The sequence below is a fragment of the Camarhynchus parvulus genome, unplaced genomic scaffold, assembly GCF_901933205.1.
Source record: "Camarhynchus parvulus unplaced genomic scaffold, STF_HiC, whole genome shotgun sequence".
NCBI classification, from domain to species: Eukaryota; Metazoa; Chordata; class Aves; order Passeriformes; family Thraupidae; genus Camarhynchus; species Camarhynchus parvulus.
The window spans coordinates 1-71,100 of record NW_022147704.1 but is presented as its reverse complement, the minus strand read 5'-3'; the positions used below and the strand labels follow the sequence as shown (position 1 = coordinate 71,100).

Sequence of the window (71,100 nt, the reverse complement as noted above, 5' to 3'; positions counted from 1 at the left end):
AGGTCCTGGAAGGTCACAAAAAACCCAGAAAAACCCATTAAAAAATCACCCAAAAAAATCCCAAAAAATCCGAAAAAATTCCCAAAAATTCCCCAAAATTCCCAAATTTCCCCCAAGTCCCAAAAATTTTCCCCAAAAATTTTCCCCCCAGAAATCCCCCAAAAATTCCCTCAAATCTCTCCCCAAAACTGCCCCTAGAAAGGTCCTGGAAGGTCATAAAAAAATCTGAAAAAACCATTAAAAAATCACCAAAAAAAATCCGAAAAAATCCCAAAAAATTGCCCATAAAATCCCCCCAAAAATCCCCCCCAAAAATTTCCAAATTCCAAAAAAATTTTGCCAAAAAAATTCCCTCAAAACTGGCCCTAGAAAGGTCCTGGAAGGTCACAAAAACCCAGAAAAACCCATTAAAAATCACCAAAAAAAATCCCAAAAAATCTGAAAAAATTCTCAAAAATTCTCAAAAATTCCCAAATTTTCCCCCAAATTCCCAAAAATTTTCCCCAAAAATATCGCCCAAAAAATCCCTCAAATCTCTCCCCAAAACTGCCCCTAGAAAGGTCCTGGAAGGTCATAAAAAAATCTGAAAAACCCATTAAAAAATCACCAAAAAAAAATCCCAAAAAATCCGAAAAAAATTCCCAAAAATTCCCCAAAAAGTCCCACATTTTCACCCAAATTCCCAAAAATTTTCCCCAAAAATTTTCCCCCAAAAATCCCTCAAATCTCTCCCCAAAACAGGCCCTAGAAAGGTCCTGGAAGGTCACAAAAAACCAGAAAAACCCATTAAAAATCACCAAAAAAAATCCCAAAAAATCCGAAAAAATTCCCAAAAATTCCCCAAAAAATCCCCCCAAAAAATCCCCCCCAAAATTCCCAAAAATTTCCAAATTTCAAAAAAAATTTCCCAAAAATTTTCCCAAAAAATTCCCTCAAAACTGCCCCTAGAAAGGTCCTGGAAGGTCCCAAAAACCCAGAAAAACCCATTAAAAATCACCAAAAACAATCCCAAAAAATCCGAAAAAATTCCCAAAAATTCCCCAAAAATTCCCACATTTTGCCCCAAATTCCCAAAAATTTTCCCCAAAAATTTTCCCCCCAAAAATCCCTCAAATCTCTCCCCAAAACTGCCCCTAGAAAGGTCCTGGAAGGTCACAAAAACCCAGAAAAACCCATTAAAGAATCACCCAAAAAAATCCCAAAAAATCCCAAAAAAATTCCCCAAAAATTCCCCAAAAAATCCCCCCAAAAATCCCCCAAAATTCCCCCAAAAATTTCCAAATTTCAAAAAAAATTTCCCAAAAAAAAAAATTTTTCCCAAAAAATTCCCTCAAAACTGCCCCTAGAAAGGTCCTGGAAGGTCCCAAAAAAACCAGAAAAACCCATTAAAAAATCACCAAAAAAATCCCAAAAAATCCGAAAAAATTCCCAAAAATTCCCCAAAAAATTCCCAAATTTCCCCCAAATTCCCAAAAATTTTCCCCAAAAATTTTCCCCAAAAAATTTTCCCCAAAAATCCCTCAAATCTCTCCCCAAAACTGCCCCTAGAAAGGTCCTGGAAGGTCACAAAAAACCCAGAAAAACCCATTAAAAAATCACCCAAAAAAAATCCCAAAAAATCCGAAAAAATTCCCAAAAATTCCGCAAAAATTCCCACATTTTCCCCCAAATTCCCAAAAACTTTCCCCAAAAATTTTCCCAAAAAAATTTTCCCCAAAAATCCCTCAAATCTCTCCCCAAAACTGCCCCTAGAAAGGTCCTGGAAGGTCACAAAAAGCCAGAAAAACCCATTAAAAAATCACCAAAAAAAATCCCAAAAAATCCGAAAAAATTCCCAAAAATTCCCCAAAAATTCCCACATTTTCCCCCAAATTCCCAAAAATTTTCCCCAAAATTTTCCCCCAAAAATCCCTCAAATCTCTCCCCAAAACTGCCCCTAGAAAGGTCCTGGAAGGTCACAAAAAACCCAGAAAAACCCATTAAAAAATCACCGAAAAAAATCCCAAAAAATCCGAAAAAATTCCCAAAAATTCCCCAAACTTCCCAAATTTCCCCCAAGGCCCGAAATGCCGGCATTTGCCCCCAAAGGCGCACCTTGAAGACGAACATCTCGCCGCGCAGCATGGCCACCGTGTCGAAGGCGCCGTCGCAGATCCGGGGCCCGTAGGGGGGGCCCGGGGGGGGGAGGGGCGGGGCCCGCGGCGTGGGGGAGGGGCGGGGGGCGGGGCCGGAGGAGGAGCCTGGGGGGGGAGGGGGAAAATAAATTAAATTACAAATTAGAATGGAAAATAAAATAAAAAAAATAAAAAAAACAATTGGGGGAATTTGGGGGAAAATTTTGGGGAAATTTTGGGGGGAGTTTTGAGGAATTTTTGGGGGAAATTTGGGGGATTTTGGGGCAGTTTTAGGGAGAAATTTGGGGGAACTTTGGGGAAAAATTGGAATTTTGGAGGGAATTTTGAGGGAATTTGGGGGAAAATTTGGGGATTTTGGGGAAAACTTGGGGGAATTTTGGGAAAAAATTTGGAATTTTTGAGAGAATTTGAGGGAATTTTGAGGGGATTTGGGGGAAAATTTGGGGAAAATTTGGGGAAAATTTGGGGGAAATTTGGAAAAAAATTGGAATTTTGAGGGGAAATTAGGGGAAAATTTGGGGGATTTTGGGGGAAAATTTGGGGGTAATTTTGGGGGATTTTGGGGAAAATTTGGGGGAAAATTTGGGGGAATTTTGGAAAAAATTTGGAATTTTGAGGGAAATTTTGGGGGAAAATTTGGGGGAATTTTGGAAAAAAAATTTGGAATTTTTGAGAGAATTTGAGGGAAAATTTGGGGAAAATTTGGGGGAATTTTGGGGAAAATTTGGGGGAATTTTGGAAAAAATTTGGGGGAATTTGGAGGGAAATTTTGGGGGAAATTTGGGGGAATTTTGAAAAAAATTGGAATTTTTGAGGGAATTTTGAGGGAATTTGGGGGAAAATTTGGGGGAATTTTGGAAAAAATTTGGAATTTGGAGGGAAATTTTGGGGAAAATTTGGGGGAATTTGAGGGGAATTTTGGAAAAAATTTGGAATTTTGGGGGAAAATTTGGGGGAATTTTTGGGGGGAGTTTTGAGGAGTTTTAGGGGGAAATTTGGTGGGACTTTGGGAAAAAATTTGGAATTTTGAGGGGAAATTTGGAGGAATTTTGGGGGAATGTTGGAAAAAAAATTGGAATTTTCCGGGAATTTGGGGGAATTTGGGGGAAAATTTGGGGGATTTTAGGTGGAAATTTGGGGGAAATTTGGGGGATTTTAGGGGAGTTTTGAGGAATTTTGGGGAGAAATTTGGTGGAACTTTGGGGGAATTTTGGCAAAAATTGGAATTTTTGAGGGAATTTACGAAAATTTGGGGAAATTGGGAATTTTGAGGGTAAATTTGGGGGATTTTGGGGGATTTTAGGGGGAAATTTGGGGGGATTTCTGGGGGAATTTCAGGAGGAAATTTGGGGGGAATTTTAAGGGAATTTTGGGAAAAACTGGGGGGAAATTGTGGAATTTTTGGGGGATTTTGGGTCAATTTGGGGGCAAATTTTCGCTGCTATCAGAGCCAATTTTGGGCCAATTTTAGGCCAATTTTGGATCAATTTTGGATCAATTTTCAGGTGAAATTGGAGCCAATTTTGGGGCCATTTTGGGTCAATTTTTGGTCAATTTTTGTCCAATTTTCAGTGCAATTTTGAGCCAGTTTTGAGCCGATTTTGGCCAATTTTGGACCAATTTTGCTCCAATTTTCAGCCCAATTTTGCTCCAATTTCTGATGCGATTTTGCTTCAATTTTTTGGCCAATTTTGCTCCAATTTTCAGCGCAATTTTGCTCCAATTTTGAGCCAATTTTTGTCCAATTTTGCCTCAATATTGAGCCAATTTTTGGCCAATTTTAAGCCAAATTTTCACTGCAATTTCAGCCAATTTTAGGCCAATTTTACATCAATTTTGAGCCAAATTTTGACCATTTCAAGTCAAGTTTTTGCTACAATTTAAGCCAATTTTAGGCCAATTTTGGGTCAAGTTTTGGCCCATTTTGGTCTAATTTTTGGTGTTATTTTGAGCCAATTTGGAACCCCTTTTCGCCCATTTTTGGTGCAACTTTTGCTGCAACTTTTGCCGCAATTTGGAGCCAAATTTTGGCTGATTTGGTTCAATTTGGGCGCAAATTTTCACCGCAATCAGACCACATTTTTTGGCCGTTTTCACGTCGATTTTGCGCCAATTTTCGGCCGATTTCCGCCCGATTTTCGGCGCGATTTTGCCCGAATTTCACCGTTTCTCCCCAGATTCGCCGATTTCTCCCCGAATTTGCCCGGTTTGGCCCCGGAACTCGCCGTAGAGCTGCTGGATGCCGCGCCGGTCGTCGTCGGGCAGCTCGAAGGCCTCGGTGTCCATCCATTGGTAGAAGGGCGCCATGATGGCCGAGGGGTCGCTGGAATGTTCCAGGCCCAGGGCGTGGCCCAGCTCGTGCACGGCCACCAGGAACAGGTCGTTACCTGCCCGGGGGGGCATGGAAGGTCATGGAAGGCCATGGAAGGTCAAGGTTGGGTCATGGAAGGTCATGGAAGGCCATGGAAGGCCATGGAAATCAATGGAGACTCTTCATGGTCAACGGAAGGTGAAGGTTGGGTCAATGGAGACCCTTCATGGTCAATGTTGGGTCATGGAAGGTCATGGAAGGTCATGGAAGGCCATGGAAGGTCAAGGTTGGGTCAATGGTTGGGTCATGGTTGGGTCAATGGAGACCCTTCATGGTCATGGTTGGGTCATGGAAGGTCAAGGTTGGGTCATGGAAGGTCAGGGAAGGTCATGGAAGGTCAAGGTTGGGTCAATGGAGACGCTTCACAGTCAACATTGGGTCAATGGAAGGCCATGGAAGGTCAAGGTTGGGTCAATGGAGACCCCTCATGGTCATGGAAAGTCATGGAAGGTCATGGAAGGCCATGGAAATCAATGGAGACCTTTCATGGTCAATGGAAGGCCATGGAAGGTCATGGAAGGCCATGGAAGGTCATGGAAGGCCATGGAAGGTCAAGGTTGGGTCATGGAAGGTCATGGAAGGCCATGGAAGGCCATGGAGATCAATGGAGAGCCTTCATGGTCAATGGAAGGTCATGGAAGGTCATGGAAGGTCAAGGTTGGGTCATGGAAGGTCATGGAAGGTCAAGGTTGGGTCAATGGAGACCCCTCATGGTCAATGGTTGGGTCAATGGAAGATGTCCAAGGTTAACCCAAATTTCCTCGTTTTTTCCCCATTTTTTCTCATTTCTTCACCATTTCTTTTCCCAATCTTTCCCTCCCAGGTGTGTCCAAAATCCCCATTGTTAACCCAAATTCCCCCATTTTTTCACCGTTTTTTCTCATTGTTTCCCCGTTTTTCCTCGTTTTTCCACTGCTTTTCCCCATTTTTTCACCATTTTCCCCATTTTTTCTCATTTTTTCACCATTTTTCCCCATTTTTCCCCCGTTTTTTCCCCATTTTCCCCGTTTTTTCCCCGTTTTTTCACTGTCTTTTCCCCGTTTTTTTCCCCATTTTCCCCGTTTTTTCCCCGTTTTTTCACTGTCTTTTCCCCGTTTTTTTCCCCATTTTTTCCCCGTTTTTTTTCCCGTTTTTCCCCATTTTTTCCCCGTTTTTCCCCGTTTCTCCCCGTTTCTCCCCGTTTTTCACCGTTTTTTCTCATTTTTTCCCCATTTTTCCCCGTCCCTCACCGCTGAGGTCGTCCCCGCGGTGCGTCCAGGGCTTGGCGCCGTCGAAGTGCGTGTCCCCCCCGATGTGGGGCCCCAAAATCCCCATTTTTAACCCAAATTTCCCCCATTTTTTCACCGTTTTTTTCCCCGTTTCTCCCCATTTTCTCCCCATTTTTTCCCATTTTTTCACTGTTTTTCCCCCGTTTTTCCCCATTTTTTCCCCATTTTTCCCAATTTTTCACCATTTTTTCCCCGTTTCTCCCCATTTTCTCCCCATTTTTTCCCATTTTTTCACCGTTTTTCCCCCGTTTCTCCCCATTTTTTCCCCATTTTTTCCCATTTTTTCCCAGTTTTTCACCGTTTTTTCCCCGTTTTTTCACCGTTTTTTCCCCGTTTTTCCCCATTTTTCCCCGTCCCTCACCGCTGAGGTCGTCCCCGCGGTGCGTCCAGGGCTTCGGCGCTCCCGCATTCTCCTTTGGGGCCCCAAAATCCCCATTTTTAACCCAAATTTCCCCATTTTTTTCCCCATTTTTCCCCCGTTTCTCCCCATTTTTTCCCCATTTTTAACCCAAATTTCCCCCATTTTTTCCCCGTTTTTTCCCCGTTTCTCCCCATTTTTTCCCCATTTTTTCCGATTTTTTCCTCATTTTTTCCCCGTTTTTTCACCGTTTTTTCCCCATTTTTAACCCAAATTTCCCCCATTTTTTCACCGTTTTTTCCCCGTTTCTCCCCATTTTTTCCCCATTTTTCCCATTTTTTCACTGTTTTTTCCCCGTTTCTCCCCATTTTTTCCCATTTTTTCCCCGTTTCTCCCCGTTTCTCCCCATTTTTTCCCCATTTTTTCCCCATTTTTTCACCGTTTTTTCTCATTTTTTCCCCATTTCCCCGTCCCTCACCGCTGAGGTCGTCCCCGCGGTGCGTCCAGGGCTCGGCGCCGTCGAAGTGCGTGTCCCCCGATGTGGGGCCCCAAAATCCCCATTTTTAACCCAAATTTCCCCCATTTTTTCACCGTTTTTCCCCGTTTCTCCCCATTTTTTCCCCATTTTTTCCCATTTTTTCACCATTTTTTCCCCGTTTCTCCCCATTTTCTCCCCATTTTTTCCCCATTTTTTCACTGTTTTTCCCCGTTTCTCCCCATTTTTTCCCATTTTTTCACCGTTTTTCCCCCGTTTCTCCCCATTTTTTCCCCATTTTTCCCATTTTTTCCCAGTTTTTCACCGTTTTTTCCCCGTTTTTTCCCCGTTTTTCCCCCGTTTCTCCCCATTTTTCCCCGTCCCTCACCGCTGAGGTCGTCCCCCATTGCGCCCAGGGCTCGGTCGTCGAAGTCGCGTGTCCCCGATGTGGGGCCCCAAAATCCCCATTTTTAACCCAAATTTCCCCCATTTTTTCACCGTTTTTTTCCCCGTTTCTCCCCATTTTTTCCCCATTTTTTCCGATTTTTTCCTCATTTTTTCCCGTTTTTTCACCGTTTTTTCCCCATTTTTAACCCAAATTTCCCCATTTTTTCCCCGTTTTTTCCCCGTTTCTCCCCATTTTTTCCCCATTTTTAACCCAAATTTCCCCCATTTTTTCACCGTTTTTTCCCCGTTTCTCCCCATTTTTTCCCCATTTTTTCCCATTTTTTCACTGTTTTTCCCCCGTTTCTCCCCATTTTTTCCCCATTTTTTCACCATTTTTTCCCCGTTTCTCCCCATTTTTTCCCCGTTTTTTCACCGTTTTTCCCCATTTTTTCCCGTTTTTTCACCGTTTTTTCTCATTTTTCCCCGTTTCTCCCCGTCCCTCACCGCTGAGGTCGTCCCTTCGCGCTCGCCTCCGCCGGCGGCCCGACGCGAGGGCTTCCCCCGATGTGGGGCCCCAAAATCCCCATTTTAACCCAAATTTCCCCCATTTTTTCACCGTTTTTTTCCCCGTTTCTCCCCATTTTTTCCCCATTTTTTTCCGATTTTTTCCTCATTTTTTTCCCGTTTTTTCACCGTTTTTTCCCCATTTTAACCCAAATTTCCCCCATTTTTTCCTCCCGTTTCTCCCCATTTTTTCCCCATTTTTTCCCATTTTTCACTGTTTTTCCCGGTTTCTCCCCATTTTTCCCATTTTTCCCCGTTTCCCCGTTTCTCCCCATTTTTTCCCCATTTTTTCCCCATTTTTTCACCGTTTTTTCTCATTTTTTCCCCATTTCCCCGTCCCTCACCGCTGAGGTCGTCCCCGCGGTGCGTCCAGGGCTCGGCGCCGTCCGAAGTGCGTGTCCCCCCCGATGTGGGGCCCCAAAATCCCCATTTTTAACCCAAATTTCCCCCATTTTTTCACCGTTTTTCCCCCCCTCCCCCATTTTTTCCCCATTTTTTCCCATTTTTTCACCATTTTTCCCCGTTTCTCCCCATTTTCTCCCCATTTTTTCCCCATTTTTTCACTGTTTTTCCCCCGTTTCTCCCCATTTTTTCCCATTTTTCTCACTTTTTTCCCCGTTTCTCCCCATTTTTCCCCATTTTTCCCATTTTTCCCAGTTTTTCACCGTTTTTCCCGTTTTTCCCCGTTTTTCCCCGTTTCTCCCCATTTTTCCCCGTCCCTCACCGCTGAGGCCGTCCCCGAGGTGCGTCCAGGGCTCGGCGCCGCGTCGAAGTCCGTGTCCTCCCCGATGTGGGGCCCCAAAATCCCCATTTTTAACCCAAATTTCCCCCATTTTTTCCCCTTTTTCCCCGTTTCTCCCCATTTTCTCCCCATTTTTGACCCAAATTTCCCCCATTTTTTCACCGTTTTTTCCCCGTTTCTCCCCATTTTTTCCCATTTTTCCCCATTTTTTCCCATTTTTTCACCGTTTTTTCCCCGTTTCTCCCCATTTTTTCCCCATTTCTCCCCGTTTTTCCCCGTTTCTCCCCATTTTTCCCGTCCCCTCACCGCTGAGGTCGCCCCCTTGCCCCCCCGTGGCGCCCAGGGCTCGGTGCCGTCGAAGTGCGTGTCCCCCCCGATGTGGGGCCCCAAAATCCCCATTTTTAACCCAAATTTCCCCCATTTTTTCACCGTTTTTTTCCCCGTTTCTCCCCATTCCTTTTCCCCATTTTTCCGATTTTTCCTCATTTTTTCCCGTTTTTCACCGTTTTTCCCCATTTTAACCCAAATTTCCCCCATTTTTTCCCCGTTTTTCCCCGTTTCTCCCCATTTTTTCCCCATTTTAACCCAAATTTCCCCATTTTTCACCGTTTTTCCCGTTTTCTCCCCATTTTTTCCCCTTTCTCCCCTATTTTTCCCATTTTTCCCTTTTTCACCTCCCCATTTTTCCCTCACCCTGAGGCCGTCCCCGCACTCCCATTCCCCATTTTGACACCAAATTTCCCATTTTTCCCGTTTCTTTTTCCCCATTTTTTCCCCATTTTTTCCCCATTTTTCCGTTCGTTTCTCCCCTTTCTCCCTCATTTTCCCTTGTCCCCATTTTCCCCATGCGCCTCGGCCGTTGAGGTCAGATGCGGGCGGGAAGTGGCGTCCAGGAACCGCGGCCTCGAGGCGTGCGTGTGGAACCCCATCACAGAGCGCACTCGCCGGGGGGCACCCCGGAAGCTAGGGGGCGTGCCGCCACCTGGAAGGGCCGGGCCGGGGGCCCGCGTCGAACTTGGGCGTGGGATCTGCCGGAAACCTGGGGGAACATCACCATGATAGGTTGCCCAGGCGCCCTGTTGGCCACGTACCCACGCCCCAGTGTGCCCGCAGGGTGCCCCGTGCCCAGGTAGCGCCGCCAGCCCAGGCGGCCCAGACATAACCAGCCATGCGGAAGGGGCAGTGTGCCCCAGGTGTGCCAGTGCGCAGGTGTGCAGTCCCAGTGTGTCACAGGCGGCCCAGTGTGTCTGTGTGCCCAGTGGCCGGGGCCCACAGGTGGGCCCAGGACCCCATAACCCCAGGTGTGGCCCAGGTGCAGGGCCAGGTTCCCAGGTAACCCCCATGGCCAGTGTGTCATGGCCCAGGTGTGTACCCCAGGTGTGCCCAGGTGTGCCCAGGTGTGCCCAGGTGTGTCGCCGGTAACCCCAGGTGTCGCCCAGGTGTGCCAGGTGTGCCCAGGTGTGCCCCAGGTAACCCCCAGGTAACCCTCATGCCATTGCAGGTAACCCCAGGTGTGCCCAGGTGTGCCCAGGTGTGTCACAGGTAACCCCCAGGTGTGCCCCAGGTGTGGCCAGGTGTGTCCCAGGTAACCCCCAGGTAACGCCAGGTGTGCCCAGATGTGCCCCAGATGTGCCCCAGGTGTGTCCCTGGTAACCCCAGGTGTGCCCAGGTGTGCCCAGGTATGCCCAAGGTAACCCCAGGTGTGCCCAGCTGTGCCCAGGTGTGCCCAGGTGCGTCACCTGTCGGTGATGTCGGGCTGCTCCCAGTTCCCTCCCAGTACAAACCAGTAACCCCAATTCCCCATTTTCCCCATTTCACCCCATTTTTAACCCTTTTCCCCCGTTTTTTCCCCATTTTTCCCAATTTTTTTCCATTTTTCCCCCTCCCAGTCCCTCCCAGTCCCTCCCAGTCCCTCCCAGTACAAACCAGTACAAACCAGTACAAACCAGTAACCTAAATCACAATTCCCGCCCATTTTTAACCCTTTTTTCCCCATATTTCCCTCATTTTTAACCCTTTTCCCCCCGTGTTTTCCCATTTTATTCCCCATTTTTCCTGATTTTTCCCCATTTTCCCGCCTCCCAGTCGCTCCCAGTCCAAACCAGTACAACCCAGTTACCTGTAGGTGATCTCGGGCTGCTCCCAGCGCAGCCCCTGCAGGGCGAAGCGCCGGCGCCGCCGCACCTGGGCCTTCACCTGGGCGCCGAACTTATCGGGGACGCCGCACCTGGGCCGGAGCATGGCCCTGCGAACACCAGCACAGACCAGTATGGACCAGTACGGACCAGTACGGACCAGTATGGACCAGTATGGACCAGTACAAACCAGTATAAACCAGTACGGACCAGTACGGAGCAGGAAAAGCAGAAAAAAACCCCCCAAAAAATCGCATTTTTGGCGCATTTTAGAGCCGAAATTCCCCCAAAAACCTCCCAGTACATCCCAATTCCCAGTATAAACCAGTACAAACCAGTACGGACCAGTATGGACCAGTATGGACCAGTACAAACCAGTATAAACCAGTATGGACCAGTATGGACCAGTATGGACCAGTACGGACCAGTATGGACCAGTATGAACCAGTATGGACCAGTATGGACCAGTACGGACCAGTATAGACCAGTATGGACCAGTACGGACCAGTATGGACCAGTACGGACCAGTATAGACCAGTATGGACCAGTATGGACCAGTATGGACCAGTACGGACCAGTATAAACCAGTATGGACCAGTATGGACCATACGGACCAGTATAATACCAGTATGGACGTAAACCAGTATGGACCAGTATGGACCAGTACGGACCAGTATAGACCAGTATGGACCAGTATAAACCAGTATGGACCAGTAGGACCAGGACCAGTATAGACGGGACCAGTATGGACCAGTACGGACCAGTAGACAGACCAGTATGGACCAGTATGGACCAGTATGGACCAGTATGGACCAGTACGGACCAGTACGGACCAGTACGGACCAGTATGGACCAGTACGGACCAGTATAAACCAGTATAAACCAGTACGGACCAGTACGGACCAGTATGGACCAGTATGGACCAGTATAAACCAGTATAAACAAGTACGGACCAGTATGGACCAGTACAAACCAGTATAAACCAGTATGGACCAGTATAAACCAGTACGGACCAGTATGGACCAGTATAAACCAGTATGGACCAGTATGGACCAGTACGGACCAGTATGGACCAGTATAAACCAGTATGGACCAGTACGGACCAGTACAAAACCCAACAACGACCCGAAAACCCAACCCAGTAACCCAAAATCGCCGTTTTTCACCCCAAAACCCAAACAAAGACCCCAAAACTTGACATTTCTGGATCCCGCTGACCCAAAATTGCCGTTTTTTAACCCAAAATTTGAACATTGACCCCAAAACCCAACCATCACCCCAAAAATGGACATTTCTGGATCCCGTTGACCCAAAATCGCCGTTTTTGGACCCAAAAACCCAACGATGACCCCAAAACCCAACGATGCCCCCAAACCCCAACCCCATTGACCCGAAACTCAACATTTTTGGACCCAAAATCGCCATTTTTGAACCCAAAACCCAACAATGAACCCAAAAATGGACATTTCTGGATCCCAGTGACCCAAAATCGCTGGTTTCGCCCCAAAACTCAACGACCCCCAAAACCCAACCCAGTGACCCAAAATCGCGGCGTTTTGAACCCAAACATCAACCAACCCCGTTTTAGCCCAAACCAACCAGTGACCCAAAATCGCCGTTTTTGACCCCAAAACCCAACAATGACCCAAAACCCATCCCAGTGACCCAAAATCGCCGTTTTGAGCCCAAAAACGACAACAAAATGGACCATATTGCGATCCCAGCGACCCAAAATCGCCGTTTTTCACCCCAAATCACAACTTTGGCCCTAAAACCCAACCCAGTGACCCAAAATCGCCGTTTTTCACCCCAAAACCCAACAACGACCCCAAAACCCAACCCAGTGACCCAAAATCGCCGTTTTTGAGCCCAAACCCAACCAAGCGACCTAAACCCCAACCAATTGAACCCAAAATCGCAATTATGACCCCAAACTCAACGGAGGGTCTCAGGGTCGGGGTTCACCGCAAATCACCTGGGATGCCGTAAAACACGCTGACCCAAAACGGCCAACACTGACCCCAAACCCATCCCAGTGACCCGAAATCGCCGTTTTTGAGCACAAACCCAACCCAGTGACCCAAAATCGCCGTTTTTGAACCCAAAACCCAACAACGACCCTAAACCCCAACCAACTGACCCAAAATCGCCGTTTTTGAACCCAAAACCCAACAACGACCCTAAACCCCAACCAACTGACCCAAAATCGCCGTTTCTGAGCCCAAACTCACCGGATGGTGTCGGGGTCGGCGGTGCCGGTGCCGGGATGCCGTAGAAGCGCTGCACGGCCAACACTGACCCCAAACCCATCCCAGTGACCCAAAATCGCCGTTTTTCACCCCAAATCACTACTTTGGCCCTAAAACCCAACCCAGTGACCCAAAATCGCCGTTTCTGAGCCCAAACTCACCGGATGGTGTCGGGGTCGGCGGTGCCGGTGACGGGGATGCCGTAGAAGCGCTGCATGGCCGCCAGCGCCGCCGACAGCGAGGCCGGGGCGGCGCGGGGCCGGGCGCGCAGGTCGCCGGGCGGGAGGTACCCGTACTGCTGCAGCCAGGCCTGGGGCGAGAAACGGCGATTTCGGGACAATCCGGGCGTTTTGGGGATTTTTGGGGATTTTTTGGGGATTTTTTTTTCACTCTTTCTGGGATTTTTCCTGATTTTTTTGCGGATTTTTTTCCATTTTTTGGGGGGGATTTTTCCTGATTTTTTGCGGATTTTTTGGTGGGGTTTTTGGGGATTTTTCCTGATTTTTTGCAGATTTATTTCCATTTTTGGGGGGGATTTTTGCTGAATTTTTTGCGGATTTTTTCCCATTTTTGGGGGGATTTTTCCTGAATTTTTGCGGAATTTTTTTCCATTTTTGGGGGATTTTTCCGGATTTTTTTTTGATTTTTCTTCTGTTTGTTTAGGGTTTTTCCTGATTTCTTGCAGATTTTTTCCCATTTTTGGGGGGATTTTTCCAGATGTTTTGGGGATTTTTCCCCCCTTTTTTTGGAGACTTTTCCAGATTCTTTGCAGATTTTTTTCCAATTTTTGGGGGATTTTTCCTGGGTTTTTTTTGCTGATTTTATCTGGATTTTTGTGGATTTTTCCTGATTTTTTGCAGATTTTTTTCGGGGTTTTTTTGGGATTTTTCCTGATTTTTTGTGGATTTTTTTCCCGTTTCTTGCGGGGATTTTTTCTGATTTTTTTGGGGATTTGCTTTTCCATTTTATTTGGGATCTTCCCTGATTTTTTGCTGATTTTTTTCCCATTTTTGGGGGATTTTCCCACATTTCTTACAGATTTTTTGCAGATTTATTGGGATTTTTCCTGATTTTTTTGCAGATTATTTTTCCCTTTTTTTTGGATTTTTCCTGATTTTTTGTGGATTTTTTTCTGGTTTTTTTTGGGGGATTTTTCCTGATTTTTTGTGGATTTTTTTCCATTTATTTTTTTTTCTTTTTCCTGATTTTTTGCAGATTTTTTTCCATTTTTTGGGGGGATTTTTCCTGATTTTTTGCGGATTTTTTTTCTGGGTTTTTTGGGGATTTTTCCTGATTTTTTGCGGATTTTTTTTCTGGGTTTTTGGGGATTTTTGGGGGATTTTTTGGGGATTTTTTTCCGCGTTTTTTGGGGGATTTTCCCAGATTTTTTGGGGATTTTTTCCTGATTTTTGCAGATTTTTTTCCGTTTTTTTGGGGGGATTTTTCCTGATATTTTTCTGATTTTTTGCAAATTTTTTTCCTGTTTTGTGGGGGATTTTTCCTGAGTTTTTGAGGATTTTTTTTTTTTGCAGATTTTGGGGCATTTTTCCTGATTTTTTTTTTTTTTTGCGGATTTTTTCCGTTTTTGGGGGGATTTTTCCTGATTTTTTCCGGATTTTTCCTTTTTTTGGGGAGGATTTTTCCTGATTTTTTATGGACTTTTTTCCACTTTTTTGGGGGGCATTTTTTCTGATTTTTTGTGGATTTTTTCCCATTTTTGAGGGATTTTTCCTGATTTTTTGTGGACTTTTTTCCACTTTTTTCGGGATTTTCCCTGATTTTTTGCAGATTTTTTCCTGTTTTTTGGGGGATTTTTTCCTGAGTTTTTGAGGATTTTTTTCCTGGTCTTTTTGGGGATTTTCCCTGATTTTTTGCACATTTCTTTCCATTTTTGGGGGGGGATTTTTCCTGATTTTTCCCTGATTTTGTGCAAATTTTGGGGGGATTTTTCCGGATTTTTTCCTGATTTTTGTGCAGATTTTTTCCTTTTTTGGGGGAGGATTTTTCCTGATTTTTTGTAGACTTTTTTTCCACTTTTTTGGGGGATTTTTCCTGATTTTTTTGCAGATTTTTTTTCCATTTTTGGGGGACTTTTCCTGATTTTTTGTGGATTTTTCTCCTGTTTTTTTAGGGTTTTTCCTGATTTTTTGCAGATTATTTTTCCCCTTTTTTGGGGATTTTTCCTGATTTTTTGCAGATTTTTTTCTGTTTTTTTGGGGGGGATTTTTCATGATTTTTTCGGATTTTTTCCCCATTTTTTGGGGGATTTTTCCTGATTTTTGGGGGATTTTTTTTTCCCGATTTTTTTTGAGATTTTTCTTGACTTTTAGCAGATTTTTTCCCGTTTTGGGGGGGGATTTTTCCAGATTTTTTCCAGATTTTTCCCCCCTTTTTTTGAGGATTTTTCCTGATTTTTGTGGACTTTTTTTCCACTTTTTTGGGGGGATTTTCCCTGAATTTTGCAGATTTTTTTCCTGTTTCTTGGGGGATTTTTCCTGAGTTTTTGAGGATTTTTTTTTCTGGTCTTTTTGCGGATTTTTTCCCAGTTTCTTGGGGGGTTTTTTCTAACATTTTGGGGATTTTTCCCATTTTTTGGGGGATTTTTGCAGATTTTTTTCTGTTTTTTGGGGGATATTTCCTGATTGTTTGCAGATTTTTTTTCCATTTTTGGGGGATTTTTCCTGGGATTTTTGTTGATTTTTTTAAATTTATTTTTTGTGGATTTTTCCTGATTTTTTGTGGATTTTTTTCCTGAATTTTCGTGGATTTTTTCCATTTTTTGGGGGGATTTTTCCAGATTTTTTTTGGATTTTTCTTCTGTTTGTTTAGGGTTTTTCCTGATTCCTTGCAGATTTTTTCCCATTTTTGGGGGGATTTTTCCAGATGTTTTGGGGATTTTTCCCCCCTTTTTTTGGAGACTTTTCCAGATTCTTTGCAGATTTTTTTCCCATTTTTGGGGGATTTTTCCTGGGGTTTTTTGCTGATTTTTTCTGGATTTTTGTGGATTTTTCCTGATTTTTTGCAGATTTTTTTTGCCATTTTTGAAAAATTTTTCCTGGGGTTTTTTGTGGATTTTTTTCCATTTTTGGGGATTTTTCCTGATTTTTTTTGCAGATTTTTTTTCCATTTTTGGGGGACTTTTCCTGATTTTTTGTGGATTTTTCTCCTGTTTTTTTAGGGTTTTTCCTGATGTATTGCAGATTATTTTTCCCCTTTTTTTGGGGATTTTTCTTGATTTTTTGCACATTTCTTTCCATTTTTTTGGGGGGATTTTTCCTGATTCTTTCCTGATTTTGTGCAAATTTTGGGGGGGATTTTTTCTGATTTTTTTGGGATTTTTTTCCTGTTTTTTGGGGGATTTTTCCTGGGATTGTTTCGGATTTTTTGCCGTTTTTTTTTTTTTTTAATTTTTCCTGGGTTCTTTTTGAGGATTTTTTTCCCGTTTTTTGGGGATTTTTCCTGAGTTTTTTCAGATTTTTTTCCTGTTTTTTGGGGGTATTTTTCCTGATTTTTTTTGTGGATTTTCCCTGATTTTTTGCGGATTTTTTTCCGTTTTTTAAAAATTTTTCCTGATTTTTTTTTCCGAATTTTTTCCATTTTTTGGGGGATTTTCCCCGACTTTTTCCATGTTTTTTTCCCATTTTTCCTGCTTTATTTTTTGTTTCATTTCCAGATTTTTTGAGCCAATTTTGGTTTTTTTCCCACCTTTTTTGAGTATTTATTGCATTTTTTGTGAGGTTTTTTTTTTGCTTTTTTCTGCATTTTTTATCCATTTTTTCATCATTTTTCAGATGGCTTTTGGAGTTTTGGAAATTTTCCAGGATCGTTTTTTGGAATTTTGAACAATTTCGGTTTTTTCCACCTTTTCTTGGTGCTTTTCTTACATTTTTGGGGCTTTTTTTGCCATTTTGTCCCAATTTTGGAAGAATTCCATTTCCCATTTTTAACAAATTTTCCCAAATTTTCCCTGTTTTATTTTCTTCTCCCATTTCTTTGCTATTACTTTAATTTTTAAAGCATTTTTGGACAATTTTCTGAATTTTTCACGATTTTTTTGGGAGCAGTTTTGGTGTTTTTGGGCAATTTTTTTTTGACTTTAAAATAATTTGGGGTTTTTTTGCTTTATTTGATTTTTTTCCTATTTTTCCTTTTTTTCGTTTGTTTTAAATTTTTATTTTCCCCGATAATTTTGAGGCTGGATTTTTTTCAGTTTTATTTTTATTTGAATGAAATTTTTTTGGGCAATTTTAGGGCTCCCAAATCGAATTTTTGGGCTTTTTTGGGGCAATTTTTGGGGTTTTTTGCTCCAAATTTGGAGTTCTTGGGGGGAATTTTGGGCTCCTGGGTGAATTTTGGGGCAATTTTGTGGAATTTTGGGGCTTCTGGATCCAAATTTGGGGGGTTCTGGGTGAATTTGGGGCAATTTTGGGGCTCCCAAAATCCAATTTTGGGGTCCCAGGTGAATTTTGGGGTAAATTTTGGGGGAATTTTGGGGGTTCCGAGTGAATTTTGGGCTTTTTGGGGGCAATTTTTGGGGTTTTTTGGATCCAAATTTGGGGTTCCCAGGTGGAATTTTGGGGTCCTGAGGGGATTTTGGGGGAAATTTTGGGGTCCTGGATGAATTTTGGGTTCTTTTCGGGCAATTTTAGGAGAATTTTGGGGTTTTTTGGATCCAAATTTGGGGTCTCAGATGAAATTTTTGGGCTCCTGGATGAAATTTGGGCTTTTTTGGGGCAATTTTTGGGGTTTTTTGCTCCAAATTTGGAGTTCTTGGGGGGAATTTTGGGGTCCTGGATGGATTTTGGGGCAATTTTGGGGCAATTTTGTGGAATTTTGGGGTTTTTTGGATCCAAATTTGGGGTTCCCAGGTGAAATTTTGGGGGTTCCGGGTGAATTTTGGGGATTTTTTGGGGCAATTTTGGGTTCCCAAATCCACTTTGGGGTCCCCTCCCCCCCACCTCATTTTGGGCTTTTTTGGGGAATTTTCCGAATTTTCTTTTTTTGGTTTTTTTGGGAATTTTGGGCGTGGCCGCCCCTCCCCCCCCCCCTCCCCTCCCCCTCCCCGAAATATTTTTTATTTTTTGGGTCAATTTGGGTTAAAAAGGGGAAATTTTGGGGGGGAAATTTTGGGTGGGGGAGGGGAAGCGGCGGCCACGTCTCGCCCCTCCCCCACCCGGGCGGGATTTTGGGTTTTTTGGGACAAAAAAGCGGAAAAAAGGGAAAAAAACGGGAAAAACAAAAAAGCGGAAAAAAGCGGAAAAAAGCGGAAGTTTCGGCGCCATCCCAAAAAAACCCAAAGTCGGGAAAAAAAAAAACCAAAACCGGAAAAAAGGAAAAAAATAGGAAAAAAAAAAGGGTGGGGGAGGGGCGAGAGGGAGACGTGGCGGGGGGGGAAGGGAGGGGGCGGGAATTGGGGATTTGAACCCAAAATTCGGGGGTTTTGAGCCAAAATTGGGGGTTTTGACCCAAAATTCGGGGGTTTTGAGCCAAAATTCGGGGATTTGAGCCACGGGGATTTGAACCCAAAATTCGGGGGTTTTGACCCAAAATTTGGGGGTTTGACCGAAAATTCGGGGGTTTTGAACGGAAATTTGGGGATTTGAAACCAAAATTTGGGGTTCGGGTCAGGAATTTGGGGATTTTAACCCAAAATTTTGGGATCCCGAGCTGAAATTTGGGGGTTTTGAACGGAAATTCGGGGGTTTTGAACGGAAATTTGGGGATTTTCACCCAAAATTTGGGGTTGGGGTCAGGAATTTGGGGGTTTCAGCTCCAAATTTGGGGATTTCCAGCCAAAATTTGGGGGTTCCGAGCAGAAATTTGGGGTTTTTGAACGGAAATTTGGGGTTTTTAATCCGAATGTTGGGGTTTTAATCCGAATTTTGGGGGTTCCCAAGTGAAATTTGGGGGTTCTGCTCCAAAATTTGGGGATTTTAACCCAAAATTTGGGGATCCCAAGCTGAAATTTGAGGGTTTTGAACGGAAATTTGGGGATTTTGACCCAAAAATTGGGGGTTTTGACCCAAAATTTGGGGGTTTTGAGCGAAAATTCGGGGGTTCTGAGCAGAAATTTGGGGCTTTTAACACAAAATTTTGGGATCCCAAGGCGAAATTTGGGGTTCAGGTCACGAATTTGGGGATTTTAACCCAAAATTTTGGGGATCCCGAGCTGAAATTTGGGGGTTTTGAGCCAAAATTTGGGGTTTTGAGCGAAAATTCGGGGATTTTAACCCAAAATTTGAGGGTTTTAACCCAAAATTTGGGGGTTTTGAACGGAAATTTGGGGATTTGAACCCAAAATTTGGGGTTGGGGTCAGGAATTTGGGGATTTTAACCCAAAATTTGGGGGTCCCGAGGTGAAATTTGGGGATTTCAACCAAAATTCGGGGATTTCAACCCAAAAATTGAGAATCCGGAGCCAAAATTTGGGGTTTCTGCTCCGAAATTTGTGGATTTGACCCCAAAATTTGAGATTTTTGAACCAAAATTTGAGGATTTGACCCCGAATTTTGGGGATCCCGAGCTGAAATTTGGGGGTCCCGGGCAAATTTTTGGGATTTTTACCAAAATTTGGGGATTTCAGCTTCAAAATTTGGGGGTTTTGAACGGAAAGTTGGGGATTTTCACCCAAAATTTGGGGTTGGGGTCAGGAATTTGGGGGTTTTGCACCAAAATTTGGGGATTTTGACCCAAAGTTTTGGGGTCTCTCTCCAGAATTTGGGGCTCCGACCTGAAAATTGGAGATTTTCACCCAAAATTTGGGGATTTTGACCCAAAGTTTTGGGGTCTCTCTCCAGAATTTGGGGCTTCGACCTGAAAATTGGGGATTTTCACCCAAAATTTGGGGATTTTGACCCAAAATTTGGGGATTTTTACCCAAAATTTTGGGGCTCCCGAGCCGAATTTTGGAGTGGAAAAGCCCCAAATTTGGGCAAAAGCGTCGGGTTTTGGGGTTTTTGGGGTAAAAAATCGGGATTTTGGGTTTTTGGGTTAAAACCTCCAGATTTTGGGTTTTTTTGGGGGTAAAATTAACGATTTTTGGGGGTTTTTTGGATTAAAACCGCCGGATTTTGGTTTTTTTGGGTTAAAATTGTCAAATTTGGGGTTTTTTGGGTTAAAACCGCCAAATTTTGGGGTTTTTTGGGTTAAAACCGCTGGGTTTTGGGTTTTTTTGGGTTAAAACCGCCGAATTTGGGGTTTTTTTGAGTTAAAACCTCCGGATTTTGGGTTTTTTTGGGGGGTAAAATTGATGATTTTTGGGGTTTTTTTTGGGTTAAAACCTCCGGATTTTTTGGGTTAAAAGCGCCGGGTTTGGGTTTTTTTTTAGGGGTAAAATTGACGAATTTGGGTTTTTTTGGGTAAAACCTCCGGATTTTGGGTTTGTTTGGGGGGGAAAATTGACGATTTTGGGGTTTTTTTTTGTTAGACCGCCGAATTTGGGTTTTTTTGGGTTAAAACCTCCGGATTTTGGGATTTTTGGGTTAAAACTGCCAAATTTTGGCTTTTTTGGGGTTAAAACCTCCGGATTTTGGGTTTTTTTGGGGTAAAATTGACGAATTTTGGGGTTTTTTTGGATTAAAACCGCCAGATTTGGGGGTTTTTTGGGTTAAAACCGCCGGATTTTGGCTTTTTTTGGGGGTACAATTGACGATTTTGGGGTATTTTTTGGGTTCAAATTGCCAAATTTTGGGGTTTTTTGGGTTAAAACCTCCGGATTTTGGCTTTTTTTGGGTTAAAATCGACGGATTTTGGGTTTTTTTGGGGGTAAAATTGACGATTTTTTGGGGTTTTTCTGGGTTAAACCCGCTGGATTTTGGGGTTTTTGGGGTTAAAACTTCCAGATTTTGGCTTTTTTTGGGTTAAAATCGACGGATTTTGGGTTTTTTTGGGTTAAAACCACTGGATTTGGGGTTTTTGGGGGGTAAAATTGACGATTTTTCGGGTTTTTTGGGTTAAAACTTTGGGATTTTGGGGTTTTTTGGGTTAAAGCCGCCGGGTTTGGTTTTTTTTTTAGGGGTAAAATTGACGAATTTGGGTTTTTTTGGGTTAAAACTTCGGGATTTTGGGATTTTTTGGGTTAAAACTGCCGGATTTGAGGTTTTTTTTGGGTTAAAACCGCCGAATTTTTGAAGTTTTTAGGTAAAAGTTCCGGATTTTGGGGTTTTTTGGGTTAAAATCGCCAGATTTGGGGTTTTTTTAGGGGTAAAATTGACAAATTTTGGGTTTTTTGGGTTAAAACCGCCGGATTTTTGAAGTTTTTTTGGTAAAAATTCCGGATTTTGGGGCAAACTCGCAGAATCAGGAAGTTTGGGGATAAACCCGCCGGATTTTAGGGGAAAACCGCCGGATTTGGGGTTTTTTTGGGGGAAACCGCCGGATTTTCGGGCTTTCTTAGGGTTAAAATTCCGGATTTTGGGGTAAAACCGCCGGATTTTGGGGTTTTTTGGGTAAAAGTCTCAATTTTTGGGGTTTTTGTTTATTTCTTTTCGCTAAAAATTCCGGATTTTGGCGCAAACCCACCGGATTTGGGACTTTTGGGATAAAACCACCAGATTTGGGGTTTTTCGGGTTCAAATCACCCAATTTCAGCGTCTTTTGGGGTAGAACCACCGATTTTTGGGGTTTTTTGGGCTAAAACCGCCGAATTTTCAGGGTTTTTCTCGGTAAAAGATCCGGATTTGGGAGTTTTGGGGTAAAACCGCGGGATTTTGGGATAAACAAACAGATTTTGGGGGGTTTTTTTTGGGGTAAAACCGCCGGATTTTGGGGTTTTTGGGCTAAACCCGCCGGGTTTTCGCCGTTCTTTGGGCTAAAACCGCCGGATTTGGGGTTTTTCTGGGGGTAAAACCGCCGGATTTGGTTGGGCAAAAAGTCGAATTTTGGGTTTTGGGGAAAACCGAATTTTTTTGGGCTCAAACCTCCGGATTTTGGGGTTTTTTGGGGGTTTTTTGGGGTTTTTTAAGGGGGGGGGTCCCGGGGGTCTCACCTCGGGCGAGAAGCGGGGCTGGGGGGCGGCGGGGGGGGCAGGACCCCCCAAAGCATCAGGAGCCCCAGGAGCATCTCCGGGAGCGGCCGCTGCTCTTTGGGGAGGGGGGGGGGGGGGGAAATCCCAAAAAAAAAACCGGGACGGGGGGGAGGGGCTTGAGGGGGCGGGGGGAGGGGTTTGGGGGGGGGGGGGGGGCCCGGAGGGAAAAAAACCCGAAATTTTTGGGTTTTTTTGGGGGTTTTTAGGGTTTTTTGGGTTTTTTTGGGAGCAGGTGGGGTCCGCAGCGAGCGCCCCCTGGCGGGTGGGAGGAGCAAAGCGGGCGCCCCCAAAAAATTTGGGGTTTTTTTTAAAAGGGGGGGGGGAGGGGTTTGGGGGGGTGGGGGAGGGGCAGGATGTGGTCAGCCCCTCCCCACACCCCCGGTCAGGTGACTCGGTGGGCGGTGACGTCATCACGGGGGGGGTCCCTGGAGGAGTTTGGGGGAAGTTTGGGGGGGTCCCGAGTGGAATTTTGGGGGTCTCGAGTGGAGTTTTGGGGAATTTTGGGGGTCCCCAGCAGATTTTAGGAGGTCCCGGCAGAATTTTGGGAATTTTTTTGGGGGGGGTGGGAAACTTTTGGGATCCCCCCAGGAAGGAATTTTGAGGCCCCTCCCGGATTTTTTTTTGTGCCGCTAATTACGGGCGGGGGGCGTGGCCGCGCTAATTAATCCCAGAAGTGGGCGGGGGCTTCGTTGCCCTTTTAAGCGGCGTTGCCCTTTTAAGAAGCCGTTGCCGCTTTAAGAAACCGTTGCCCCTTTAAGAGGGCTTTGCCCCTTTAAGAGGGCGTTGCCGCTTTAAGGCCGTTCCCGATGGGCCCCACTCCGCCCCTCCCAGTTCAGCCCAGTTCATCCCAGTAACCCCAAATCCCATCCTGGTCCATCCCAGTCCCCTCCCAGTAACTCCCAGTCCTCCCTTCTCTGTACTTGTTTGTACTGGGAGCGTTTGGGGCGCAGGGTAGGGGGTCAGGACGCGGCACTGGGCCATACTGGGATGAACTGGGACACGCTGGGCCGGCTTTTCCCCGCCCCCTGCGTCCTATTGGTCGCTTTCTCGCATTTTCGCCCTTCTATTGGTCTATTGGACTGTCAATCATCTATTTTCCCCCGCCCTTTCTATTTCCGCCCCCCTCTTCTATTGGCCGGAGATTTTCCCGCCCCACGCTCTCATTGGCTCGCTGTTTTCCCGCCTCGCACTCCCATTGGCCGGCGCTGTGGGGGGGCGTGTCCAGCCGAGGAGCGGCGGGAATCCCGTGAGGGGAAGCGGCGGCCGGGGCGGAATTTTGGGGCAAAATTTGCGAAAAACGGGGCCGGGAACGCTGGAAAGGAGCCGGGAAAGGCTCCCGAGGGCTCCCGGAGGATTCTGGGGCGGTTTCGGGGCAAACTCAGCGATTTCGGGGCGGTTCTGAGGGAGAGCCGGTGGGTGGGGGGGGCTCCGCGGTCCCTGAGGGGATTCGGGCTCCTGAGGGGGATTTTGGGGTCCCTGAGGGGATTTGGGGATCGCTGAGGGGATTTGGGGTCCCTGAGGGGATTTGGGGATTGCGCGGGGGTCCCTGAAGGGATTTAGGGGTCCTTGAGGGGGATTTAGTGGTCCCTGAGGGGGATTTTGGGGGTCCCCGATTTAATTTTGGGGGTGTTCCCGAGAAGGTTTTGAGCGTCCCTCATTAAATTTTGGGGGCCCTGATTGAATTTAAAGGGGTCCCTAATTAAATTCAAGGGATCCCTAATTAAACTTTCGCTGCCCCTACTTAAATTTTAAGACCCTTAATTAAACTTTGTACTTCCTGATTAAATTTTTAGGCTTTTTTTTGGGGGTTTCCTCCCCCCCTCACAAAAAAAAACCCGACCATGGCTCAGGGGGGGCTCCCGGACCTGCTGCTGCCTCCAGGTGAGAAACACCCCCACAAAAAAAAAACCCCAAAAAATCCCCAAAAAAACCCTAAAAAAAATTTAATTTTTTTGTTTTTTTTTCTCCCCAAAACAGGCGAGGACCCCCCTGGACCCCCAAATTCGGGGACCCCCCAGGAGCTGGGGGCCCACCCGGGGCTGGCCCAGCTGCTCCAGAGTCTGGGGGGGCTCCTGGGGGGGGATGGGCTCAGCCCCCCCCTGCAGCTGCAGCTGCGCCAGGTGAGGGCCAAACCCCCAAATTCGGCACAAATTCTCTTCATTTTCCCTTTTTGCCCCCCCAAATTTCCTCTTTTTTCCACCCAAAAACCGCCCCTAAAGTCAAAATTGCGAGTTGAAAATTGAAAACAAAAAAAACCGGCCTCAAATTGTCAATTTTCAGGAATTTTAGCCCCAAATTGTGCCAAAATCGGCCTAAATTTTCCACTTTTCCTGAATTTTAGCCCTAAATTTGCCTGAATGTTCTCGTTTTCCTGAACTTTAGCCCTAATTTCTTCAAAAATTCCCCTAAATATTCCAATTGCACTGAATTTTAGCCCCAAATTCCCATAAATATTCCAATTTCCTGGAATTTTGGCCCCAAATTTTCCCCTAAATATTCCAATTTTCTGGAATTTTAGCCCCAAATCCTCCTAAATATTCCAATTTTCTGGAATTTTAGCCCCAATTTTTCCCCAAATTCCCCAATTTTCCTGAGTTTTAACCCCAAATTTCTTTTTTTTCCCAAAATTCCCCCAAATATTCCCGTTTTTCCCCCCCAAATTCCAGCCCAAAATTGCCCTGAATTTCCTGATTTGGGGTTTTTTTGGGGAGATCCTGGGTGGGATTTGGGGTCCCTGGGTTAAAATTGGGGTTCCTGAGTAATTTTTGGGGAGTTTTCTCAGGATTTTGGGGTCCCTGATGTGATTTTGGGGCGTTTTTTAGGGATTTTAGGGTTCCTGAGTAATATTTGGGTCCCTGGGTTGTTTTGGGGGCGTTTTTTGGAGATTTTGGGGTCCCTGATGTGTTTTTGGGGGTGTTTGGTGTGGTTTTTGGGGTCCCTGAGTTGCTTTTGGGGTGTTTTTTGGGTTTTTAGGGTCCCTGAGTAATTTTTGGGGTGTTTTGGGGTCCCTGATATGGTTTGGGGTGTTTTTTGTGGTTTTTGGGGTATTTTTTGTGGTTTTTGGGGTCCCTGACGTGTTTTTGGGCTCCCTGAGTTGTTTTTGGGGTCCCTGATGTGTTTTTGGGGTCCCTGACGTGTTTTTGGGCTCCCTGAGTTGTTTTTGGGGTCCCTGATGTGTTTTTGTGGTCCCCGATGTGTTTTTGGGGTGTTTTTTGTGGTTTTTGGCGTCCCTGATGTGGTTTTTGGGGTCCCTGATGTGGTTTTTGGGCTCCCTGAGTTGTTTTTGGGGTCTCTGATGTGTTTTTGGGGTGTTTTTTGTGGTTTTTGGGCTCCCTGATGTGTTTTTGGGATGTTTTTTAGGGTTTTTGGGGTCCCTGATGTGGTTTTTGGGGTCCCTGATGTGTTTTTGGGATGTTTTTTAGGGTTTTTGGGGTCCCTGATGTGGTTTTTGGGGTCCCTGATGTGTTTTTGGGGTGTTTTTTGTGGTTTTTGGGGTCCCTGATGTGATTTTTGGGGTCCCTGATGTGGTTTTTGGGGTCCCTGATGTGTTTTTGGGGTGTTTTGTGTGGTTTTTGGGCTCCCTGATGTGGTTTTTGGGGTCCCTGATGTGTTTTTGGGGTGTTTTGTGTGGTTTTTGGGGTCCCTGATGTGATTTTTGGGATGTTTTTTAGGGTTTTTGGGGTCCCTAATGTGTTTTTGTGGTCCCTGATGTGGTTTTGGGGTGTTTCGTGTGGTTTTTGGGGTCCCTGATGTGTTTCTGGGGTCCCTGATGTGGTTTTTGGGGTCCCTGATGTGGTTTTTGGGGTCCCTGATGTGGTTTTTCGGATCCCTGATGGGTTTTTGGGGTGTTTTTTGTTGTTTTTGGGCTCCCTGATGTGATTTTTGGGCTCCCTGATGTGATTTTTGGGCTCCCTGATGTGATTTTTGGGGTCCCTGATGTGGTTTTTGGGGTGTTTTTTGGGGTTTCTGGGGTCTCTGATGGGTTGTTGGGGTGTTTTTTTGGGGTTTTTGGGGTCCCTGATGTGGTTTTTGGGGTCCCTGATGTGGTTTTGGGGTGCTTTGTGTGGTTTTTGGGCTCCCCAGGCCGAGGTGTCCCTGGGCCGGGCCCGGGCGCTGTGGCTGCACCTGGAGCTGCTCTGGCGCCTCCTGGGGGAGCTGATCCGGGAGCCCCGAGAGCTGGAGCCCGATGTGAGTCACAGACACCCCAAAAATACCCCAAAGCACCCTGAAACCCCACCCTAAATATCCCCAAATATTCCTGAAATCCCATCCTAAATAACCCCAAATATTCCTGAAATCCCACCCTAAATATCCCCAAAATATTCCTGAAATCCCACCCTAAATAACCCCAAAACACCCTGAAATCCCATCCTAAATAACCCCAAAATATTCCTGAAATCCCACCCTAAATATCCCCAAATATTCCTGAAATCCCACCCTAAATATCCCCAAAATATTCCTGAAATCCCACCCTAAATAACCCCAAAATATTCCTGAAATCCCACCCTAAATAACCCCAAATATTTCTGAAATCCCACCCTAAATATCCCCTAAATATTCCTGAAATCCCATCCTAAATAACCCCAAAATATTCCTGAAATCCCACCCTAAATATCCCCAAAATATTCCTGAAATCCCACCCTAAATATCCCCAAATATTCCTGAAATCCCACCCTAAATAACCCCAAAATATTCCTGAAATCCCACCCTAAATATCCCCAAAATATTCCTGAAATCCCACCCTAAATATCCCCAAAATATTCCTGAAATCCCACCCTAAATATCCCCAAAATATTCCTGAAATCCCACCCTAAATATCCCCAAATATTCCTGAAATCCCACCCTAAATATCCCCAAAATATTCCTGAAATCCCACCCTAAATAACCCCAAAATATGCCTGAAATCACACCCTAAATATCCCCAAAATATTCCAGAAATCCCACCCTAAATAACCCCAAAATATTCCTGAAATCACACCCTAAATAACCCCAAATATTCCTGAAATCCCACCCTAAATATCCCCAAAATATTCCTGAAATCCCACCCTAAATAACCCCAAATATTCCTGAAATCCCACCCTAAATATCCCCAAAATATTCCTGAAATCCCACCCTAAATATCCCCAAAATATTCCTGAAATCACACCCTAAATATCCCCAAAATATTCCTGAAATCCCACCCTAAATAACCCCAAAATATTCCTGAAATCCCACCTTAAATAACCCCAAAATATTCCTGAAATCCCACCCTAAGTAACCCCAAAATATTCCTGAAATCCCATCCTAAATAACCCCAAAATATTCCTGAAATCCCACCCTAAATAACCCCAAAATATTCCTGAAATCCCACCCTAAATAACCCCAAAATATTCCTGAAATCCCACCCTAAATAACCCCAAATATTCCTGAAATCCCACCCTAAATAACCCCAAAATATTCCTGAAATCCCACCCTAAATATCCCCAAAATATTCCTGAAATCCCACCCTAAATATCCCCAAATATTCCTGAAATCCCACCCTAAATAACCCCAAATATGCCTGAAATCCCACCCTAAATAACCCCAAAATATTCCTGAAATCCCATCCTAAATAACCCCAAAATATTCCTGAAATCCCACCCTAAATAACCCCAAAATATTCCTGAAATCCCACCCTAAATAACCCCAAAATATTCCTGAAATCCCACCCTAAATATCCCCAAAATATTCCAGAAATCCCACCCTAAATATCCCCAAATATTCCTGAAATCCCACCCTAAATAACCCCAAAATATTCCTGAAATCCCATCCTAAATATCCCCAAATATTCCTGAAATCCCATCCTAAATAACCCCAAAATATTCCTGAAATCCCACCCTAAATAGCCCCAAAATATTCCTGAAATCCCACCCTAAATATCCCCAAATATTCCTGAAATCCCACCCTAAATAACCCCAAATATGCCTGAAATCCCACCCTAAATAACCCCAAAATATTCCTGAAATCCCATCCTAAATAACCCCAAAATATTCCTGAAATCCCACCCTAAATAACCCCAAAATATTCCTGAAATCCCACCCTAAATAACCCCAAAATTTCGTATTCCGAATCCCGCCTAAATAACCCCCAAATATTCCTGAAATCCCACCCTAAATAACCCCAAATATTCCTGAAATCCCACCCTAAATAACCCCAAAATATTCCTGAAATCCCACCCTAAATAACCCCAAAATATTCCTGAAATCCCACCCTAAATAACCCCAAATATTCCTGAAATCCCATCCTAAATAACCCCAAAATATTCCTGAAATCCCACCCTAAATATCCCCAAAATATTCCTGAAATCCCACCCTAAATATCCCCAAAATATTCCTGAAATCCCACCCTAAATATCCCCAAAATATTCCTGAAATCCCACCCTAAATAACCCCAAAATATTCCTGAAATCCCACCCTAAATAACCCCAAAATATTCCTGATATCCCACCCTAAATATCCCCAAAATATTCCAGAAATCCCACCCTAAATATCCCCAAATATTCCTGAAATCCCATCCTAAATAACCCCAAAATATTCCTGAAATCCCACCCTAAATAGCCCCAAAATATTCCTGAAATCCCACCCTAAATATCCCCAAATATTCCTGAAATCCCACCCTAAATAACCCCAAATATGCCTGAAATCCCACCCTAAATAACCCCAAAATATTCCTGAAATCCCATCCTAAATAACCCCAAAATATTCCTGAAATCCCACCCTAAATAACTCCAAAATATTCCTGAAATCCCACCCTAAATAACCCCAAATATTCCTGAAATCCCACCCTAAATAACCCCAAATATTCCTGAAATCCCACCCTAAATAACCCCAAATATTCCTGAAATCCCACCCTAAATATCCCCAAAATATTCCTGAAATCCCACCCTAAATATCCCCAAAATATTCCTGAAATCCCACCCTAAATATCCCCCAAATATTCCTGAAATCCCACCCTAAATATCCCCAAATATTCCTGAAATCCCACCCTAAATATCCCCAAAATATTCCTGAAATCCCACCCTAAATAACCCCAAAATATTCCTGAAATCCCACCTTAAATATCCCCAAAATATTCCTGAAATCCCACCCTAAATAACCCCAAAATATTCCTGAAATCCCACCCTAAATAACCCCAAAATATTCCTGAAATCCCACCCTAAATAACCCCAAATATTCCAGAAATCCCACCCTAAATATCCCCAAAATATTCCTGAAATCCCACCCTAAATAACCCCAAAATATTCCTGAAATCCCACCCTAAATAACCCCAAAATATTCCTGAAATCCCACCCTAAATATCCCCAAATATTCCTGAAATCCCACCCTAAATAACCCTAAAATATTCCTGAAATCCCACCCTAAATATCCCCAAAATATTCCTGAAATCCCACCCTAAATAACCCCAAAATATTCCTGAAATCCCACCCTAAATAACCCCAAAGCACCCTGAAATCCCACCCTGAATATCCCCAAATATTCCTGAAATCCCACCCTAAATATCCCCAAATATTCCTGAAATCCCACCCTAAATAACCCCAAAATATTCCTGAAATCCCACCCTAAATAACCCCCAAAATATTCCTGAAATCCCACCCTAAATATCCCCAAATATTCCTGAAATCCCACCCTAAATAACCCCAAATATTCCTGAAATCCCACCCTAAATAACCCCAAATATTCCTGAAATCCCACCCTAAATAACCCCAAATATTCCTGAAATCCCACCCTAAATAACCCCAAATATTCCTGAAATCCCACCCTAAACAACCCCAAAATATTCCTGAAATCCCACCCTAAATAACCCCAAAATATTCCTGAAATCCCACCCTAAATAACCCCAAAATATTCCTGAAATCCCACCCTAAATATCCCCAAATATTCCTGAAATCCCACCCTAAATATCCCCAAAATATTCCTGAAATCCCACCCTAAATATCCCCAAATATTCCTGAAATCCCATCCTAAATATCCCCAAAATATTCCTGAAATCCCACCCTAAATAGCCCCAAAATATGCCTGAAATCCCACCCTAAATATCCCCAAAATATTCCTGAAATCCCACCCTAAATAACCCCAAAATATTCCTGAAATCCCACCCTAAATAACGCCAAAATATTCCTGAAATCCCACCCTAAATATCCCCAAAATATTCCTGAAATCCCACCCTAAATAACCCCAAAATATTCCTGAAATCCCACCCTAAATAACCCCAAAATATTCCTGAAATCCCACCCTAAATAACCCCAAAATATGCCTGAAATCCCATCCTAAATAACCCCAAAATATTCCTGAAATCCCACCCTAAATATCCCCAAAATATTCCTGAAATCCCACCCTAAATAGCCCCAAAATATGCCTGAAATCCCACCCTAAATATCCCCAAAATATTCCTGAAATCCCACCCTAAATAACCCCAAAATATTCCTGAAATCCCACCCTAAATAACGCCAAAATATTCCTGAAATCCCACCCTAAATATCCCCAAAATATTCCTGAAATCCCACCCTAAATATCCCCAAAATATTCCTGAAATCCCACCCTAAAATAACCCCAAAATATTCCTGAAATCCCACCCTAAATAACCCCAAAATATTCCTGAAATCCCACCCTAAATAGCCCCCAAGTATTCCTGAAATCCCACCCTAAATAACCCCAAAATATTCCTGAAATCCCACCCTAAATAACCCCAAATATTCCTGAAATCCCATCCTAAATAACCCCAAAATATTCCTGATATCCCACCCTAAATAACCCCAAATATTCCTGAAATCCCACCCTAAATATCCCCAAATATTCCTGAAATCCCACCCTAAATAGCCCCAAAACACCCTGAAATCCCACCCTAAATATCCCCAAAATATTCCTGAAATCCCACCCTTAAATAACCCAAAATATTCCTGAAATCCCATCCTAAATATCCCCAAAATATTCCTGAAATCCCACCCTAAATAACCCCAAAATATTCCTGAAATCCCACCTAAATAACCCCAAAGCACCCTGAAATCCCACCCTGAATATCCCCAAATATTCCTGAAATCCCACCCTAAATATCCCCAAATATTCCTGAAATCCCACCCTAAATAACCCCAAAATATTCCTGAAATCCCACCCTAAATATCCCCAAATATTCCTGAAATCCCACCCTAAATAACCCCAAATATGCCTGAAATCCCACCCTAAATAACCCCAAAATATTCCTGAAATCCCACCCTAAATCGCCTCCAAATATTCCTGAAATCCCACCTAAATAACCCCCAAAATGTTCCTGAAATCCCACCCTAAATATCCCCAAAATATTCCTGAAATCCCACCCTAAATAACCCCAAATATTCCTGAAATCCCACCCTAAATAACCCCAAAATATTCCTGAAATCCCACCCTAAATATCCCCAAAATATTCCTGAAATCCCACCCTAAATATCCCCAAATATTCTTGAAATCCCACCCTAAATAACCCCAAAATATTCCTGAAATCCCATCCTAAATAACCCCAAAATATTCCTGAAATCCCACCCTAAATAACCCCAAATATTTCTGAAATCCCACCCTAAATATCCCCTAAATATTCCTGAAATCCCATCCTAAATAACCCCAAATATTCCTGAAATCCCACCCTAAATATCCCCAAAATATTCCTGAAATCCCACCCTAAATATCCCCAAAATATTCCTGAAATCCCACCCTAAATAACCCCAAATATTCCTGAAATCCCACCCTAAATAACCCCAAAATATTCCTGAAATCCCATCCTAAATATCCCCAAAATATTCCTGAAATCCCACCCTAAATAACCCCAAAATATTCCTGAAATCACACCCTAAATATCCCCAAATATTCCTGAAATCCCACCCTAAATATCCCCAAAATATTCCTGAAATCCCACCCTAAATAACCCCCAAAATATGCCTGAAATCACACCCTAAATATCCCCAAAATATTCAGAAATCCACCCTAAATAACCCCAAAATATTCCTGAAATCACACCCTAAATAACCCCAAATATTCCTGAAATCCCACCCTAAATATCCCCAAAATATTCCTGAAATCACACCCTAAATATCCCCAAAATATTCCTGAAATCCCACCCTAAATATCCCCAAATATTCCTGAAATCCCACCCTAAATATCCCCAAATATTCCTGAAATCCCACCCTAAATATCCCCAAATATTCCTGAAATCCCACCCTAAATATCCCCAAATATTCCTGAAATCCCACCCTGAATATCCCCAAATATTCCTGAAATCCCACCCTAAATATCCCCAAATATTCCTGAAATCCCACCCTGAATATCCCCAAATATTCCTGAAATCCCACCCTAAATAACCCCAAAATATTCCTGAAATCCCACCCTAAATATCCCCAAAATATTCCTGAAATCCCACCCTAAATATCCCCAAAATATTCCTCAAATCCCACCCTAAATATCCCCAAAATATTCCTGAAATCCCACCCTAAATAACCCCAAAATATTCCTGAAATCCCACCCTAAATATCCCCAAAATATTCCTGAAATCACACCCTAAATAACCCCAAAATATTCCAGAAATCCCACCCTAAATAACCCCAAAATATTCCTGAAATCCCGCCCTAAATATCCCCAAAATATTCCTGAAATCCCACCCTAAATAACCCCAAAATATTCCTGAAATCCCACCCTAAATAACCCCAAAATATTCTGAAATCCCACCCTAAATATCCCCAAATATTCCTGAAATCCCACCTAAGTAACCCCCAAAATATTCCTGAAATCCCACCCTAAATAACCCCAAAATATTCCTGAAATCCCACCCTAAATAACCCCAAAATATTCCTGAAATCCCACCCTAAATATCCCCAAATATTCCTGAAATCCCACCCTAAATAACCCCAAAATATTCCAAAATCCCACCCTAAATAACCCCAAAATATTCCTGAAATCCCACCCTAAATATCCCCCAAAATATTCCAGAAATCCCACCTAAATAACCCCAAAACACCCTGAAATCCCACCCTAAATAACCCCCAAAATATTCCTGAAATCCCACCTAAATATCCCCAAAATATTCCTGAAATCCCATCCTAAATAACCCCAAATATTCCTGAAATCCCACCCTAAATAACGCCAAAATATTCCTGAAATCCCACCCTAAATAACCCCAAAATATTCCTGAAATCCCACCCTAAATATCCCCAAATATTCCTGAAATCCCACCCTAAATAACCCCAAATATTCCAGAAATCCCACCCTAAATATCCCCAAAATATTCCTGAAATCCCACCCTAAATAACCCCAAAATATTCCTGAAATCCCCACCCTAAATAACCCCAAAATATTCCTGAAATCCCACCCTAAATAACCCCCAAATATTCCTGAAATCCCACCCTAAATAACCCCAAATATTCCTGAAATCCCACCCTAAATATCCCCAAATATTCCTGAAATCACACCCTAAATAACCCCAAAATATTCCTGAAATCCCACCCTAAATAACCCCAAATATGCCTGAAATCCCACCTTAAATATCCCCAAAATATTCCTGAAATCCCACCCTAAATAACCCCAAAATATTCCTGAAATCCCACCCTAAATATCCCCAAAATATTCCTGAAATCCCACCCTAAATAACCCCCAAAATATTCCTGAAATCCCACCCTAAATAACCCCAAATATTCCTGAAATCCCACCCTAAATATCCCCAAAATATTCCTGAAATCCCACCCTAAATAACCCCAAAACACCCTGAAATCCCATCCTAAATAACCCCAAAATATTCCTGAAATCCCACCCTAAATATCCCCAAAATATTCCTGAAATCCCACCCTAAATAACCCCAAAATATTCCTGAAATCCCACCCTAAATAACCCCAAATATTTCTGAAATCCCACCCTAAATATCCCCTAAATATTCCTGAAATCCCATCCTAAATAACCCCAAAATATTCCTGAAATCCCACCCTAAATATCCCCAAAATATTCCTGAAATCCCACCCTAAATATCCCCAAATATTCCTGAAATCCCACCCTAAATATCCCCAAATATTCCTGAAATCCCACCCTAAATATCCCCAAATATTCCTGAAATCCCACCCTAAATAACCCCCAAAATATGCCTGAAATCACACCCTAAATATCCCCAAAATATTCCAGAAATCCCACCCTAAATAACCCCAAAATATTCCTGAAATCCCACCCTAAATAACCCCAAAATATTCCTGAAATCCCACCCTAAATAACCCCAAATATTCCTGAAATCCCACCCTAAATAACCCCCAAAATATTCCTGAAATCCCACCCTAAATATCCCCAAAATATTCCTGAAATCCCACCCTAAATATCCCCAAAATGTTCCTGAAATCCCACCCTAAATATCCCCCAAAATATTCTGAAATCCCACACCTAAATAACCCCAAAATATTCCTGAAATCCCACCCTAAATAACCCCAAAATATTCCTGAAATCCCACCCTAAATATCCCCAAAATATTCCAGAAATCCCACCCTAAATATCCCCAAATATTCCTGAAATCCCATCCTAAATAACCCCAAAATATTCCTGAAATCCCACCCTAAATAGCCCCAAAATATTCCTGAAATCCCACCCTAAATATCCCCAAATATTCCTGAAATCCCACCCTAAATAACCCCAAATATGCCTGAAATCCCACCCTAAATAACCCCAAAATATTCCTGAAATCCCATCCTAAATAACCCCAAAATATTCCTGAAATCCCACCCTAAATAACCCCAAAATATTCCTGAAATCCCACCCTAAATAACCCCCAAATATTCCTGAAATCCCACCCTAAATAACCCCAAATATTCCTGAAATCCCACCCTGAATATCCCCAAAATATTCCTGAAATCCCACCCTAAATAACCCCAAAATATTCCTGAAATCCCGCCCTAAATAACCCCAAATATTCCTGAAATCCCACCCTAAATATCCCCAAAATATTCCTGAAATCCCACCCTAAATAACCCCAAAATATTCCTGAAATCCCACCCTAAATATCCCCAAAATATTCCAGAAATCCCACCCTTAATATCCCCAAATATTCCTGAAATCCCATCCTAAATAACCCCAAAATATTCCTGAAATCCCACCCTAAATAGCCCCAAAATATTCCTGAAATCCCACCCTAAATATCCCCCAAATATTCCTGAAATCCCACCCTAAATAACCCCAAATATGCCTGAAATCCCACCTAAATAACCCAAAATATTCCTGAAATCCCACCCTGAATAACCCCAAAATATTCCTGAAATCCCACCCTAAATAACCCCAAATATGCCTGAAATCCCACCCTAAATAGCCCCAAAATATTCCTGAAATCCCACCCTAAATATCCCCAAATATTCCTGAAATCCCACCCTAAATAACCCCAAAATATTCCTGAAATCCCACCCTAAATAACCCCAAAATATTCCTGAAATCCCACCCTAAATAACCCCAAATATTCCTGAAATCCCACCCTAAATAACCCCAAATATGCCTGAAATCCCACCCTAAATAACCCCAAAATATTCCTGAAATCCCATCCTAAATAACCCCAAAATATTCCTGAAATCCCACCCTAAATAACCCCAAATATTCCTGAAATCCCACCCTAAATATCCCCAAATATTCCTGAAATCCCACCCTAAATATCCCAAAATATTCCTGAAATCCCACCCTAAATATCCCCAAAATATTCCTGAAATCCCACCCTAAATAACCCCCAAAATATTCCTGAAATCCCACCCTAAATATCCCCAAAATATTCCTGAAATCCCACCCTAAATAACCCCAAAATATTCCTGAAATCCCACCCTAAATAACCCCAAAATATTCCAGAAATCCCATCCTAAATATCCCCAAAATATTCCTGAAATCCCACCCTAAATAACCCCCAAATATTCCTGAAATCCCACCCTAAATATCCCCAAATATTCCTGAAATCCCACCCTAAATAACCCCAAAATATTCCTGAAATCCCATCCTAAATAACCCCAAAATATTCCTGAAATCCCACCCTAAATAACCCCAAAATATTCCTGAAATCCCACCCTAAATAACCCCAAAATATTCCTGAAATCCCACCTAAATAACCCCAAATATTCCTGAAATCCCACCTAAATAACCCCAAAATATTCTGAAATCCCACCCTAAATATCCCCAAAATATTCCTGAAATCCCACCCTAAATATCCCCAAAATATTCCTGAAATCCCACCCTAAATATCCCCAAAATATTCCTGAAATCCCACCCTAAATAACCCCAAAATATTCCTGAAATCCCACCCTAAATAACCCCAAAATATTCCTGAAATCCCACCCTAAATATCCCCAAAATATTCCAGAAATCCCACCCTAAATATCCCCAAATATTCCTGAAATCCCATCCTAAATAACCCCAAAATATTCCTGAAATCCCACCCTAAATAGCCCCAAAATATTCCTGAAATCCCACCCTAAATAACCCCAAAATATTCCTGAAATCCCACCCTAAATAACCCCAAAATATTCCTGAAATCCCACCCTAAATATCCCCAAATATTCCTGAAATCCCACCCTAAATAACCCCAAATATGCCTGAAATCCCACCCTAAATAACCCCAAAATATTCCTGAAATCCCATCCTAAATAACCCCAAAATATTCCTGAAATCCCACCCTAAATAACCCCAAAATATTCCTGAAATCCCACCCTAAATAACCCCAAATATTCCTGAAATCCCACCCTAAATAACCCCAAATATTCCTGAAATCCCACCCTGAATATCCCCAAAATATTCCTGAAATCCCACCCTAAATAACCCCAAAATATTCCTGAAATCCCGCCTAAATAACCCCAAATATTCCTGAAATCCCACCCTAAATATCCCCAAAATATTCCTGGAAATCCCACCCTAAATAACCCCAAAATATTCCTGAAATCCCACCCTAAATATCCCCAAAATATTCCAGAAATCCCACCCTAAATATCCCCAAATATTCCTGAAATCCCATCCTAAATAACCCCAAAATATTCCTGAAATCCCACCCTAAATAGCCCCAAAATATTCCTGAAATCCCACCCTAAATATCCCCAAATATTCCTGAAATCCCACCCTAAATAACCCCAAATATGCCTGAAATCCCACCCTAAATAACCCCAAAATATTCCTGAAATCCCATCCTAAATAACCCCAAAATATTCCTGAAATCCCACCCTAAATAACCCCAAAATATTCCTGAAATCCCACCCTAAATAACCCCAAATATTCCTGAAATCCCACCCTAAATATCCCCAAATATGCCTGAAATCCCACCCTAAATATCCCAAAATATTCCTGAAATCCCACCCTAAATATCCCCAAAATATTCCTGAAATCCCACCCTAAATAACCCCAAAATATTCCTGAAATCCCACCCTAAATATCCCCAAAATATTCCTGAAATCCCACCCTAAATAACCCCAAAATATTCCTGAAATCCCACCCTAAATAACCCCAAAATATTCCAGAAATCCCATCCTAAATATCCCCAAAATATTCCTGAAATCCCACCCTAAATAACCCCCAAATATTCCTGAAATCCCACCCTAAATATCCCCAAATATTCCTGAAATCCCACCCTAAATAACCCCAAAATATTCCTGAAATCCCACCCTAAATAACCCCAAAATATTCCAGAAATCCCACCCTAAATATCCCCAAAATATTCCTGAAATCCCACCCTAAATAACCCCAAAATATTCCTGAAATCCCACCCTAAATAACCCCAAATATTCCTGAAATCCCACCCTGAATATCCCCAAAATATTCCTGAAATCCCACCCTAAATAACCCCAAAATATTCCTGAAATCCCGCCCTAAATAACCCCAAATATTCCTGAAATCACACCCTAAATATCCCCAAAATATTCCAGAAATCCCACCTTAAATATCCACAAATATTCCTGAAATCCCACCCTAAATAACCCCAAAATATTCCTGAAATCCCACCCTAAATATCCCCAAATATTCCTGAAATCCCACCCTAAATAACCCCAAAATATTCCTGAAATCCCACCCTAAATAACCCCAAAATATTCCTGAAATCCCACCCTAAATAACCCCAAATATTCCAGAAATCCCACCCTAAATATCCCCAAAATATTCCTGAAATCCCACCCTAAATAACCCCAAAATATTCCTGAAATCCCACCCTAAATAACCCCAAAATATTCCTGAAATCACACCCTAAATAACCCCAAATATTCCTGAAATCCCACCCTAAATATCCCCAAAATATTCCTGAAATCCCACCCTAAATAACCCCAAAATATTCCTGAAATCCCACCCTAAATATCCCCAAAATATTCCTGAAATCCCACCCTTAATATCCCCAAAATATTCCTGAAATCACACCCTAAATAACCCCAAAATATTCCTGAAATCACACCCTAAATAACCCCAAAATATTCCTGAAATCCCACCCTAAATAACCCCAAAATATTCCAGAAATCCCACCCTAAATAACCCCAAAATATTCCTGAAATCCCACCCTAAATAACCCCAAAATATTCCTGAAATCCCACCCTAAATAATCCCAAATATTCCTGAAATCCCACCCTAAATAACCCCAAAATATTCCTGAAATCCCACCCTAAATAATCCCCAAAATATTCCTGAAATCCCACCCTAAATAACCCCTGAATATCCCCTAAATAGCTCCAAAATCCCCCTGAAATCCCACCCTAAATATCCCCTAAATATCCCCAAAATATCCCCAAATATTCCCTGAATATCCCCAAAATCCCACTTTAAATATCCCCCAAATATCCCCAAAACACCCCAAAATTCCACCCAAAACATCCCCAAATTTCCCACAAAAATCACCTCAGGATTCCCCCAAATTCTCTCAGAATTGCCCCAAAAATTCCTTCCAAATTCCCCCAAAATCCCCCTGAAATCCCACCCTAAATATCCCCAAAACACCCCCAAATTCCACCCAAAATTCCACCCAAATTTCCCACAAAAATCACCTCAGGATTCCTCTGAAATCCCACCCTAAATATCCCCTAAATATGCCCAAAATATCCCCCTAAATATCCCCAAAATATTCCCTTAAATATCCCCAAAATATCTCCAAAATCCCCCTGAAATCCCACCCTAAATATCCCCTAAATATTCCCTGAATATCCCCAAAATATCCCCAAATATCCCCAAAATATCTCCAAAATCCCACCTTAAGTATCCCCAAAACACCCCAAAATTCCCCCCTAAATACCCCCAAATTTCCCACAAAAATCACCTCAGAATTCCCCAAATTCTCTCAGAATTGCCCCAAAAATTCCTTCCAAATTCCCCCAAAATCCCCCTCCCAAAATCCCCCAAATCCCCCCTAAAATCCCCCAATTTTTTCCATAATCTCCCCTAAAATCCCCCAAATTCCTCCCAAAATCCCCCAAATCTCCCCAAATTTCCCTCAAAAGTTCTCCCAAAATTCCATCAAACTCCTCCCAAAATCCCCTTAAAAATCCCCCCCAAAATCCCCCCAAAATTCCCAAAAAATTCCCAAAATTCCCCAGATTCCCCCCCAAATCCCCAATTTTCCCCAAGATTCCCCAAATTTTCCCAAATTTCCCCAAATTTCCCCAAATTTCCCCGATTTCCAGGTGCTGCAGTTGCTGGAGCAGGCGCTGACCCAGGCCCAGCTGCGCCGGGGACCCCCCGAGATCGCCGGGCTGCTGCCGCCCCGGAAGGTGAGAGCCCAAAAACCCCAAATTCACCCCAAAATCCACCCCAAAAACCCCCAAATTCACCCCAAAAATCCACCCAAAATTCACCCCAAAATTCACCCCAAAATTCACTCCAAAATATCCACAAATTCACCCCAAAACAGCCCCAAATTCACCCCAAAATTCAACCCAAAATATCCACAAATTCACCCCAAAACAGCCCCAAATTCACCCCAAAATTCACCCCAAAATAGCCCCAAATTCACCCCAAAATTCACCCCAAAATATCCACAAATTCACCCCAAAACAGCCCCAAATTCACCCCAAAACAGCCCCAAATTCACCCCAAAATTCACCCCAAAAATAGCCCAAAATTCACCCAAAATTCACCCCAAAATTCACTCCAAAATATCCACAAATTCACCCCAAAATTCACCCCAAAACAGCCCCAAATTCACCCCAAAATAGCCCCAAATTCACCCCAAAATGGACCCAAATTCACCCCAAAATTCACCCCAAAATACCCACAAATTCACCCCAAAATCCACCCCAAAAACCCCCAAATTCACCCCAAAATAGCCCTAAAATTCACCCCAAAATAGCCCCAAATTCACCCCAAAATACCCACAAATGTACCCCACAATCCAACCCAAAATAACCCAAAAGTAGCCCCAAATTCACCCCAAAACACCCCCAAATTCACCTCCAAATAGCCCAAAATAGCCCCAAATTCACCCCCAAAACCCCCAAATTCACCCCAAAAATCCACCCCAAATTCACCCTAAAATAGCCCCAAATTCACCCCAAAATAGCCCAAATACCCCAAAGTCCCCCCCAAAATCCCCCAAAATTCATCCCAAAAAACCCTAAAATAGCCCCAAATTCACCCTAAAAATCAATCCCAGAAACTCCCAAACTCACCCCAAAATATCCTCAAATTCACCCCAAAAATCCACCCTAAAAACCCTTAAATTCACCCCAAAATATCCCCAGATTCACCCCAAAATTCACCCAAAAAAATCCACAAATTCACCCCAAAATAGCCCAAAAATAGCCACAAAAATCCACCCCAAAATAGCCACAAAAATCCACCCCAAAATAGCCCCAAATTCACTCCAAAATCCCCACAAAAATCCCCCCAAAATTCATCCCAAAAATCCCTAAAATAGCCCCAAATCCACCCCAAAGTAGCCCCAAAATTCCCCCCAAAAACCCCCAAATCCATCCCAAAATATCCCAGAATAGCCCAAAATAACCACAAAAATCCACCCCAAAATAGCCCCGAATTCACCCTGAAATTCACCCCAAAAATCCCCAAATTCACCCCAAAAATCCACCCCAAAACCCCCAAATCCACCCCAAAATGCCCCAAAATTCACCCCAAAATTCACCCCAAAATAGCCCGAAAAATCCACCCCAAAATATCCACAAATTCACCCCAAAATAGCCCCAGATTCACCCCAAAATATCCACAAAAATACAGCCCAAAAACCCCCAAAGTCATCCCAAAAATCCACCCCAAAAACCCCCAAATTCACCCCAAAATACCCACAAATGTACCCCAAAATTCACCCCAAAAATCCACCCCAAAAACCCCAAAATCCAGCCCAGAAAAGCACGAAAAATCCCTAAAATAGACCCAAATTCACCCCAAAATAGCCCAGAAATAGCCCCAAAAATCCACCCCCAAATCCCCAAAACCCACCCCAAAACCCCCAAATTCACCCCAAAATAGCTCAAAATTCACTCCAAAATCCCCACAAAAATCCCCCCAAAATTCATCCCAAAAATCCCTAAAATAGCCCCAAATTCACCCCAAAGTAGCCCCAAAAATCCACCCCAAAACCCCCAAATCCATCCCAAAATAGCCCCAAAAATCCACCCCAAAAACCCCCAAAATTCACCCCAAAATAGCCCCAAATTCACCCCAAAATCCACCCCAAAAACCCCCAAATCCACCCCAAAATTCACCCCAAAAATAGCCCCAAATTCACCCCAAAATTCACCCCAAAACAGCCCCAAATTCACCCCAAAATTCACTCCAAAATATCCACAAATTCACCCAAAAATAGCCCCAAAATCCACCCCAAAATTGACCCCAAAATATCCACAAAAATCCACCCCAAAAACCCCCAAATTCACCCCAAAACAGCCCCAAAAATCCAGCCCAAAATAGCCCCAGATTCACCCCAAAAGTCACCCCAAAATAGCCCCAAATTCATCGCAAAATAGCCCCAAAAATCCACCTGAAAATATCCACAAATTCACCCCAAAATAGCCCCAAATTCACCCCAAAATTCACCCCAAAATATCCACAAATTCACCCCAAAATAGCCCAAAAATCCACTCCAAAACCCCCCAAATTCACCCCAAAATAGCCCCAAAATTCACCCCAAAATAGCCCCAAATTCACCCCAAAATCCACCCCAAAAACCCCCAAACTCACCCCAAAATACCCACAAATGTACCGCAAAATCGACCCCAAACTACCCCAAAAATAGCCCCAAATTCACCACAAAATAGCCCCAAAATTCACCCCAAAATTCACCCCAAAAATCCACCCCAAAAACCCCCCAAATTCACCCCAAAATACCAACAAATGTACCGCAAAATCGACCCCAAAATACCCCAAAAATAGCCCCAAATTCACCCCAAAATAGCCCCAAATTCACCCCAAAATTCACCCCAAAAATTCACCCCAAAATTCACCCTACAATATCCAGAAATTCACCCCAAAATAGCCCCAAAAATTCACCCCAAAATAGCCCCAAATTCAGCGCAAAAATCCCCAAATTCACCACAAAATAGCCCCAAAATCCACCCTAAAATTCACCCCAAAATAACCCCAAAAATCCACCCCAAAATAGCCCCAAATTCACCCCAAAATAGCCCAAAAATCCACCCCAAAATATTCACAAATGTACCCCAAAATTCACCCCAAAACCCCAAATTTCACCCCCAAAACCCCCAAATTTCACCCCAAATTCCCCCGATTTCCCCCAAACTCCCCAAATTTCCCCTTTTCCTTCCCCAAATTTCCCCAAAATTCCCCCAAATTCGCCAAAATTCCCCCAAATTTCCCTTCCCCCCCAAATTTCCCCAAATTTCCCCTAAAATCCCCCAAATTTCTCCTAAACTTCCTCAAAATTCCCCAAAATTCCCCCCAAATCCCCTTAATTTTGCCCCAAAATCCCCATAAATCCCCCAGATTCTCCCAAATTTTAAAATTTCCCCGTTTTTTCCCCAAATCCCCGTTTTTTGCCCCATTTCCAGCCCCCCCAGCTCCTGCCCCGGCTCCTCCCGGAGCTCCAGCGGCGCCTGAAGGAAAAACGGGAACAGCTCCAGGAATTCCTGCTGGGAAGCCCCAAAATCCCCCAAATTCACCCCAAAAACCCCCCAAATCCCGAAATGCACCAAAATCACCCCAAAAGCACCGAAAACGTCCCAAAAAACCCCGAAAATCCGCCCAAAATGCCCCAAAACCCATCCAAAATCGTTGAAAATCCGCCCCAAATTTCCCCGATTCCGCCCAAAATTTCTGAAATTCCTCCAAAAATACCCCAAAATCCTCCCACAATCCCCCCCAAAAACCCCGAAAATCTCCCTGAAATGCCCCAAATGCCCCAAAATCCACCCAAAATCATTGCAAATCCACCCAAAATTGCCCAAATTCCACCCAAAATCCCTCAAATTCCGCCCAAAATTGCCCAAAATCCTCCCGAACCCCCCCCTGAAAATCCACCCCAAACCCCCCAAAATTTCACCGAAATGCCCCAAATCCCGCCCCGAAACCCCCGAAATTTCCCGGAATTCCCCCCAAATTTCCCGGAACTGCCCGGAAACGCGGGAATTCCGCCCAAAATGGCCCAAAGCGGGCGGGATTTGGGGGCGTGGCTGGGGGCGGAGCGGGAGCGGCTGCGGCGGGAGCGGCTGCGGCAGCGGCGGCTGCGCGAGGAGGCGGAGAAACTGCGCTGGAAATACCCCCAGGTGCGCACTGGTTCGGACTGGTTTATACTGGTTTGGACTGGGAGGGGATTTTGGGTCATTTTGGGGCAATTTGGGGCGATTTTGGGGCAATTTGGGGCGATTTTGGGGCATTAAAAGGGTCAAAAATGGGGGGAAAATGGCTTTAAAGCTTGGTTTTGATACTGGTTTGGTACTGGTTTGGTACTGGTTTGGACTGGTTTGTACTGGTTTGGACTGGTTTATACTGGGAGGGACTGGGAGGGGATTTTGGGGGGAGTTTGGGGCATTTTGGGGCAATTTGGGCATTTTGGGGCATTGGCTTTTTGGGCAGGGCGATTTTGGGGCATTAGTAAAAAAAATGGGGAAAAGTGGCTTTAAAGCTTGGTTTTGATACTGGTTTGGTACTGGTTTGGACTGGGAGGGACTGGGAGGGACTGGGAGGGGATTTTGGGTCATTTTGGGGCAATTTGGGGCGATTTTGGGGCAATTTGGGGCGATTTTGGGGCATTAAAAGGGTCAAAAATGGGGGGAAAATGGCTTTAAAGCTTGGTTTTGATACTGGTTTGGTACCGGTTTGGACTGGTTTGTACTGGTTTGGACTGGTTTATACTGGGAGGGACTGGGAGGGATTTTGGGGGGAGTTTGGGGCATTTTGGGGCAATTTTGGGGCAATTTTGGGGCAATTTGGGGCGATTTTGGGGCATTAAAGGGTCAAAAATGGGGGGAAAATGGCTTTAAAGCTTGGTTTTGATACTGGTTTGGTACTGGTTTGGTACTGGTTTGGTACTGGTTTGTACTGGTTTGTACTGGTTTATACTGGGAGGGACTGGGAGGGGATTTTGGGGGGAGTTTGGGGCATTTTGGGGCAATTTGGGGCGATTTTGGGGCATTAAAAGGGTCAAAAGTGGTGCAAATGAGGGGTGAAATTGGCTCTAAAGTCACCTTTTGATACTGGTGTGGTACTGGTTTGGACTGGTTTGGACTGGTTTGGACTGGGAGGGACTGGGAGAGGATTTTGGGGCAATTTTGGGGGATTTTGGGGCATTTTGGGGCTCTAAAAGGGTCAAAAATGGGGAAAAATGGGGGAAAATCAGCGTTTTGGTACTGGTTTGTACTGGTCCATACCAGTCCATACCAGTCCATACCGGTTTATACTGGTTTATACTGGGAATTGGGACGAACTGGGAGTGGATTTGGGGCTCTAAAACGGGCCAAAAATGGGATTTTTTGGGATTTTTTCTGCTTTTCCTGGTCCGTACCGTTCCATACCGGTCCATACCGGTCCATACTGGTCCATACTGGTCCGTGCTGGTCCATACTGGTCCGTACTGGTTTATACTGGTCCGTACCGGTCCATACTGGTCCATACTGGTCCATACTGGTCCGTACTGGTCCGTACTGGTCCGTACTGGTCCGTACCGGTCCATACTGGTCCGTACTGGTTTATACTGGTCCGTACTGGTCCATACCGGTCCATACCGGTCCATACTGGTCCATACTGGTCCATACTGGTCCGTACTGGTCCATACCGGTCCATACTGGTCCATACTGGTCCGTACTGGTCCATACTGGTCCATACTGGTTTATACTGGTCCGTACTGGTCCATACTGGTCCGTACTGGTTTATACTGGTCCGTACTGGTCCATACTGGTTTATACTGGTCCATACTGGTCCATACTGGTCCATACCGGTCCATACTGGTCCATACTGGTCCATACCGGTCCATACTGGTCCATACTGGTCCATACTGGTCCATACTGGTCCGTACTGGTTTATACTGGTCCGTACTGGTCCGTACTGGTTTATACTGGTCCGTACTGGTCCATACTGGTCCATACCGGTCCATACCGGTCCGTACTGGTCCATACTGGTCCGTACCGGTCCATACTGGTCCATACTGGTCCATACTGGTCCATACTGGTCCATACTGGTTTATACTGGTCCGTACTGGTCCATACCGGTCCATACCGGTCCATACTGGTCCATACTGGTCCATACTGGTCCATACTGGTCCATACTGGTCCGTACTGGTCCATACTGGTCCGTACTGGTCCATACTGGTCCGTACCGGTCCATACTGGTCCGCCGTACTGGTCCGCACTGGTCCGCGCTGGCTGTCGCAGGTGCTGCAGCGCTGCGTGTCCCTGCTGTCCCAGCTGCGCCTGCAGGGGGCGCTCCAGGCCGGCCTGGACGGGGGGCGGGGCCGGTACCTGCTGGCCAAGGGCGGGGCCGTGCTGCTCAAGAGCAGGTAGGGGGCGGGCCCTCATTTGCATCTCATTTGCATGGGGCGTGGCAATGAGGGAGGCGCCAAACTTCATCCCATTTTGATCCCAGTTCATCCCAGTGACCCCAAATGCAATCCCAGTTCATCCCAGTTTGATCCCAGTTCATCCCAGTAACCCAAATCCCCTCCCAGTTCATCCCAGTTTGATCCCAGTTCATCCCAGTGACCCCAAACCCCCTCCCAGTCCATCCCAGTACAAACCAGTGACCCCCAAATCCCCATCCCAGTTTGTCCCAGTCCATCCCAGTCCATCCCAGTGACCCCCAAATCCCCATCCCAGTTTGATCCCAGTCCATCCCAGTGACCCCAAATCCCCTCCCAGTTCATCCCAGTCCATCCCAGTCCATCCCAGTGACCCCCAAATCCCCATCCCAGTTTGATCCCAGTTCATCCCAGTGACCCCAAACCCCCTCCCAGTCCCTCCCAGTTCATCCCAGTTCATCCCAGTGACCCCAAACCCCCTCCCAGTCCCTCCCAGTCCCTCCCAGTCCCTCCCAGTCCATCCCATTTTGCCCCAGTTCATCCCAGTGACCACTAAACCTCTCCCAGTTCATCCCAGTAACTCCAAAGCCCCTCCCAGTCCCCTCCCAGTTCATCCCAGTGACCCCTGAATCCTCTCCCAGTCCATCCCAGTCCATCCCAGTCCATCCCAGTCCATCCCAGTGACCCCAAATCCCCTCCCAGTCCATCCCAGTACAAACCAGTGACCCCAAATCCTCTCCCAGTCCATCCCAGTCCCTCCCAGTGACCCCAAATCCCCTCCCAGTCCCTCCCAGTACAAACCAGTGACCCCCAAACCCCATCCCAGTCCCTCCCAGTCCATCCCATTTTGCCCCAGTTCATCCCAGTGACCACTAAACCTCTCCCAGTTCATCCCAGTGACCCCCAAATCCTCTCCCAGTCCGTCCCAGTACAAACCAGTGACCCCCAAATCCAATCCCAGTCCGTCCCAGTTCATCCCAGTGACCCCCAAATCCAATCCCAGTCCATCCCAGTCCATCCCAGTTCATCCCAGTTCACCACGGTGATCCCAGCCTCGGCCCCGCCCCCTCATTAACCTCATGAATATTCATCAGGCTGGAGGAGCTGCAGATCCTGTTGGACACTTACCCCGCCCCCACCATCGAGGCCCACCGGCGAATCAGGTGCGAGACCACGCCCCCCCTCATTAGCATGGTGCAATCACCACCCCCTCATTAGCATAAAACAATCGCCACCTCCTCATTAGCATAATGCAAGCTCCACCCGCATTGCCATGGCCACACCCTTAATTAGCATAACATAGACACTGTCCCCTCATTACCATAACTCCACCCCTCATTAAAATAACTCTTGTCCCTCATTAGCATAATTCCACCTTATCATAAGCAGCACTCCCTCATTAGCATAGCACCAATTAGCTCTGCTGCTCATTAGAATAAAACAACCCGAGCCCCGCCCCATTCCCAAAATTGTACCTCATTACCATACCTGGCCCCTAATTATAATAATCAGATTCTCATTACCATAAGCCCATACCTCATCACCATATCGTTGCCCCACATTAGCATACTCCCACCCTCATTAGCATACAACCCCTATTATCCTAACACAACTCATTAACATGGTTCCGCCCCTCATTACCATAACCCCACCCCTCATTACCCTGACACCCCTCATTACCGTTATCCTTGCCTCATTAGCATAATTCCCTTTCCATTAATTAACCCAAACCTCATCAGCATAACCCCACCCCTCATTACCATAATCCGTTCCTCATTAGCATAACCCCACCTCAATTACTACAACCCCACCCCTCATTACCATAACATTACCCTTATTAGACACCCTCATTACCATAACCCCACCCTCGTTACAGACATCCTCATTAGCATAGCCACAACTTTATTACAGACAGGCTCATTAGCATAACCCCACCCTCATTGCACAGACACTCTCATTAGCATAATCCCACCCTCATCAGCATAACCCCACCCCTAATTACCATAACACTGCTCACTTTACCATAATCCCACCCTCATTACCATAACCCCACCCTCATTACACTGACATGCCTCATTACCATAATCCTGCCCCTCATTACCATAACCCCGCCCTCATCACCATACCCCCACTCGCATTACCCTGACACTCCTCATTAGCATAACCCCGCCCCTTTTCCCATTTTAGGGCGGGGCTCGCCGAGGCCCGCCGCGATGCCGAGGCCGAAGCCGCCATCTTGAGGGCGGAGCTTGCGGCGCTGAGGGGGCTGGGCCCGGAGTTCCGGGCCCTGGCGCTGGAATTGGGGCGGATCCGGCAGGAATTGGCCCAGAAGGGCTGGGCCCTGCGCCAGCTCCGCCCCCCGCAACCGTGACGTCACTGCAGCTCATTAAAATACTGCTGGCACCGCCCACTGCCTCTGTCGTTGTTCGAGTGTGGCAGTGATTGACAGGGAACGGGGGGGTGGGACCAGAGAATGATTGATAGCTCGTACCGCTCGCCTATTGGCTCGCTGCGTCTGATTGGCAGGCAGGGCACGCCCTCTGACCGTAAGTCGGTCGTGATTGACGGCTCGCAGTGCACTCTGATTGGCTCAGTGCCTCTTGTGGGCGTGCACAACGCCCTCTGCGCTGATTGACAGCTGAGAGAGCGTTCCTATTCGCTCACACTCCTGGAGGGCGGGGTTAACCCTCCCGCCACTGTCTTGATTGGCAGCCAGCCCCGCGTTCCCATTGGCTCTCGTTTTCCCGCCTCCGCTGTGATTGACCCCTCTCCGCGCTCTCTTATTGGCTCTCGGGATACCAGTGAGCGGCCGCAACGTTGCGCTTTGATTGACAGCACCGCCTCGTCTCCCTATTGGCTGCGCGGGAGGCGGCCTCGGCGCTGATTGGCCGCCGCCTCACGGAGGGGGCGGGAGCAGAGGCGCAGCGATGGCGGCGGGGCCGGGAGCAGCGGGCACCGCTCGCGTCTCGTCAGGCCGGGACCTGAACTGCGTGCCGGAGGTGGCGGGAGCGCTGGGGGCCGTGGCCAGGCAGGGGTGAGAGCCGGACCCCCAAAAACCCAAAAAAACCCCAAAAATCCCACTCGGGAACCCCCAAAAACCGACCCCGAAATGCCCCTCGTGTTCCCGGGAGGGCCCAAACGTCTCGCGGCATCCCCGAATTCCCTCAGGGACCCCCAAATCCCACTCAGAGAGCCATAAATCCACTCAGGGATCCCAAAATCGGCTCAGGAAGCCCAAAATCACCTTAGTGATCCCAAATCTCTAAAGGAATCTCCAAAATCACCTCAGGGATCCCAAAATCACCTCAGGAACCCCAGAGTCGCCTCAGGGATGTCCAAATCCCCTCAGGAATTCTTCAATTTCCCTCAGGAACCTCCAAAATTCCCCAAATTCCCCCCAAATCCCCTCAGGGATCCCCAAAATCTTCTCAGGAATCCTCCAAATCCCCTCAGGGACCCCCAGATTCCCTCAGGGATCCCAAAATCACCTCACGCACCCCCAGATTCCCTCAGGGACCCCCAAATCTCCTCAGGGATCCCTTAGATTGCCTCAGGCATCCCCAAATCCCCTCAGGGACCCCCAAATCCCCTCAGGGACCCCCAAATCTCATCAGGGACCCCCAGATCTCCTCAGGGATCCCCCAAATCTCCTCAGGGACCTCAAAATCCCTTCAGGGATCTTCAAATTTCCTCAGGGATCCCCCCCAAATCCCCTCAGGAATCCTCGAATCTCTTCAAGAGCCGCCAAATCCCCTCAAGGATCCTCAGAATCCTCTCAGGGACCCCAAAATCCCTTCAGGGACCCCAAACCCCATCGGGGATCCCCAAATCCCCTCAGGGACACCAAAATCCCCTCAGGGATTCCTGAATTCCCTCAGGAATCTCCCAGATTTCCTCAGGGATCCCCCAAATTACCTCAGGGATCCCCAAATCCCCTCAGGGATCCCAAAATCCCCTCAGGGACCCCCAGATCCCCTCAGGAGTCCTCAACTTTCACTCAGGGATCCCCTAAATACCTTCAGGGACCCCCAAATTCCTCCCAGATTCTCCCAAATCCCCTCAGGGATCCCCAAATTCTGTGCGGGACCTCGGAATCGCCTCAGGGATCCCCAGATTCCCTCAGGGATCCCCAAATCTTCTCAGGGATCTCAAAATCTCTTCAGGGACCCCAAATCCCCTCAGGAATCCTTGAATCTCTTCAAGAGCCCCCAAATCCCCTCAAGGATCCTCAGAATTCCCTCAGGGACCCCAAAATCCCTTCAGGGACCCCAAACCCCATCGGGGATCCCCAAATCCCCTCAGGGACACCAAAATCCCCTCAGGGATTCCTGAATTCCCTCAGGAATCTCCCAGATTTCCTCAGGGATCCCCAAATCTTCTCAGGGATCTCAAAATCCCTTCAGGGACCCCAAATCCCCTCAGGAATCCTTGAATCTCTTCAAGAGCCCCCAAATCCCCTCAAGGATCCTCAGAATTCCCTCAGGGACCCCAAAATCCCTTCAGGGACCCCAAACCCCATCGGGGATCCCCAAATCCCCTCAGGGACACCAAAATCCCCTCAGGGATTCCTGAATTCCCTCAGGAATCTCCCAGATTTCCTCAGGGATCCCCAAATCTTCTCAGGGATCTCAAAATCCCTTCAGGGACCCCAAATCCCCTCAGGAATCCTTGAATCTCTTCAAGAGCCCCCAAATCCCCTCAAGGATCCTCAGAATTCCCTCAGGGACCCCAAAATCCCTTCAGGGACCCCAAACCCCATCAGGGATCCCCAAATCCCCTCAGGGACACCAAAATCCCCTCAGGGATCCCCGAATTCCCTCAGGGACCCCAAAATCCCTTCAGGGACCCCAAACCCCATCGGGGATCCCCAAATCCCCTCAGGGACACCAAAATCCCCTCAGGGATTCCTGAATTCCCTCAGGGATCCCCAAATCCCCTCAGGGATCCCCAAATTCCCTCAGGGATCCCCCAAATTCCCTCAGAGACCCCCAGTTTCCCTCAGGGATCCCAAAAATCCCCTCAGGAATTCCCCAAATCCCCTCAGGGATCCCCAAAATCCTCTCAGGGACCCCCAGTTTCCCCAAATCCCCTCAGAAATTCCTCAAATCCCCCCAAGGATCCCCAAATCCCCCCAGGGATCCCCAAATCCCCTCAGGGACCCTCAAATTCCCCAAATTTGCCCCAAATTCCCCCAAATTCCACCAGGGATCCCCAAATTGCTTCAGGGACCCCCAAATCCCCTCAGGGATTCCCAATTTCCCTCAGAGACCCCCAATTTCCCTCAGGAATTCCCCAAATCCCCTCAGGGACCCTGAAATTCCCCAAATTTGCCCCAGATTCCCCCAAATCCCACCAGGGATCCCCAAATTTCTCTCAGGAATCCCCAACCCCGCCCCAAATGTCCTCCCAGTCCCTCCCAGTCTGATCCCAGTCCGATCCCAGTCCATCCCAGTCCCTCCCAGTCCCTCCCAGTCCCTCTCAGTCCCTCCCAGTTTGATCCCAGTCCCTCCCAGTCCCTCCCAGTTTGATCCCAGTCCCTCCCACTCCCTCCCAGTCCCTCCCAATTTGATCCCAGTCCATCCCAGTCCCTCCCAGTCCATCCCAGTCCGTCCCAGTGACCCCAGTTTGCTCCCAGGTTCGATTTCCTGTGCATCCCAGTCCCTCCCAGTATAAACCAGTCCCTCCCAGTGACCCCAGTTTGCCGCAGGTTCGATTTCCTGTGCATCCCAGTCCCTCCCAGTTTGATCCCAGTCCCTCCCAGTCCCTCCCAGTCCATCCCAGTTTGATCCCAGTCCCTCCCAGTCCCTCCCAGTCCCTCCCAGTCCGTCCCAGTGACCCCAGTTTGCCACAGGTTCGATTTCCTGTGCATCCCAGTCCTTCCCAGTTTGATCCCAGTCCCTCCCAGTCCGTCCCAGTAACCCCAGTTTGATCCCAGGTTCGATTTCCTGTGCATCCCAGTCCCTCCCAGTTCGCTCCCAGTCCCTCCCAGTTTGATCCCAGTCCCTCCCAGTCCCTCCCAGTCCATCCCAGTTTGATCCCAGTCCATCCCAGTCCATCCCAGTCCCTCCCAGTTTGATCCCAGTCCATCCCACTCCCTCCCAGTCCCTCCCAGTTTGATCCCAGTCCATCCCAGTCCATCCCAGTAACCCCAGTTTGCCCCAGGTTCGATTTCCTGTGCATCCCAGTCCCTCCCAGTATAAACCAGTCCCTCCCAGTGACCCCAGTTTGCCGCAGGTTCGATTTCCTGTGCATCCCAGTCCCTCCCAGTTTGATCCCAGTCCCTCCCAGTATAAACCAGTCCCTCCCAGTGACCCCAGTTTGCCGCAGGTTCGATTTCCTGTGCATCCCAGTCCATCCCAGTTTGATCCCAGTCCCTCCCAGTCCCTCCCAGTCTGTCCCAGTGACCCCAGTTTGCCGCAGGTTCGATTTCCTGTGCATCCCAGTCCCTCCCAGTCCATCCCAGTCCCTCCCAGTCCATCCCAGTCCGTCCCAGTTTGATCCCAGTCCCTCCCAGTAACCCCAGTTTGCCGCAGGTTCGATTTCCTGTGCATCCCAGTCCATCCCAGTCCTTCCCAGTCCCTCCCAGTCCCTCCCAGTATAAACCAGTCCATCCCAGTGACCCCAGTTTGCCGCAGGTTCGATTTCCTGTGCATCCCAGTCCATCCCAGTCCCTCCCAGTCCCTCCCAGTTTGATCCCAGTCCCTCCCAGTATAAACCAGTCCGTCCCAGTGACCCCAGTTTGCCGCAGGTTCGATTTCCTGTGCATCCCAGTCCATCCCAGTTTGATCCCAGTCCCTCCCAGTAACCCCAGTTTGCTGCAGGTTCGATTTCCTGTGCATCCCAGTCCCTCCCAGTCCATCCCAGTCCCTCCCAGTCCCTCCCAGTCCCTCCCAGTATAAACCAGTCCGTCCCAGTGACCCCAGTTTGCCGCAGGTTCGATTTCCTGTGCCTGCCGCTGTTCCACCCCCGGCACCGGCGCGAGTTCTCCGCGGAGCCGGCGCGGGCCCGGCCCGGCCCCCAGACCCGCTCGGACCTGGTGCTGGCCGGCCGCGGTGAGACTGCTTGTACTGGTTTATACTGGTTTGGACTGGGAGGGACTGGGACGGGGCCGGGGAGGGGTTTCGGGGAGGTTTGGGGGGATTTTGGGGGAATTTGGGGCTTAAAAAGGGTTAAAAATGGGGAAAAATGGATGTTGAAGTTGGGGCTTGGTACTGGTTTGTACTGGTTTGGTACTGGTTTGTACTGGTCTATACTGGTTTGTACTGGTTTGTACTGGGAGGGGACTGGGATGAACTGGGAGGGGATTTTAGGGAGATTAGGGGCATTAAAAGGGTTAAAAATGGGGAAAAATGGGGAAAAATTGATACTAAACTCAAATTTTGATACTGGTTTGGTACTGGTTTATCCTGGTTTATACTGGGATGGGGCCGGGGAGGGGTTTCGGGGAGATTTGGGGGGATTTGGGGCATTAAAAGGGTTAAAAATGGGGAAAAATTGATCCTAAACTCAAATTTTGGTGCTGGTCTATACTGGTTTGGTACTGGTTGATACTGGTTTATACTGGTTTGTACTGGTTTGTACTGGGAGGGAACTGGGATGAACTGGGAGGGGATTTTGGGGAGATTTGGGGCGTTAAAAGGGTTAAAAATGGGGAAAAATGGGGAAAAATTGATACTAAACTCAAATTTTGGTACTGGTTTGTACTGGTTTGGTACTGGTTTATACTGGTTTGGACTGGGAGGGACTGGGGGACACTGGGAGAGGATTTGGGGCTAATTTGAGTCAATTTTGGGGTAAATTTGGGGATTTTTGGGGTGAATTTGGGGAATTTTGGGTCAATTTTGGGGTAAATTTGGGGTTTTTTTTGGGATGAATTTTGGGTGAATTTGGAGGATTTTGGGGGAAATTTGATGGGGAATTTGAGGGGTTTGGAGTGATTTGTGAAGCGAATTTTTTCGGTCAGTTTTGGGGGGAATTTTGGGTTAAATTTGGGGGATTTTGGGTCAATTTTGAGGTGAGTTTGGGGAATTTTTTGGGGTGAATTTGAGGGATTTAGGGAGATTTTGGGTTGAATTTTGGGGTAAATTTCAGGGATTTTGGGTCAATTTTGGAGTGAATTTGGGGACTTTTTTTAGGGTGAATTTGGGGGATTTTGGGTCAATTTTGAGGTGAATTTTGGGAATTTAGGGGATTTTTGGGTTAAATTTGGGGGATTTTGGGTCAATTTTGAGGTGAATTTTGGGAATTTAGGGGATTTTTGGGTTAAATTTGGGGGATTTTGGGTCAATTTTGAGGTGATTTCAGGGTGAATTTGTGGGATATTTTGGGGTGAATTTTTGGGATTTTTGGGATGGATTTTAGGGGGGATTTTCGAGTGGATTTTGGGGCGAATTTGGGGTTATTTTTGGATGAATTTTGGGGTAAATTTTTGGAATTTTGAGGCGAATTTTGGGGATTTTTGGGGTGAATTTTTGGGATGGATTTTAGGATGGATTTTGTGGTGAATTTTGGGGATTTTGGGGGTGAATTTTGGGGATTTTTTGGTCAATTTTGGGGTGAATTTTGGGGATTTTTGGGGTGAATTTTGGGGATTTTTGGGATAAATTTGGGGGATTTTTGGGGGTGAATTTCTGGGATTTTTGGGGTGAATTTTGGGGATTTTTGGGGTGAATTTTTGGGATTTTTTGGGGTGAATTTTGGGGATTTTTGGAGTGAATTTTGGGGTGAATTTGGGGATTTTGGGGTGAATTTCAGGGATTTTTGGGGTGAATTTTGGGGGTTTTTTTGGTCAATTTTGGGGTGAATTTTGGGGTGGAATTTGGGGACTTTTTGGTCAATTTTGGAGTGAATTTTGGGGTGAATTTTGGGGTGGAATTTGGGGGATTTTGGGGTTATTTTGGTATGAATTTTAGAGTGAATTTGGGGCTATTTTGGGGTGAATTTGGGGATAAATTTTTGGAATTTTAGGGTGAATTTTGGGGATTTTTTGTCAATTTTGGCATAAATTTTAGGGTGAATTTGGGGGATTTTGGGTCAATTTGGAGGTGAACTTTGGGGGATTTTTGGGGTGAATTTGGGGGAATTTTGTCAATTTTGGGGTGAATTTGGGGGTAAATTTGGGGGATTTTTGGGATTATTTTTGGATGAATTTTAGGGTAAATTTGGGGTTATTTTGGGGTGATTTTTGGGGTAAATTTTTGGAATTCTGGGGTGAATTTTGGGGACTTTTTGGTCAATTTTGGGGTGAATTTTGGGGATTTTTTTCAACTTTGGGGTGAATTTAGGGGTGAACTTGGGGGATTTTTGGGGTGAATTTTGGGGATTTTTGGGGTGAATTTGGGGATTTTTGGGGTGAATTTTGGGAATTTTTGGTGCAGATTGGAACACCCTGATCGTGGGGAAGTTCTCTGGGATTTTTGGGTTATTTTAGGATGAATTTTAGGATAAATTTTGGGTTTTTTTGGGGTGAATTTTGGGGGATTTTTGGGGTGAATTTCGGGGGATTTTTGGGGTGAATTTCGGGGTATTTTGGGTTGAATTTGGGGGATTTTTGGGGTGAATTTTGGGGACTTTTGGTCAATTTTGGAGTGAATTTTGGGGTGAATTTGTGGGATTTTTGGGCTGAATTTTGGGGGATTTTTGGGGTGAATTTCTGGGATTTTTGGGGTGAATTTCGGGGTATTTTGGGTTGAATTTCTGGGATTTTTGGGGTGAATTTTGGGGATTTTTGGGGTGAATTTTGGGGTGAATTTGGGGATTTTTGGGGTGAATTTTGGGGTGAATTTGGGGGATTTTTGGGGTGAATTTGGGGGATTTTTGGGGTGAATTTGGGGACTTTTTGGTCAATTTTGGGGTGAATTTTGGGGCGAATTTGGGGATTTTTGGGGTGAATTTTGGGGTGAATTTTGGAGTGAATTTTGGAGTGAATTTGGGGATTTTTGGAGTGAATTTGGGGGTGAATTTGGGGATTTTTGGGGTGAATTTGGGGGTGAATTTGGGGATTTTTGGGGTGAATTTTGGCGTTTTTGGTGCAGACTGGAACACGCTGATCGTGGGGAAGTTGTCGCCCTGGATCCGCCCGGATTCGCCGCTGGAGCACGTCCGGAAAAACTCCCAGAAGGTGAAGTTTGGGCCATTTTGGGCCATTTTGGGAAGTTTTGTGCAGATTTCTGGGAAATTTGGGGAATTTTGGGAAATGTGATTTTTTAGGAATTTTTTGGGATTTTTTTTTGATTTTTGGATCATTTTTTGGGGAGCATTTGCGGGACTTTTGTGGGAATTTTTGGGAATTTTTGGGGATTTTTGTGGAATTTTGCGGGATTTTTTTGGAAGAATTTTACAGGATTTTTGGGGGATTTCTTGGGAATTCTGTGAAAATTTTTTGTTTTATTTTTTGGGGGATTTTGTGGGAATTTTTGGGGAATTTTGTAAGGTTTTGTGGGGAATTTTTGTCGGAATGTTTTGTGGGAATTTTTGAGTATTTTTGGGATTTTTTTTTAGGAATTTTGGGGGAATTTGTGGGAATTTTGTGGGAATTTTGAGGATTTTTTTATTTTTTGGGATTGTTGTGAGATTTTTGTGGGAATTTTGTGGGATTTTTTTTGAAGAATTTTATAGGATTTTGGGGGATTTCTTGGGAATTCTGTGAAATTTTTTTTTGTAATTTTTGGGGAATTTTGCGAGGTTTTTTGTGGCAATTTTTGTGGGAATTTTGGAGTATTTTTGGGATTTTTTAAGGAATTTTGGGGGAGTTCCATGGGGGTTTTTGGGGGGAATTTGTGGGAGTTTTGTGGGAATTTTGGGGATTTTTTTTTTTTTTTTTGGGATTTTTGTGAGATTTTGTGGGAATTTCGTGGGGTTTATTTGAAGAATTTTCTAAGATTTTTTGGGGGGTTTTCTTGAGAATTCTGTAAAAATTTTTTGCCATTTTTGGGGAATTTTATGGGAATTTTGGGGATTTTTTTGAACAACTTTATAGGATTTTGGGGGGATTTTTTGGGAATTCTGTGAAATTTTTTTTTTAATTTTTGGGGATTTTTATGGGAATTTTTGGGGAATTTTGTGGGGTTTTGTGGGGATTTTTTTGTGGGAATTTTTGAGGACTTTTGGGATTTTTTAGGAATGTTGTAAGAATTTTGGGGGAAATGATGGAGAAATTTTGGGAAATTTGAGGTTAATTGGGACAATTTTGGGATCATTTTGGTTCCAACACCTTCGTTTTGAGCCCAATTTTGACCAATTTGGGCCGAAATTTTGCGATTTTTGCTCAATTTTGGGGGAATTTTGTGAATTTTGGATTTCTAGGGTTTTTGGGACAATGTCAGGATAATTTTGGTTCCAACACTTTGATTTTGGGCTCAAATTTGGCAGATTTGGGCCGAAATTCTGCAAATTTCTCTCAATTCCGGGTGAGATTTTTTGGGGGGGAATTTCAGGGAATTTTGTGGCAATTTAGGGATTTTTTTTAAATTTTGAGATTTTGGGAATTTTTAGGAATGTTGGGGTTAATTTTGGGGTTAATTTTGGGACAATTTTGGGATGATTTTGATTCCAACACCTTCGTTTTGAGCCCAATTTCGACCAATTTGGGCTGAAATTTTCCGATTTTCCCTCAATTCCGTGCGGGATTTTTTGGGGAATTTCAGGATTTTTTTTGGGGGAATTTTCTAAAATTTCGCTCATTCCCCATTTTGGTGGGGAATTTTTGTCGGAATTTTTGGTGGGAATTTTTGAGTATTTTGGGGATTTTTTAAGGAATTTTGGGGGAATTCCATGGGGGTTTTGGGGGGGAATTTGTGGGACTTTTGTGGGAATTTTTGGGGAATTTTGTGGGGTTTTTTGGGGATTTTTTTGTGGGAATTTTTGAGGACTTCTGGGATTTTTTAGGGATGTTGTAAGAATTTTGGGGGAAATGATGGAGAAATTTTGGGAAATTTGGGGTTAATTTTGGGACAATTCTGGGATCATTTTGGTTCCAACACCTTCGTTTTGAGCCGATTTGGGCTGAAATTTTGCGATTTTCGCTGGATTTGAGGCGGGATTTTTGCGGGGTTTTTGGTGAATTGGATGAGTTTTGGGGATTCCCCATTTCTGGGTTGAATTTGGGTGGTTTTGGGTGCGCAGGCGCTGCGGCAGGAGTTGGATTTCGGGGCGTACCTGGGCCTGGCCGCGCACCTGGTGCCGCTCAGGGGGAAGCACAACCCGAACCTGGCGCGGGGGCTGAGCGCGCACCTGCACAGCGGGCACCACGGCACGCAGGTAACGGGCGGGAAAAGGGGGAAAATGGGGAAAAACGCGGGGAAATGGGGAAAAACCGGGGAAAATGGGGGAAAAATGGGGAAAAATGGGGGAAATGGGGAAAACGGGAAAAACGGGGAAAAAATGGGGAAACGGGGAAAAATGGGGGAAATGGGGGAAACGGGGAAAATGGGGAAATGGGGGGAAATGGGGAAAATGGGGAAAATGGGGAAAAATGGGGAAAATGGGGAAAATGGGGAAAAAATGGGGGGAAAAATGGGGAAAATGGGGAAAAATGGGGAAAAATGGGGAAAATGGGGAAAAATGGGGAAAAATGGGGAAAAATGGGGGAAAAATGGGGGAAAATGGGGAAATGGGGAAAATGGGGAAAAATGGGAAAATGGGGAAAAATGGGGAAAATGGGGAAAAATGGGGAAATGGGGAAAATGGGGAAAATGGGGAAAAATGGGGAAAAATGGGGAAAAAAGGGGGGAAATGGGGAAAATGGGGAAAAATGGGAAAAATGGGGAAAATGGGGAAAATGGGGGAAAAATGGGGAAAAATGGGGAAAATGGGGAAATGGGGAAAAAATGGGGAAAATGGGAAAAATGGGGGAAATGGGGAAAAACGGGGAAAATGGGGGAAAATGGGGAAAATGGGGAAAAAAATGGGAAAACGGGAAAAATGGGAAAAAATGGGGGAAATGGGGAAAATGGGGGGGAAAATGGGGGAAAATGGGGGGGAACGGGGAGAAATGGGGAAAGAATGGGGGGAAAATGGGGAAAAATGGGGAAAATGGGGAAAAAATGGGGAGAAATGGGGAAAAAGAAGAAATGGGGGAAATGGCGAAAAAATGGGGAGAAATGGCGGAAAAATGGGGGGAAATGGGAAAAATGGGGAGAAATGGGGAAAAAATGGGGAAAAGTGGTGAGAAATGGCAAAAAATGGGCAAAAACGGGGAAAAATGGGCAAAAAATGGGGAAAAATAGCAAAAAAATGGAGGAAAAATGGGAAAAAATGTGGAAAAATGGTGAAAAACTGGAGAAAAAGAAAAATGGGGAAAAATGGGAAAACGGGGAAAATGGGGAGAAACGGGGAAAAACTTGGGAAAAATGGGGGAAAAATGGGGGAAAACGGGGAGAAATGGGGAAAACGGGGAAAAATAGGGAAAAAACGGTGAAAAATGGGGAAAAAATGGGAAAGTCGACGACAAAACAGGGAAAAACGGGGAAAAATGGGGAAAAACGGAAGAAACGGGGAAAAACTGTGAAAAACCAGGGAAGAAAGGGTTAAAAGCTGGGAAACATGGGGGAAATGGGGATTTGGGGTTACTGGTTTGTACTGGGAGGGACTGGGAGGGAACTGTACTGGTCCATACTGGTCCATACTAGTCCGTACTGGTTTATACTGGTCCATACTGGTCCGCACGGGTTTATGCTGGTCCATACTGGTCCATACTGGTTTATACTGGTCCATACTGGTCCATACTGGTCCATACTGGTTCATACTGGTCCTGGTCCATACTGGTTTATACTGGTCCGTACTGGTCCGTACTGGTCCATACTGGTCCGTACTGGTCCATACTGGTCCATACTGGTCCATACTGGTCCGTACTGGTCCATACTGGTCCATACTGGTCCATACTGGTCCATACTGGTCCATACTGGTCCATACTGGTTCTCCCGGCATGTCGGTGCACTGGGGCCAGTCCGCTGATGCCATCTGGCCATACGGGGGCATACGGGGAAACGGAAGGCCGGGATGGCCATACTGGGCATTGGGGAAAGGGGAATTTGGGGGAGTTGGGGGAAAATGGGGGATTTGGGGGATTTTGGGGAAAAACTGGGGAATTTGGGGGATTTGGTAAAATGGGGTGGGGGAAAACTGGGGCCAAAACTGGGGAATTTTGGGTGGGGAATTTTGGGGAAAAATGGGGTTTTGGGTCAAGGTGGGGGAAAATGGGGGTGGGGATTTGGGGGTAAAAATGGGGAATTTTGGGGAAAACTGGGGAATTTTTGGGGAAAACGGGGCATGGGGAAAACTGGGGAATTTTTGGGGAAAAAACTGGGGAATTTTGGGAGAAAAGGGGAATTGGGGTGGGGAATTTTGGGGAAAATGAAGTTTTGGGGAAAATGGGGAATTTGGGGGATTATTGGGGAATTTTGGGGGAAAAACTGGGGAATTTTGAGGGGAAAAATGGGGAATTTTGGGGGAAAATGGAGAATTTTGGGGGGAAAATGGAGAATTTTGGGGGAAAAAATGGGGAATTTGGGGAAAAATGGGGAATTTTGGGGAAAAATGGGGAATTTGGGGAGGAAAAATGATAATGATAAAAATGAAAAGGGATTTGGAAAAATGTGGAATTTGGGGGTGGTTTGGGGAAAAAATGGGGCATTTTGGGGGGGTTTGGCGAATTTGGGGGGAAAATTGGGGAAATTGAGGGGAATTTGGGAAAAATGGAGATTTTGATAAATGGGGAATTTGGGGGGGGAAATGGGGAATTTGGGGGATTTGGGGAAAAAAAATGTGGAAATGGGGATTTTGGGGCAAAACTGTGGGATTTGGAGCAAAAAATGGGGGATTTTGGGGGGATTTTGGGGAATTTGGGCAAAAATGGGGAATTTGGGGGAAAATGGGATTTGGGCTAAAAATGTGGAATTAGAAGGGGATTTGGGGGAAAAATGGGGATTTTTGGGGAAAAATGGGGAATTTCGGGGGGGGTTTGGGGTAAAAAATGGGGATTTTGGGGGAAAAATCAGGAATTTTGGGGGGTAAATGGGGAATTTGGGTAAAATGGTGAATTTGGGGCAAAAATGGGGAATTTTAGAGGGAAAAACTGGGAATTTGGGCAAAAATGGGGAATTTGGGGTGGATTTGGGTGCCCCAGTGTGGCCAGGTGATTTTGGGGTATTTTGGGGTGAATGTTGGGTATTTTTGGGGTGGTTTTTGAGGTGACTTTTGGGTATTTGGGGGTGAATTTGGGTGATATTTTGGGGTGAATTTTGGGGTTTTTTTGGGGTGGATTTTGGGGTGAATTTCGGCTATTTTGGGGTTTTGGGGGTTGGGGGGATTTTGGGGTGAATTTCGGTTTTTTTGGGGTGAATTTTGGGGGATATTTTGGGGTGAATTTGGGGGATATTTTAAGGTGAATTTTGGGGGTTTTTTGGGGTGGTTTTTGGGGTGAATTTGGGATATTTTGGGTGCCCAGATGATTTTGGGCTGTTTTGGGGTGAATTTGAGCTATTTTGGGGTAAATTTGGGACATTTTGGGATATTTTGGGTGCCCAGGTGAATTTGGGATATTTTGAGGTGAATTTGGGCAATTTTGGGGTGAGTTTTGGGTATTTTGGGGTGAATTTGAGCTATTTTGGGGTGAATTTGGGGCATTTTGGGGTGAATTTCGGGTTTTTGGGGTGGATTTTGGGGTGAATTTGGGGGATATTTTGGGGTGAATTTTGGGGTGTTTTGGGGTGAATTTTGGGGTATTTTGGGGTGAATTTGGGGGATATTTTGGGGTGAATTTTGGGGTATTTTGGGGTGAATTTGGGGATATTTTGGGGTGAATTTTGGGGTATTTTGGGGTGAATTTTGGGGTATTTTGGGGTGTTTGGGGGTATTTTGGGGTATGTCGGGTTTTCTTCCCCACAGGGTATGGGGTGAATTTTGCGGTGCTTTGGTGATTTTGGGGCATTTTGGGGTGAATTGGGGATATTTGGGGTGAGTTTGGGATATTTGGGGGTGGGGCTTAGACGGGGGCGGGGTGCTGCCTCCCCACAGGTGGCACAACTTCCGCACCCTGCTGGATAAGGGGCGGGGGGCTTAGCGGGGGGCGGGGCTTAGCACGGGGGGCGGGGTTTAATGGGAAAGGGGGGCCCTGCTGGATTACAACAAGCGGGTGGCGCTCGGTGAGGGGCGGGGCTTAGCACGGGGGGCGGGGTTTAATGGGAAAGGGGCGGGGCCCTGCTGGATTACAACAAGCGGGTGGCGCTCGGTGAGGGGCGGGGCCAAACGGGAAAGGGGCGGGACTCATCACAAAATGGGTGTGGCTTCATCTGAGGGGGTGGGGCTTCATCTGAGGGGCTTGTACTGGTCCGTACGGGTTTACACTGGTCTGTACTGGTTTATACCGGTCCATAGTGGTCCATACTGGTCCATACTGTTCCATACTGGTCCATACTGGTCCATACTGGTCCATAATGGTCCATACTGGTCCATACTGGTCCGTATTGGTCCATACTGGTCCATACTGGTCCGCATACTGGTCCATACTGGTCCATACTGGTCCATACTGGTTTACACTGGTCCATATTGGTCCGTACTGGTCCATACTGGTCCATACTGGTCCATACTGGTCCATACTGGTCCGTACTGGTCCATACTGGTTTACACTGGTCTGTACTGGTCCATACTGGTCCATACTGTCCGTACTGGTCCATACTGGTCCATACTGGTCCATACTGGTCCATACTGGTCCATACTGGTCCATATTGGTCCATACTGGTCCATACTGGTCCGTACTGGTCCATACTGGTCCATACTGGTCCATACTGGTCCGTACTGGTCCATACTGGTTTACACTGGTCCATACTGGTCCATACGGTCCATACTGGTCCGTACTGGTCCATACTGGTCCATATTGGTCCATACTGGTTTACACTGGTCCGTGCTGGTCCATACTGGTCCATACTGGTCCATACTGGTTTACACTGGTCCGTAATGGTCCATAGTGGTCCATATTGGTCCCTACTGGTCCATACCGGTCCATACTGGTTTACACTGGTCCATACTGGTCCGTACTGCTCCATACTGGTCCATACTGGTCCATACTGGTTTACACTGGTCCGTACTGGTCCATACTGGTCCGTACTGGTCCATACTGGTTTACACTGGTCCGTACTGGTCCATACTGGTTTACACTGGTCCGTACCGGTTCCCAGCGCTGGAGATCGGGCCGGACCTGCCCTCGCCCGCGGCCCTGGCGCGCTGGCTGGGCGAACCCGTGCGCGCCGCCTTCCTCCCCACCCGCCTCTTCCTCACCAACAAGAAAGGGTTCCCAGTGCTGGGCCGGGGCCACCAGCGCCTGCTGGGACAGCTGCTCAAGGTACTGGGAGGGACTGGGAGGGACTGGGAGGGACTGGGAGGGACTGGGAGGGGGGAAAATGGGGAAAAATGGGGAAAAAAAACGGGGAAAAAATGGGAAAGAAGGGGTTAAAAATGGGGAAGAAAGGGTTAAAAATGGGGCAAATGGGATTTGGGGTTACTGGTTTGTACTGGGAGGGACTGGGAGGGGGGAAACGGTGAAAATGGGGAAAAAAGGGGGAAAACAGTGAAAAAAAGGAGAAGAAAGGGTTAAAAACGGGGAACAAAGGGTTAAAAATGGAGGAAGAAGGGGATTTGGGGTTACTGGTTTGTACTGGGAGGGACTGGGAGGGGGGAAAACGGGGAAAAAACCGGAAAAAATGGTGAAAAAATTGGGAAAAATGGTGAAAAAATGGGGAAGAAAGGGTTAAAAATGGGGGGAAAAGGGGATTTGGGGTTACTGGTTTGTACTGGTTTGGGACTGGTTTGGACTGGGAGGGGAAAAATGGGGAAAAAATGGGGAAAAAGGGGAAAAATGGGAAGAAAGGGTTAAAATGGGGGGAAATGGGGAAGGAAGGGTTAAAAATGGAGGAAGAAGGGGATTTGGGGTTACTGGTTTGTACTGGGAGGGACTGGGAGGGGGGAAATGGTGAAAATGGGGAAAAAAGGGGGGAAATGGTGAAAAAACAGGGAAGACAGGGTTAAAAATGGGGGGAAAGGATTAAAAATGTGGAAGAAAGGGGATTTGGGGGGACTGGTTTGGACTGGTTTGATACTGGTTTGGACTGGGAGGGGGGAAAACCGCAAAAAAGGGGAAAAACGGGGAAGAAAGGGTTAAAAATGGGGCGAAAATGGGGAAGGAAGGGTTAAAAATGGGGCAAATGGGGTTTGGGGTTACTGGTTTGTACTGGGAGGGACTGGGAGGGGGGAAAATGGGGAAAATGGGGGAAAATGGGGAAGAAAGGGTTAAAAAAGGAGGAAAAAGGGAATTTGGGGTTACTGGTTTGTACTGGGAAGGGGGAAAATGGGGAAAAAACGGGAAAAACGGTGAAAAACCGGGGAAGAAAGGGTTAAAAATGGCGATGAAAGGGTTAAAGACGGGGAAGAAAGGGTTAAAAAAGGATGGAAAAAGGGGTTTGGGGTTACTGGTTTGGACTGGTTTGGACTGGTTTGGACTGGGAGGGGGGAAAATGGGGAAAAAAGGGGGAAAAACGGTGAAAAAACGGGGAAGGAAGGGTTAAAAATGGGGAAGAAAGGGTTAAAAAAGGAGGAAAAAGGGGATTTGGGGTTACTGGTTTGGACTGGTTTGGACTGGTTTGTGGTTTGTACTGGGAGGGCACTGGGGGGTCACTGGGAGGAACTGGGTGAAATTCTGGGGGATTTTGGGGCTCGAAAAGGGTCAAAAATGGGGGGAAATGAGGAAAAATTGGTGTTTGAGTTTTCATACTGGTTTATACTGGTTTGTACTGGTTTGTACTGGTTTGTACTGGTTTGTACTGGGAGGGGTTCAGGGGGTCACTGGGAGGGACTGGGTGAAATTTGGGGCGGTTTGGGGTGGAAAAGGGGTCAAAAATGGGGAAAATGTGGTGGTAAAAGGGATTTTTGGGACTGGCTTATACTGGTCCCTACTGGTTTATACTGGTCCATACTGGTCCATACTGGTTTATACTGGTTTATACTGGTCCATACTGGTTTATGCCGGGGTTGGCATGAACTAGGAGGGTTTTGGGGGCTTTAAAACGGTGAAAAATGGGCAAAAATGGGATTTTTTCGGGTTTTTTTTGCTTTTCCTGACCCATACTGGTCCATACTGGTTCATACTGGTTTGTACTGGTCTGTACTGGTTTATACTGGTCCATACTGGGAATTGGGATGAATTAGGAGGGTTTTGGGGGAATTTCAGGCTAGGAAATGGGCAAAAAATGGGATTTTTGGGGTTTTCTCTGCTTTTCGTGGTCCATACTGGTCCATACTGGTCCATACTGGTCCATACTGGTTCATACTGGTTTGTACTGGTTTATACTGGGACTGGGATGAACTGGGAATGGATTTGGGGCCTTTAAAACAGTGAAAAATGGGCCAAAAATGGGCCAAAAATGTGATTTTTTCGGTTTTTTTTCTGCTTTTCGTGCTCCGTACCGGTTTATACTGGTTTGTACTGGTTTATACTGGGAATTGGGATGAACTGGGAGTGGATTTGGGGGCTTTAAAACAGTGAAAAATGGGCCAAAAATGGGATTTTTTGGGGTTTTTTTCTGGCTTTTCCTGCTCCGTACCGGTTTATACTGGTTTGTACTGGTTTGTACTGGTTTATACTGGGTTATACTGGTTTATACTGGTTTCCCCCGCAGCTGGACGTGCAGATCTCATCGTGCAGGGCTGCCCGCGGCACGGCGGGCGCCCGCTGGCCGTGTACCTGCAGTACCTGGAGCACCTGGGCCAGCACCGCCCGCCGCCCTCGGCCTACGAGCTGTACGCGCGCGGCAGGATTACCTGCAGAGCCCGCTGCAGGTGAGCCCAGTTCAAACCAGTTCAGACCAGTTCAGACCAGTAACCCACTGGGAACCCCCGGACACCAGGACCAAAACCCAAACCAGCACACAAACCAACAAAGGCGAATTACCGAGACCGTGAGTGACCAGTCAAAACAACCAACACTGGGAACCCCCCCAGTACAGCCCAGTGACCAAAAACCCCAAACCAGTCACACAAACCCCAAACCAGTAACCAACGAACCCCAAACCAGTAACGCAAACCCCAAACCAGTCCCCAGTAACGGAACAAACCGCAAACCCCAAACAGAGTGAACCCCAAACAGTAACCAAACCCCAAAAACCAGTTCAGACCAGTTCAGACCAGTAACCCACTGGGAACCCCCCCGGTAACCCCCCAGTACAGCCCAGTGACCAAAAACCCCAAACCAGTAACACAAACCCCAAACCAGTCACTCCCAGTGCCAAGGATTACCTGCAGAGCCCGCTGCAGGTGAGCCCAGTTCAAACCAGTTCAAACCAGTTACCCACTGGGAACCCCCCCGGTAACCCCCCAGTACAGCCCAGTGACCAAAAACCCCAAACCAGTCACACAAACCCCAAACCAGTAACACAAACCCCAAACCAGTAACACAAACCCCAAACCAGTAACACACCCCAACCAGTAACGCAAACCCCAAACCAGTAACGAACCCCAAACAACCCCAAACCAGTAACAAAACCCCAAACCAGTAAAACCCCAAACCAGTCACTCCCAGTGCCGAGGATTACCTGCAGAGCCCGCTGCAGGTGAGCCCAGTTCAAACCAGTTCAGACCAGTTACCCACTGGGAACCCCCCCGGTAACCCCCCAGTACAGCCCAGTGACCAAAAACCCCAAACCAGTAACGCGAACCCCAAACCAGTAACGCAAACCCCAAACCAGTAACACAAACCCCAAACCAGCCCCACCAGTAACAAAACCCCACCGTAAACCAACAACCCCAAAAACCCCAAACCAGTAACGCAAACCCCAAACCAGTAACGCAAACCCCAAACCAGTAACGCAAACCCCAAACCAGTAGCTCCCAGTAGCAGCAAAACCCCTCCCAGTTCATCCCAGTCCATCCCAGTTCACACCAGTAATGCCTCAGGAGCCTCCCAGTAACGCAAACCCCAAACCAGTAACTCCCAGTCCCTCCCAGTTCATCCCAGTCGCTCCCACTTTGATCCCAGTCACTCCCAGTTCCCTCCCAGTCCCTCCCAGTTTGATCCCAGTCACTCCCAGTCCCTCCCAGTTTGATCCCAGTTTGATCCCAGTCCCTCCCAGTCCCCCAGTTTGATCCCAGTCCCTCCCAGTCCCTCCCAGTTTGATCCCAGTTTGTTCCCAGTCCCTCCCAGTCCCTCCCAGTTTGATCCCAGTTCCCTCCCAGTCCCTCCCAGTTTGATCCCAGTTTGTTCCCAGTCCCTCCCAGTCCCTCCCAGTAACCCCTCCCACTGCTCCCAATAGCGCAGGAAGCCCCTCCCAGTTCATCCCAGTATAAACCAGTAACCCCAAAGTTCCTCCCAGTTCCTCCCAGTCCCTCCCAGTTTGATCCCAGTTTGATCCCAGTCCCTCCCAGTTTGATCCCAGTCACTCCCAGTTCCCTCCCAGTCCCTCCCAGTTTGATCCCAGTTTGTTCCCAGTCCCTCCCAGTTTGTTCTCAGTCCCTCCCAGTTTGATCCCAGTCCCTCCCAGTCCCTCCCAGTCCCTCCCAGTTCACCCCAGGTAAATTTGGGGTAAAATTTGGGGCAATTTCTGGGTCAATTTTGGGTGAATTTTTATCGATTTTTAAAGTGAATTTTGGGTCAATTTTTGGGTGAATTTTGGGTGAATTTTTATTGATTTTTAAAGTGAGTTTTGGGTGAATTTTTGGCCATTTTTGGTCAATTTTAGGTGAATTTTGGGTCAGTTTTGGGGAATTTTTGGGTCAATTTTTGGTAATTTTTGGTTCCATTTAGGGTGAATTTTTAGTGATTTTACAAGTCAATCTTGGGTGAATTTTTGGCCGTTTTTGGTGAATTTTGGGTGAATTTTGGGTGAATTTTTAGCAATTTTTAAAGTGAATTTTGGGTGAATTTTTGGCCGTTTTTGGGGTGAATTTTTGGGTGAATTTTGGTCAATTTTTGGGTCAAGTTTGGGTGAATTTTTTGCAATTTTTAAAGTGAATTTTGGGTGAATTTTTGGCAATTTTTGGTCAATTGTGGGTGAATTTTTATCCATTTTTAACGTGAATTTTGGGTGAATTTTTGGGTCAATTTTGGATGAACTTTTAGCAATTTTTCAGGTAAATTCTTGGCCATTTTGGGGTGAATTTTGGGTCAGTTTTGGAGAATTTTTAGGTCAATTTTGGATGAATTTTTAGCCATTTTTAAAGTGAATTTTGGGTGAATTTTTGGTCGTTTTGGTTGCGAATTTTGGGTGAATTTTGGGTGAATTTTTGGCCATTTTTGGGGTGAATTTTGGTCAAATTTTGGGTCAATTTTAGGTGAATTTTTGGCCATTTTTGGGGCGAATTTTGGGTCAATTTTAAGTGAATTTTGGGTGAATTTTTGGCCGTTTTTGGTTGTGAATTTTGGGTGAATTTTGGTCAATTTTGGGTGAATTTTTATTGATTTTTAAAGTGAATTTTGGGTGAATTTTTGGTCGTTTTGGTTGCGAATTTTGGGTCAATTTTGGGTGAATTTTTGGCCATTTTTTGGGGCGAATTTTGGGTCAATTTGCAGTGAATTCTGGGTGAATTTTGGGTCACTTTTTGAATTTTGGGTGAATTTTTGGGTGAATTTTGGGTGAATTTTGGGTGAATTGTGGTCAATTTTGGATGAATTTTTAGCAATTTTAAAGTGAATTTTGGGTGAATTTTGGGTGAATTTTGGGTGAATTTTTGGCCATTTTTTGGGGCGAATTTTGGGTCAATTTTCAGTGAATTTTGGGTGAATTTTTGGCCGTTTTGGTTGCGAATTTTGGGTGAATTTTGGGTGAATTTTTGGGTGAATTGTGGTCAATTTTGGATGAATTTTTAGCCATTTTTAAAGTGAATTTTGGGTGAATTTTGGGTCAATTTTGGGTGAATTTTTGGCCGTTTTGGTTGCGAATTTTGGGTCAATTTTCAGTGAATTTTGGGTGAATTTTTGGCCGTTTTGGTTGCGAATTTTGGGTGAATTTTGGGTGAATTTTGGGTGAATTGTGGTCAATTTTGGATGAATTTTTAGCCATTTTTAAAGTGAATTTTGGGTGAATTTTTGGGTGAATTTTGGGTGAATTTTTGGGTGAATTGTGGTCAATTTTGGATGAATTTTTAGCCATTTTTAAAGTGAATTTTGGGTGAATTTTTGGCCGTTTTTGGTTGCGAATTTTGGGGTGAATTCCGTCGCTTTTGGCTCCCGCAGCCGCTGATGGACAACCTGGAGTCGCAGACCTACGAGGTGTTCGAGAAGGACCCAATCAAATACTGCCAGTACCAGCAGGTACCGGCCCCTCATTTGCATCTCATCTGCATCCCCGCCCTTCCTTTCCCCGTTCCCCCCTCCCTTAACCCCAAATTTGCATATTCATACGCTTAATTTGCATGGCCACCCCCCTCTTCGGGCTGTCCATCTTCTTTGAAGCAACTGTGCCTTAATTTGCATAAATTAATATGTGATTTATACTAATTAATCAACCCTGCATTAATGAACATGCATAAATTACTTGCTAATTTGCATAAATAGATCAGCTATTTGCATAACGCAATGTAATTGGGATGAATTGATTACAGATTTGCATTAATTTGCCCTCCCTATAAATTAGCCGGTAATTAGCATAACTCAGTTAATTTGTGGTAATTACTAATTTGCATGGGTTCGTTTAGATTTGAATGGATTAACTGCTGATTTGCATAATCTGGTTTTGTTTGTATTATCTAATAGGCGATAAGCATCATTTTATTGGTGATTTGCATAATTTCCTTAGCTGTCTGCATGATTTAGTCAGAAATTTGCATAATTTATTGACGATGCACGTGATTAAGGCCCTGATTTGCATAAACACTTAATTGCAATTCATGACATTCTTGATTTCCATATTCCTGGATCTATTTGCATATTATTGATTTCATTTACATAGTGCAACCTTATTTGCTGTGCCGTGCTCTTAATTTGCATAAAAGCACATAATTTGCATACAACTAATATAATTACAATTAATAAATCAGACTAATTTACATAGCCACGCCTTTTTTTGTGGGGGGATTATTGCGGTTATGTGTGGCTATAATTTGCATAACATCATCCCTAATTTGCATGATGCAGCTGTGATTTGCATACAGGTTGTTTGTATTTGCATATATTAATTTCTGGTTTGCGTGAGAAGGGTGCGATGGGCGTGGCTGGTGCTCTGATTTGCATAGCCACGCCCACAGTTAGTGTGCCAGGGCGGATGGGGGTGTTTGGGTGTTGTCATGAGGTCTCATTTTGCATAAATCTGCATAAATTTGCATAATTCCAGGCCATCTTCAAGTGCCTGCAGGACCGAGTGCCTGAGGGGGAGCGCGAGACCAACGTGCAGTGAGTGCCCAAAATCCCCCAAATTCACCCCAAAATTCACCCAAAATCCCCCAAATTCACCCCAAAACACCCGGGACCCCAAAATGCCCCAAATTCGCCCCAAATTCACCCAAAATCGGCCAAGAAATGCCCTAAAACCCCCCAAATTTACCCCAAAATCTGCCCCCAAAATGACCCCAAAATTTCCCCAAATTCACCAAAAATCGCCAAATTTCTCCCAAAAGCCCCAATTCCCCAAAAGTCAAAACCCCAAAATTATTCCGCACCCAAAAACCCAAAAATCCCCAAAATTCAAACCCCAAAATGCCCAAAATCCCTAAAATTGCTTCAAATACCCAAAATCCCAAAACACCTTATAAATCCCCAAAATCCCTAAAATTCACCCCAAAATTGACTTCAGAGCCCCAAAATCCCCAAACTTCACCCCAAAATGACCCAAAATCCCAGAAATTACCCCCAAATTCACCCCAAAATCCGCTCCAAAATCCTCCGATTCGCCCCAAAATTCACCTGGCACCCAAAATCCCCAAATTCCTCCAAATTCGCCCAAAATTCTCTGGAATTTACCCAAAATCTCTAAAATTCACCCCAAAATTCTCCCAGGATCCTGAAATTTGGCCCCAAAATCCCCAAATTTGGCCCCAAATCTCCCAAATTCACCAAAAATCCCCAAATTTCTCCCCAAAATCCCAGAAATTACCCCAAAATTCACCGCAAAATTCTCCCAAAATCCCCAAATTGCTCCAAATTCACCCAAAATTTGCCCAAAATTACCCCGAATTTACCCAAAATCCCCAAAATTCACCCCAAAATTCTCCCAAGATCCCCAAATTCACCCAAAATCCCCAAATTTGACCAAAATCCCCGAAATTCCCCCCAATTTTCGGGTCAGTTTGGGGTTTTGAGGTTTCTCAGGTTCCTGACCCATTTTGGGGCCAATTTTCTCATTTTTGGGAAATTTTTGGGGCGAATTGGGAGGATTTGGGGGCATTTCAGGTTGAAGTTCCAATTTTGGGGTTTTTGGGGTGAATTTGGGGATTTTGGGGTGAATTTGGGGATTTTGGGGTGAATTTTGGGGATTTTGGGGCTCTGAAGTCAATTTTGGGGT

At 45.3% G+C, this 71,100-nt stretch overlaps 3 protein-coding genes across 3 annotated transcripts in view; 2 read left to right on the top strand and 1 right to left on the bottom strand.

Moving 5' to 3' along the window:
* The window catches only part of MMP14 (matrix metallopeptidase 14), a gene marked incomplete at its 5' end in the record, with an annotated part of 21,198 nt that extends 8,153 nt beyond the window's left edge, over nt 1-13,045 (bottom strand). Inside the window, 5 exons of the mRNA XM_030969567.1 lie at nt 2,095-2,240; nt 4,361-4,522; nt 6,611-6,684; nt 10,420-10,545; nt 12,846-13,045. Coding sequence (XP_030825427.1) covers nt 2,095-2,240; nt 4,361-4,522; nt 6,611-6,684; nt 10,420-10,545; nt 12,846-13,045 — 708 coding nt within the window. The remainder of the gene's footprint in view (nt 1-2,094; nt 2,241-4,360; nt 4,523-6,610; nt 6,685-10,419; nt 10,546-12,845) is intronic.
* Nucleotides 13,046-43,152: 30,107 nt separating this feature from the next.
* Nucleotides 43,153-48,025, top strand: HAUS4 (HAUS augmin like complex subunit 4). Its single transcript, XM_030969568.1, has 4 exons — nt 43,153-43,376; nt 45,480-45,604; nt 46,717-46,785; nt 47,810-48,025. The coding sequence occupies exons 1-4, from the start codon at nt 43,158-43,160 to the stop codon at nt 47,991-47,993; spliced, it is 597 nt and encodes a 198-aa protein (XP_030825428.1). The 5' UTR covers nt 43,153-43,157; the 3' UTR covers nt 47,994-48,025.
* A 151-nt stretch (nt 48,026-48,176) lies between these two features.
* PRMT5 (protein arginine methyltransferase 5) lies at nt 48,177-70,033 on the top strand. The gene is given in 13 exon segments (XM_030969566.1): nt 48,177-48,656; nt 52,556-52,674; nt 55,657-55,742; nt 57,746-57,880; nt 61,508-61,515; nt 61,637-61,653; nt 61,732-61,764; nt 62,797-62,960; nt 65,290-65,301; nt 65,304-65,449; nt 66,189-66,219; nt 68,838-68,915; nt 69,934-70,033. Coding segments are annotated over 13 exon segments (999 nt in total). The 5' UTR covers nt 48,177-48,549; the 3' UTR covers nt 69,997-70,033.
* Nucleotides 70,034-71,100: the final 1,067 nt, after the last annotated feature.

Bases quoted from the DNA above. Each gene is read 5' to 3' on its own strand.
- HAUS4 (XM_030969568.1), top strand. From the start codon at position 43,158: ATGCCCCAAATCCCGCCCCGAAACCCCCGAAATTTCCCGGAATTCCCC. The intron at 43,377-45,479 runs GTGCGCACTGGT...TGGCTGTCGCAG, and splicing joins TGCGCTGGAAATACCCCCAG to GTGCTGCAGCGCTGCGTGTC. The intron at 46,786-47,809 runs GTGCGAGACCAC...TTCCCATTTTAG, and splicing joins GAGGCCCACCGGCGAATCAG to GGCGGGGCTCGCCGAGGCCC.